Here is a 71,563-nt window from a genome sequence, read left to right as displayed (position 1 = left end):
ATTGTTCTGACTCTTTTCAAAATGACTTTTCAGTAGCAGCTGTACTGACAACAAGGTGCTGTGTAATGCAGAGTACTTTAGAGGGCTGGAGGAGTCTGGTCCTCAGTGCAGCCACCCAAGCTGGATCATTCAGTTGGTCATATCTGCACTCTTCCTCCTATCTCAAAGCTGGAGGGGGCTATTAGCTTTCTCGTGGACTTGGCAAGAGTTCTTCCTGTTTCAGAAAATTTGGGTGAATCCAAATCCTCTGTTACAGGAGGGAAAGGTATCTCTGGTGTCTTGTTCCTACCTTATTTTTGGGAGACAGAGTGACCTGAGGTGAGTGGCAGAGCCTGAGCTGAGAAGTCTGTAGCTTCAGGGACCAATTCTTTAAGCAAAAGGCCGTGGTAGGTACAAGGTAAGGTACTTGTTGAAGCAGGAGCTCACTAACCCAGTGAGAATGGCAGTTTGTGAAGTTGTCTCTTTCCTTTTTTTTTCTGGTGAGATGCGCAGGGCTTGGCAGGCTGATTACCAGGGAGTTCATCTGAGTTTATTGTTCATGAGATGTGCTCAAGAGTTATCGTATTGCAAATGGAGACACTGGCAAGTGAGGTGTCAAAATGCAATGCAGGAGTACTCGCACAGAAGGACTACAGAAATCGAGCTGTTACTGATTGTGCTTGGATTACCTGCTGGGAAATGTTACAGGGAGTCTGTGAGAAAATGGGGCAGGGCAGAGGGTGTGATGCTGTAGTCAGACTGTCTTGCAATGCAGATGTTCAGGAAGAGGCTACCTGTGGTTATATGGGCAGCCTTAATTGGTGTTTGCCAGTAGCTAGGAATTTGGTTTGTCAGCCTCAGACTGCCTAAAGTTCCTCTCTCTTTCTTTCTCCAGTGCATATCAGGCCAGGGTTAAAAGTAAATCGTTTCTTTTTCATGTTGTCTCTCCAACTATCTGAGTCCTAGAGCTCCCTGTGGCAGGTAAATAGCTTCCCACAAAAGGTACTGTGGAATTACATTATTATTCAGATGGTTTGGGAAGGATGTCAATTAAAGTTCCTACATTCAGTGGCTGGATTGAGGAAAAATGAGTAACAAATACCATGCTGTCTCTGACAGTCCTATTTTGTCTTTTGTAAATTCACATCTGTGCTATTTCGAACAGGCGCTGCAGAATGATGAGAATTTAGCCCATGCCCATATCTGTTCTGTGCTGTTAGAGCAATGGTCCAGTATCTGCTGCCAGAAGTGCTGCTTCCACAAAGTTGGAGCACCTTAAATGTATCACCCTAGATGACCTGCATTTTTTGACCATACTTTCTAGCCAAACAGTATTCCTGGCACTCCCTTCACAATAGATCACTGCTGTTCCTTTTTGTTTTATGGTAGCAGAAGAACAGAAACAGATAGCAATAGGATTTGGACAAGTTCTCCCTGATTGACCTGTCACCTCTACAGGGGTAGACAGTAGATAGCATGTTTCTAAAAGCATCCCTTTTGGTAACATCTTTGATATAAACCCTTTGATTTCAGGGTACTGCTTTTGCCTTGAGGAAGAGAAATTCTCCATGTACAGAGTCTGATGTGTTCTAAGTGCACCAGAATTACTGCACTTGTAATTCCCATGGAGATTTAATGAAATCTAATTCAGAGTCTGGAAGTTTTCAAGGCAGAACCCAAGCTTGAAAGTGTTGAAACTGGGCTCTGTTCAGTGCTCTGAAATGACCATGAGCAGAAATGTTAGCTTTGGGAATCCAAAAATGCAGGGAGGGCCTCATTCATCCTACCATAGACCTCCTGGATTCACAAACTAGACTTGCATTTATATGTCGGTTTGCTGGGGAAATATAAATGACTGACTGTATATGCATTTGGCTCTTTCCATGGTAAATCCCATCCTAGCTTAATGCAAATGTCATTAACATTAACTGTATTTGACAGGGAGCCAGCAGTAGGTCAGATGACTGCATTTTGTTGACATCCCAGAAGAATAGAGGAAATGTGTTGATAATTAGTTGATAATTAGTCAATAATTGATAAATCAGAGAAGTGGAGTCAGTTCTCATCCAGCTTGTAAAGACCTAACATTCTCTGGTAAGGCCAGAAAATATGTATATTATCCCTTCTGCCCTTGCAATTGCTTATTATTATTACTTACATTTAACTATGATTTGGAGCAAATTTAGTTCTCTGTGAGAGAACAACTTGTTCATTTTTTCTACTGGTGACACCTTTTGAGCGAAACAAAATCATCAGAGGATACTGCTAAACCATTCTTGTTTCACATGAGAGTATGGTCCGCAAGCAAAGCCCTGCAGTGCTTCATTCTCATTTGATTCTGAGGGACCAACATCTCAAGGCAGTGTATGAAAACAATGTTGTCTCCATTTGCTGATCCATATATATTTAAATGGTGTGTGCTCTTGTCCCCCCCCCCTTTTTTTCTTTTTTAGAAGGAAAAAAGAAAAATGGAATTCCAAAAGCCCAAATAGTAATGGGGTTAATTGCAGTAAGGAAGAAAGGTTTGGCATGGAAAGCACTCTAGATTGCTTGGGAGCATATGGAATCTCAGTCACTAGAGGTTTTTAAGGATAATTTCATGAACCATCTGTCAGGAATGAATTAAACCTATTCAGTTTGTCTTTAGGGAAGGGGAAAAGAGCGACTTACTTCTGTAGGAAATTGCAATTAGATAGTAGGAAAAGATTTTCACCCTTAGGGTGGTCAAACACTGGAAAAGGGTCCCGGAGAAGTTGAAAATCTGTATTCTTTGAGATACTCAAAACTCAACCAGACATGGCCCAAAGTGAAGTAATCTACCTGGACCTTCTTTGAACCAGAGACCTCCAGAGATAGCTCCCTACCTACATGACTGATTCTATGATTTCCATGGATTAAGGACATCTTACCTAGAAGATTTCATTGGAGATGTGACTGGGGTGACTTTTATAGGGGGGAATAAGCAAGTGCCTACTTCTGATGCACACTATTAGGTGAGTAGTGTTGTGAAATTTGAATAGTTGTATGAGATATGCATGCTACATTCAGTTTGTAGAGAATGGAGACTGAAATAATCACAAACATATGTTCACTTTGACTGAATACGCATAGATCAGTTTCACAGCATATTTTAGTAAAAATAGATGTATTTCTTCACAGGAGCAGTTTCTTTTGATTAAATTAAAATTTGTGAAAGCTTTTTTTATAACCGTGTTTTTCTTCAGTATTACCACTTGTCTTTGTCATATAGCTTTGGTTTATGAATACAATCTCAGTGCACACAAAGTATGTGTATGAATCATGCATTAAAAGAACTCAAATTATAAAACAATACTGATTAGCATGTCTAAGTTACAAACTTTACAACAGTGAGTGGTATCAGTTATTAATAAGAACAGTTTATGAATCTTACAATGATGTTACTCTAAGCCTCAAAAAAAGAGCTTAATGTTTTTTGTAGCTATCCTGAGTATATTCATATGTACCCTATTACTGAAGTATGAGGGGTTCCTTTTAAACAAAGTGCATTTGAGTAGGTTTAGTTTTGATGCAAATGTGAACATAACTTATTACTACTATTAATTTTGGTCTTTAATTTCTAAAGCTTTCATTACTGAATTGTGTCTTAAAGAACTGCTACTTAAATCTGTAGGTTTCTCAGTGCTAGTTGTCAGATGGATTATTCTGGATTAATGCCCGTTTTGATTTTGATCCTGGTTAAATTTGGAGAAATTCATATAGTTGTAGCAAAACTAAGGTTGTGAGCCTACTGCATTGAAATTGGTGGAAATGAGTTTCGGTTTTCTAATTGAATAGTGTTTGGGGTTGGGGGTTTTTTTTGAAGTGATCTAAAATGTCTTATTTTTTTTCTGAAGCTTGATCAACACTTTCTCAGAACATTTCCATCAAATTAAGTGCATAAAAGCCTGAGGCGCACAATCTCTTGTCATCGCTGAAAATCACTCTGAATGTTCATAAGCTGAAAATTACATAATTATTTTTGGTGGATTTCTTTTATTTTTAAGGCTTTTACAGAAAGAATCTGACAGAGTGTTCTATCCATACCTATTAATATTTCACACCAAAATGCGCTTTTAAAGCTTTCTGGACTAACATGCAAATCAGAATGATTTCACCCATTGCTCTCCAAATGCAAAGCACTCTCATGCTAAAAATAAATACAAGTGTTTGCATTCAGGAATTTAAATTGTTAAAGAGGATTTTAAATGCTTGTGAAATAGAGAGTGGGATGGAAAATAGGAGAAGGTAGGGCCACAACTTTCTGTTCTGTCACAATCTGGCTATCAAGGCTCCTGTAACACTAAAGCTTTCTATCCTTGCAAGGTAACACTTGTCCAGGATATTGTCGCCTTTAAGTGAGATGAGCAGGGCATTCAGACCAATGAAAGGTGGTTCTAATAGATTTGGACACTGATAATGATTCCTTTTCAAACAGTTGAAATCTCTATAATTGCCAGAATGTAAATGTTTTGCATTAGCTTATGTTCTCTTCAGTCACTACTCATTGTAGATTTGATAGAATGTTACTTATCTTGGAAAGACAAATGGCTAAAAATAACAGAATTGTTTTCAGTAATAAATATTAAATCCTTGTGACCTGAGCAGCTTGCCAGCCAGAAATATGAGATTTTTACAAGGCTTTCCATTTAGAAGGAATAGGAATCTTTGGAGCTGGGTATCTTTTATACAACTTTAATTATCTACAGTGGTGCACTTGCTTTGCTGAATACAGGAAGAAAAGAGTAACCATAAAGTGTTGCCTTCTTACAGAACCGTATCTTTTGAGCACTTTTCTCTGCTGAGAAGTGCCATTTATGCTTTTTCAGAATCTGTAAAGACCCAGTACCCCAAAAATCTCTGTTTTCTGTTTTTCTTGCCAAAGTTGTACTGGAACAGGGTATTACACCTGCAATTTAGGTAAGACTTTGGTGTAGTTTGCATAGTTTCATTGGCATTTCTTGGAATGAAGAACACATGCAGTTGCTCATTTTACTGAGTTTTAATATAACCTGGAAGTCAAGCCAGCAAATTTTGTACTGTACAAGAGGAAAGCAACTGATTGTACTGGGTGGTAGGTGCATGGAGCATCCCAGTGCTTCAGGCACACTCTCCTTTCTCCCTAAGGGTATGAGTAAGCAACAGCATGTGGAAAGAAACCAATAGCTGTAGCCCGTTTCCTCACAAGCTCCTTGTGTTCTTAATAGTCATGTGCCTTGTACTGTCTTTTAAGACTTGCATGTTCACAAATTGATTACCTAAATCTTCCCCTACTGTTGCAGGTGGAAAGTTGAACAGTCACCTATTTGCATACCTTGCTAGATTTAACTAAACAGTTTTTCATTTTCAGACATGTTCACTAGGAGCTCACATGCCTCTTCTGGGCCACTGATATATATTGTATGGCTCTAATATCAGTGCCTCTGAACTACCGTATGATTACTGCATGTCGCATGGTTTTGTATTCTGTGGGGGCCTTTATGTAGCATGTGTGTTCCATTAAAGCACTCTCCTGGCAGGCTTTCCTATGTATACTTTAACAGGGAAAAGGGCTGTACCATGCTGAAACCAAGTTTCACTTTGGTTTCCAAAGTGGTCAACAGCTGACGGCCAAAGAAGAATATGAGAACAGAAGGACATAGGAAGACTTCTCTGAAACATTTCCCATAGTCAAGAATTCATGATTCCTGAGTCAGAGTTAATAGCTTTGTAGCTGATCTTGTGGACAGTTTTCCCCCAGAATTGTCCTGTTGCTGAACAACTCTCAAACATGACACTGAGCAAGAGGAGGGCTGTATCTAGTGCATGCTCCTTCCTTCAAGGTCTGCCTGAAGAGTCAAAATCTATCCCTGTTTGTATTTAGGGAGTTTGCTGTGAACTCAAAGGTATTGCAAAGCAGCACAGGAGTCTTTCAAGGGAGCTGATTTTTTTTTTCCTACTGCATAGGACAAACTACATTGCTGAGCTGGTGTGGCAGCATAGGTTTATGTGCTGTGTGGTCTGGAGCACTTCATGGAGTGCAGAGCTCTGTAAAAGTGAAGGGTATTGCCAAAGGGTCATACTGTTAGCATGGAGAGGGACAACTCTTCCAATACTGCAACATAGCTACTGCAGTTGTTCTCTACTATCTATACCATGTTCTGAGTGTGAACTGAAGTGACCCTTCTTTCCTGCTTCAGCCTTGCTGTTGTTCCTTTTCCTTCGTGCTGGGCTCAGAAATGACAATGTAGTGGCCAAGGTGTGTGAAGGAGGTTACTCTCTGCTTTTGCTCCCCTTCAGGGTGGTCCATGTCAGGAGATGGAGCTGATGCTCTTCAGCCATGCTGTGTTCTCTTGCACAGTCCTGTGAAGCTGACTGAACAGGTGCCTAACTTGGCACTCAGCCTTTGATTCCTCTTTTCTTGGTGAGACCCTGAACCTGCGGCCAGTTTCTTCTGTTCTCATCTAGGCATGATCAGAGCATGACTTGAGCTGGAAGAGGAGGATGAAGGGACAGTGCTGAAAGTGCTGCTCCCATTCTCCTCCTCCACCCTACCTCTGGCAGAAATATCCATAAAACCAGTGGAAACTTGCAGACCAGTGTGTGATGGTCCCAGAGCAGTTTGCATGTGCTCTGGGTAGATGGCACTGGATTCACAGCTGTTGTGTGGCCCTGAAGAGGTGTGAAGGGGATGCTCAAGGGTCTGGGTAAGATGTTATATATCTCTCACTGCGTTTAGCCAGGAATCCAGGATTGAGCTGAGTGCTGTCCCTCCAGTTGTTTCACTCCTCGTTTTTAGGGTTTTTTCTTTTTTTTTCCCCAAGCATCTGCCCAGTCCTCAGATTTTTGCACTTTCTTGCCAAACCTTCCTCATGCTCCTCTTAGAAATGCTTCACTCCCCAACCTGCAGTCCTGAAAACCAGTTGCTTGAAACCCTTCATGTTTTTTGAGCCTCAGTAGCCATGGGGCTATCTCTCTCTCCCTCTCTCACCTCCTGCCATCTGATGACAATGACAGAGCTCAAGCTACACATCTCGGGTGCCCTGAGGAGGGTTGGTCATAAAGTTTCTGCGCTGCCCGCACCACTGGGGGAGCTGCATTAGCCAAGGGGTGCCTTGTTTCTGGACTACTGGTTAGTTAGACTCTTCCTACCTGGAAGCTTTAGTCATGTAGCATTCTAAGGCACTGATAATCAAATGATTTGTAGCCCATGCACACAGCCTGTCCTTGTCCTTTTGCTTGATCTGAAGAATTTTGCCTGTTCAATCTCAGGGCTTTTGTGGGATGCCCATTGCTAGAAGATTGACTTGCCATCTGTGTAGCATCTTCAGATGTTCTCCTTAGCTGCAGCTGGGAAATAGTGAAAGGTGAACAGGAAACTTCTGACCATTGCTAAGAACAGCTGGGCATTTAAGGAGGGAGATAGGGTAAATAGACAAAGGGTTTGGAGTTGAAATGGCAGATAATTATCCTTACTTCTCCCCAGGTCTGTTGTGTAGTTCATGCCAGTTGTGTTTGGGGTGCTTTTGAGGATGCTAAGTGCTGAAGTATTGTCTCCAGGTTCATGTTTAGTCATTTTCATTGCTTTCTCCCCCTTTCTTCTACTGCTGTTGAGAAACATGGTGCCTGAACTGCAGACACAATGAAACAGATTTGTTCTCCCTGGTGGTTATGAAAGGACTGTTTTTTCCTTCAAAATTGCAACATAAAAAGGGTAAGGAGTCACACAGGCTGTTACCTCTGCTCAAGGTGAATTGCTGCAGTATGGATGAAATGAGAGTAAGTGGGTCCTTATAACTTCAGGCAATAAAAGGGGCTACAGGAAGCATGTCTTACATAGTAAATGAGCTCCTCTATAGAATTTTATCAGCAGAAGTGTCCATTTCCTGCTCACAAGCAGGAATGGTATGAGCAGATTGGAGCCAAAGCCAAAGAAATCCAAAGGTTTTTCTGCAACAGGTTTTTTTAATTTTTTTTTTAGTGCATCTTCATGTAAGCATCTCATGTAAGCATCTCATTTTTGCTGCTGTAATTAGTAAGTACTCTGGCTGTTCCATGACAGTTTTTGGCAACTTGTTCTCTCTGACAGTCTGTGGGGAGAATTTAGACTAGGAAAAGATGTTGATGAGCACTCAGCAAAATGAGATTGTTTCAGCTCTTTTGCCCATTTGATCCATCATGCATGGATAGTGCTGCAAAGCCCATCTGTGTGTTTGTTTGGCCTCTTCCCTGAGTTTGGGGTGGGAATAGATGGCCCAGGAGGGTATTCAGCCATTGAGCTCTGTAGTATGGTGCCTACACTGTGAAACCCCATGTATAATCCTCCAATAAGACATTGTCTTTAAACAATGCGCTAATAGCATATGGCACAAAGCTGAGCCAAAACAACCTTGTTACTGGAAAGGATTTCATGGCCAGGAGTTTGTATTTTTAATACAGTCAGCCAATGACAGTCCACTTGGCATGAAAAATTTCACTCTGTATTATGAAGTGACAAATTTAGTTTTTTAAGGAGAAAAAAAAAAAGCATCACAAGAGAATGTATTAGACAACTTCTCGGGGAGCCCTGCCAATTCTGCCTTCAGCAATATATTGCCCCTCTTAAGTTCTTGTAGGTTCTGGAATGGGATCACAAGGTTCATCTGCATGCAGAAACATCTCTTTTCCTTACAGTTTCTTCTTGGCTGTTGGTACGATAGCAAATATTTTGGGAACTATGTGAATTTTCATTTCTTAGTGATGTGCTTGCTACATTTTCATTTCTGCACAGATAATGGTACTGGCAGTCTCTGAATGCTTATCCTGAGGATATGTGTTCTTACATCATTCATCACAGAAACATAGCTCTTTGGCCAGGATCTGATATCTTGATAACATTGTAAGTTTAACATAATTGCAGTAAAGTTCGAATTGGTAGTGTAATGATCCTCATTATTCAAGTTCCCATCAACTGTAATTGGCATTGTTAGCACTAACGTAGTCAAGGATTTCTCAGCTCTCTGTAGGTTAACAAGTAGCTCAAATTATGGTGATGTTTTTTGTGCCTCTCTTTTCTTTCATATATTTGGATGAAGTTTGCCAGCCTGAGCATGTGCTCAAATACAGTGCCTATACTGCAAGCCCAGATCGTATTGCCTGTAAAGGCTGCTGGAATTGCAAAGGTAGAATCCATTGTAATTCCATTTTTATTGTTCACAACTAGTCATCTCGAATTAGTCCAGACCTGCTGTAACATAATTTTGAAATTCTCCTTGGTACTTTCTGTGCATTAGGAGAGACAGGAAATGCTGCAGAATTTGGCAAATACTCACTGAAATGTCTCTGGGTGAGACAGACCTGATTTTGCTGGAGTACAGTAAGTATCAGTGTATTTGCTGACGCTTGTTATGATTAATGTAGGTTTGGAATAGTTGCACGTGTATCCTCAGACCAAGGGTATAGGAATGCTGGGAAGTTCAAATTATTACCAAAGGAGGAGTCCTTGTCTTTGGAGAACATTGAACATTTTTTTCCAGGTAGATTAAAAACTTTGAGATGTTTGAAGGGGATCACTCTCATTTATGCTTGGGGTAGTGCTCACTCTCTTACCTGAAGAACAGGTGAATTTGCTATGCTTGAAAACTATAAATGCTCCCCCAAATTCCTGCGTTTGTTCTCTGGTTTTGCCATGCCCAATAGGACCGGACAGAAGGGTTTGTTCCCCAACTCTTCAATTGCTTTTTTTAAAGTATAATTGAGCTCTTTGTTAAGTACTTACTAGTTCCTCATCCCAAGAGTTATCAGCCAAACTGGTTTCACAGGACAAGGCTAAGGGACTTAGTGTGGATATGAACCCAAGATAAAGACTCATGTTTCCTACTTCACTAATATCAATTCACAAGTGTATTGCTACTATCTGCCTCTGCTGAAACCCGTTCTTGTGAAATATGATAGTGAATACAGAACATCACCAGGAATCGCTAAATTTGAGAACTGTTGTGACTTCTGCACAGGGCTCTGGGAACAAGTCTGTGGTCTGTTCCATTATGTTCTTTGAGTAGTGGCTTGCTTGGATGAATTATGTCTTTGAGCTGAACATGCATGTGGTGGAGGAAGGTAAAAGGTAGTCTTGATTCCTCCTGACTTAATTAAAAGGTCACTGGTGTATGCTGTTGTAGGGAAACTTTCTGACATAGGTGGTGGAACCGCATCCTATGTTGTTGGGTCTGGGTTAAGTGAGGAAATGAAACTTTTTTGCTTTGTTCTGGCGGTCCAGAGGAAAGGAAATGCAAGCTGCAATAGCCTGCCATGGTTTAAACTCTTAATCAGCTTTTACTATCAACTTAAGGTAGGCTTCATGTGATAATAGCTCTTATGTGACAGAGGGAGGTGGAGAAGCATGTGTATGAAATGAGTACAAGCTTTATGGCTTTGGTTAAGCCTTAAGTTTCGTGTGCTTGTCATTTTGTGATCCTAGCAACATTTTACACCTAAGCTTCTCCAGTCCGTTTCCTACTTACTTTGTAGTTGAACCAACTGGATAGCCAAGCCAAGAAGAGGGCGTGGGGGGGCTAATGGAGCAACGAAGCGCATAGTAGCTACCTCTTTGCAAGTCATTAATTGCTAGTGTGCAGTAAGCATTGTAGCACAGACACAGACCTGTTAGTCACTGCAGTGTAAAGTTAAGCCCCGGGCAACTTTGAGGGCCAAGTCTCAGTGGAAGTGGTGTCTAAAGCATGCGTCTAGCTTTCCTTCCTCTGGGCAGACAATGTTGTCCACATTATGTATGGTCTCTTTCTGGTATGGATTAACTGTCCAACAAATGTAGGGCTGTTCTTCTCAGATTTGCCTGTCAGCAATTTATCCTGTAGCTTGGGTGCCTGTGCCTACAGGCAGAGCTGCTGTTCGGAGTGGTTGTGGAGTTGGTAAGCAGTGGAAGTTGCAAACTATGTTCTTGGAGCATATGGTGTTACCCTTGATGTCACCAAGGTATAAATAGTTTGTCCAATAACCATCTATTCTTGCAGCTTCTTGTCTTCCTTTGTTCTTTAGTCTTCTGATGACTTTGCATCTGAATGGATAGGACACTGTGGTCCATGATGGTCCTGGCCTTCTGGGCAGTCTCGTCACTGTGCTTCAGGGAGGACTGACCTGCCTCAGGCCCAAGTGCTGAAGCTGTGAACACCTTTTTTGCTAAGGCCATACAGAGGAAAGACTACTTTCTGAATTCTCTTTTGCTTCAATGAAAGGATGAACTTTGAAGCTTTCATCTCTGTGAGAGACTCATATCTTGGAAGCATCAGAGTGGAGAAAAGTAGCTGCTAGGTTACTAGTGGAATTCTTTTCTGTGCAGCGCAGGTGCTTAGCCTCTGTTACTTGGCATGAAATCTGTTCCTTCTCCAATACCTTGTTCAGTCAGATTCCATCTGTCCCGGTGGCACAAGCTCCCTGGAAGACCTCCTGCTTGAAAAACTTTAGAGCATTGGCTGAACCAGTTGCTGCTGCTGCTGAAAATCTCAGGGTGAATTTGAAAAAGATACTGAACTGGAATATGGGACTGACTTGGTTACCTCTTACTGCTGCAGTTCCTTGCAGAGTAGTGCTACCTTGCCCCATTGTGACTGAAAAGAAAAATGCACCAGAGACTTCTTACTCCTGCTGTTGCAAAAGCTGCTAGAGAAGTGCCTTATGCTGAGGTGTTTTTTTTTTTTGTGGGGGTATCCAGGTATATGCCCTGGCCACACCTTGATTGCATGCTGGGGGCACATCCCGCTGGGCATCGCTCCCCCAGTTTGGTTTCCAAGGGGAAAAAAGCCTGGAATTAGGTGCATGGAGGGAGCCCAGTGCAGGTCAGCAGGTTCTTTGGTCCGGCTACTCTTGGGGTCACAGTTGCAGGATGTACTTGTGCAGTTTAGAAACAACCCTGGTTACCAGAAAATAGCATTTTTAAAAAAAAAAGTAGTAGCTGTGAATTTAATGACAATAGAAATGACTATCTCCAAAGTGAAATGCTTTAAATTAAAGGCACAAGAAAACCAGGTTACTTGACACTGGTGAGTGAGACTAGCAGTTTAAAAAATTAAGAAGCTCAGAGTAAGTTTTTATTGGGTTAAGATATCAGTTGTTGTAAGATTCTGTGTAGTCACTAGCGTGTCAACAACCTTTTAATAAGTTAGTTTCATAGGTGCTGATTTTAAAACCATGCTTTGTTATCTTTTGATATATTAAAATCTGATTATTGTTTCCCATAAGCATTTTCTAGTTACACTTGTGGCTTTTTAATAGTGCTGTTGATTGCATAAATTAAACTGCAGTATCGTTATCATTTTCCTACAATACACTGTCAGCAAATGGAGCAGAAACACTGCTGTTTTCAGCCACTTAAAAGTAACCTGCTACAGTTACTTATTTTTTCCTGTATCCTGCTGTAATTATGCCTGCCTTCATTATCAATTGCTGAATAATCTGCTGCTGCTTTCTCTTGTGCATTATTGCCTCTTCTGTGTCCTCCCTTAAAAGGAAAGCATGACACAGATCAGAAAAGGTGGAGCTTTGCAAGCTGAAGTATATCAAAACCTTCCTCTTTAATGAGTTCAGCAGGATTGCTGGGGCATATTCTGAAGATTTTTGGTGAGTGCCTCACACTGGTATGTGATTAGGTTTTGTATTTTCTGTAGTTAGAATACATATTTTTAATAGCCTGAAACTGAAGTAGCTGCACTGCTGAAGTTTGACATCTTCTTCTTCTTAGGAAACTTTTGCTTTAAACTGGTGGCTAAAATTATATTGATAGAAATAGCGGTTAGAAGCATAGATTTATCCAAAACCTTTCTGAGCATGGAAGTTGGTCTTGCTTTTTTAACTGCAGCCAAGTTGGCTCCAGCTGGGAAAGCTTTTTAAAAGCCTACTATAAAAACTGAAGTCTCTTTAAAACTAGTTATTTTTTGTTACTTTTTTTTTCCCTTCAGTCACTTTCAGGCTGAAGATTTTCTTGGAATATACTCCTCCAAGTGCTGCGGAAGTCATAACAGTCTTAAACTTAAGAGGATTGTTCTGGTGTTTATCCAGTGATTAATACTCTTAAAATGTCTTAAAATAAGAAGGTTATGCTTTAATGCAATAATTTGTACTTTATATATGTCTTTCTATGTATTTAATGGCTTAGAAATATGATGGAAAATGAATTGCATTTGCTTGTTACATAGACTACAGCTGTGTCACTCAGTTCATTATTTAAAGTATGTACGATTTTTGTGGTATTTCTAACACTTGTGGGGTTATAGGATTTCTTTCATAAATGTTAGCTAAACACTGTGGTAGCAATGCAGTTCTTCAAAACTTAAATTTAAAAATAATGCCCAAGTTTTTTAGAGCTCTTCTGCCCTCTTGCTAACTTTTTTCAGTTTGTTTGCAGCACATTTGTTCTTATCAATTATTTACAGATGCAGTGAGACAGACCTGAAATTCTTTAGTGTTTTGAATGAATAATTTAATGCCCTTGTTTCCATTTAATCTTTTCTGTGTAGTTACGTGTATGGTCACTTTTCTGTTGTTAAACTTACTAAGCACATCAACAGATAAAACTCAGCCAGTAAGTAGACTGCATAGATCCAGACCAAAATGTATTTCTCACCATGGAACTCTTACCTCGAATTCTAACTTTTAAATCAACTTTACATCAAGCATCAGTCATAACAAATTAAAAGTGTTTGCTTACTGGGTTATTAGGAAACGTCTCCCAACACACAATTACCAGTCTTATTCAGTTAAAGCTTTAGTTTAATGGCAGCTGAAAACGTCCTCGTTTTTTTGCTGGGGGTGTGTGTGGTTGGGTGTTTTGGGGGGAAGCAGGAGTGTTAGTGGGGGACATCGTACCCTCAATCATCTTTTGTATTGGTTATTACTAATGTTAACACTTTGCAAAGGCTGGATACTTGGCATGTGGCGCTCTCCATTCAAATTCCTCCAAGGTGAAACTCTGGAGGCACGTCTTTGTAGAAGAGGAACTGCTAGAGCTTTGGTAGCCACTTCTCTGCCCTGATCTCAGAGGAACTGATTTTGTACTGTTTTGTGGTGCACTGGGAGCCCAGCCTGTTCCCAGTGGTACCTGTGTGAAAAAAAGTAAAGGTCTTGCTACAGTTCAGTTGCTGTGGATTGGCACTGTTATAAATGGCAGTGGGATTTGGTCTGTGTAGCTCACAGCTGGAAAATAGTTGTTTTCTCTTCCGTCCTCTCATTGTGTAAAGTTTGCAATGCGCCAAGCTCATGTCCTGCCTGAAGAGGGAAGGAGGAATCATGAAACCTTCAGGCTGCTGAATGAAACCTGTCATAACGCCAGCACTAGGGTCAGCATCACGTCAACGCAGAATAAATGAGACTTAAACAGCTTCAACTTTTAAAGTTGGGAACGACTGCAATTTGTCGATTACTCATGTTGCAATATAAGAAAATGCATTTTTCAGGCTTTTTTTTTCCTTCCTTGTGTGTAAATGATTCCTGTTACATGCCAAAGGTGGGAAGGAGCAGAGGGCTTTTTTTGATTGGCAGGAATTTTATTATCATCTTTAACCAGGATATTTCTGTTCTTGCTGCGGGAGTATTGACCAAAGATCTGGTTTTGTCAGCTCCTGATGTGACAGAAGTTATGGGGGGGAGCATTATGTCTTGGGTATAGAAGAAGGAAGGCTTGTTCTGGGACTACTCTAGGAGTCTAACTATGTAATGTTGGGTTTTAATGCAACCCTCATGGAACACATGGGGACAAATAGCTAAGTAATTATACAGAGTTCATTTCATGGAATCAGTGATCCTGTGAAACTCATGTAGAAAACTTACAGTTATGGGACACAGAGATGTCATTATCTTTGATCTGAGCTGAATGTTCACGGGGAAAATGCTGGGAACTGGAGCTAATTTTAAAAATATATAGTGGCAGGAGATGCCCTTCCTTTGGCATTGCACTAGGGAAGATGAGATAAAGGGAGGACTTGAGATCCCAACTATGCCAAAGAAATTGAGGGAAGTCACTGTGGGTTTCTACCACTATGTGCAGCACACTAAACGCTGAATGAATCGATTGTTTTTTCTCCCGACAACATGAAATATTTTGAAAAATATTTTTTAAATAATTGTTCAGTATAAATGAATGCATTCTTTCATAAATTTGCCTTTTTTCTCTTTTGGGAGTGGCTCACATCATGCTCCAGAGTCTTATTTCCAACTACTTCTTCCAGCTGCTTTTACCATTCCTACTTTATGTTGAACCCCCTGAGTAAATTGCATTTCAAATTTACTAGTTTTTGGTCCTTAGGAATGATATGTTCATGCACAGAACCGCTTCATTAGAAGTGATGATGAGTGTTCCTGTGTCTGGGAGGGATGCTTTTCCCTACGCTACAGCAGTATCATCTGAGGCAAGCTCGGTGTACCCAGTGAGGGGAAAAGGAGGAGTGGAATTTGAGCTTGCTGCCTTAGTTGGCTGCCAACCATCCTTTTAGGAAAGACTTTTTGCTAAAGGTTTTGTTACATAAAAGGAATTGAAATACTTGCTGTTAACATAAATATAACTTTGTTCTGTGCTTTGGACTGTGGCTCGAATGAAGTGATCTTCCTTCAAGGACAGTGAGAACAGTGCAGGTATCTGTTCTAGAGGGTAATTAATGTGTGTTTGATTCCAAACTTAATGGATTCTGATTTAATGGGCAACTCTGTTTTCAGTTCGAATAGACTTTAAATCCACTTACTCTTGAGATTGCAGGTCTTGGCTGACATTGTTAGAGGAGTGGGCAGGGACATGAGGGATCTGTGTTTAGGTACTGCAGCTGCTCTAAGATTCTGGGGTACTGCTGGACCAGCTCCTTTTTGTATTGCGGTTCTTTTTCTTTGCAACTGAAATGTTTCTTCTTAAGATCCTATTTAATGTGTAAATACACCGGGTTAGAGACTGTTCTTTGTAAGTAAATGTTGCATAGCGCAAGTCCCCAGCTTGTTCATCAGAGATGAGGAAGGAAAGCAAGCTGAGATACAATTCGATTCACTGCAGTCAAGTATGGGATGGCATATACTGCACATTACTGTCTCAAAGCATACTGACTGGAGTTTTTTTGGAACGGGGAAAGGAGGAAAGTCTGTGGGGTATGAAACAGGAGAAAAGATTTTCTCTGAACATTAGTTTCACACTTTAGGAGCCAAGTAACTCTTTAATTCTTTACATTGGATTTGAATAATCCTTCCTTTGTCCTCCCATGGTGCTAAGCGTCCTTGTTGTTTTTTGTCTAGGGAAAGAAATGACCATTGTAGTGAGCCTTCTTAATCTCCCCCTCTCCTGTGCTGTTTCAGGATTCTATGGGCACCATGCGATACCGAAGAAATGGCAATTTTGAGAGTTCCAGACTCCTTTATTCCAGCATGTCTCGCAGCATAGATGTGTCATGCAGTGACAGTGTGAGTATCTGGTACATCCTTGATAAGCTTGGGTATTCTCTTGGAAATGGGTCACAGTGGTAATGAATTAGGTCATGTACGGACAGGAGTAGGCTAATTGATTTGTGGCCATTTCCCCTTTATGGAAAAGTTGTTCTAGCCAGCAACCCTTCAAGCTGTAATGGTTCTTCACTGAAGTAGTAAAGGTCTAAGGACATAGGCTGGATAAGGCTTGTAGATGGAGGTAATTGTTTTTATTAACAGAGCTGGTATAGTTGGAAAACATTGACAAGCTTTGTGCCAGAAAAGTCTGTCTTCAGAAAGTTTAATCTGTTTAAGATCTGAAGAGGGGTTTAACATTTTTGAAAGCTTGTCTGATCTTTCCTAACTACCAGCTGGACTCATGAGATATTACTCTACTATACAGATCCGGTGTTCCTTTCAAGGTAAGAAAGTTTGGTGAGTAATATCCTGGTTACAGTGTGAAAGAGCGTTCTAAAGACCCTTAACTCAATTCTGGACCAACAAGCAGTATTTGAGATTGTGGTTACCCACCGGAGTGGTGGCTTTAGTTTGGATCAGAAAGTTGGGATTTTTTTTTTTTTTTTGGGGGGGAACCAGCTTTCTGCTCCACTGCCATGTTCAGTGCAATAAGTCTATGGCTGGATTATCTTTTGTGAGGAGAAAGCACTTCCCTTCAGTTTTCAAAACTGACCTGTGGGACCTGAAGGTTGTTCTCTCCTCATCATGTAACAATCATTAATGAATGTATGACTTTCCCTCATGTCTTCCTTCAGTCTTAACTAAAGCAGAGTCCAAGTCTGTAATCTATTCTTGTATGAAACTTTCCCATGTTTGTCATTTCTATTGCCCTTTTTGTCTCTTTCAAAGTGGTAGTATATCTGTTCCAACTGGGTCACCATAACTAAGTATTCAGGTTTATTGCTGTAGAGAGCAGACATTGTGGCAAAATATAATCTCTGTCCTTCTCTGGTAAGTCCTAGTCTTTGTTTTATCTTGTTAGCTGTTGAATACTGAGCTAATGTTTCCAGCGTTTATAAAATACATTGAAAGGCACAGATCTCTGTAGGACCCCACTGGTGTTTTTGTCTGTTGTGCAGTCTGGTTACTTACTCCTACCAATTACATCCTGTTGTGATAAAACACAAGAGGACTTTGTCTCCAATTTTATGGCAGCTAAGTTTGTTTTAATAACCTTTTGGCCCCTTCCAATAGGATGGCTTATAAACTCCTTCAATAAACTTTGAATTGAGGCATGGTGGTGCTATATGGAAGCTGGTTTGCTTGATACAGTTGGGTGTGATGATCTCTAAGCCCCTCTCTGACTCGTTCCTGAAATGCTGTGTTTGCCACCTCTGTATATTAGACGCTTAGGTACTAATTTAGTCAATAGAGCTACCCCACAGTGAGCAATTCAACTATTTTCCTTAGAGCACTTGAATGAATCCCTTTTAGTCATTAAAACTACTGTTCATTCTTAGTCACTTCTGTTTTAAAATCCTTTTTCACATTGCAGGTTGGGACAAATCCTCCAGCTCTTTCACCATAAAGAGGAACTCCAACTTCTTTACATAACTTGATGGCAAAGCCAGACAAAGTAAAATTATGTTAAACATCGCTTTCAGTCCTCAGTCATTTTCTGATCACAGCAATTCTCTGGCAATTTTCTTGCTTCTGATGTGCTTTAAAGAGGTCTAATGACTAGTTCTTATGTCTTTAGCAGATGACACCTCCCCCATCACCACCACCTTTTTGGTCCTACATCATCATGTTTTTTACTGGCTGATTACGTTCTCTTCCATATTCTTTGTTTTGGGTATTATACTCCTTTTTGAAGGATGTTTTTTCCCTTGAATTGACTTCATTTAAGTGCTGTTTAACTATCACTGTTCTGTCAAAATGGTAAGCTGTAACTGTACGTCTTCCCTTTTCATTCCAAGTGTCTACTGTAGATCTTGGTTTGTGAATCCAAGCAGTGTTTAAAAACAAACAAACCCAAGTATTAACAGCAGGTGAGGAAAAATTTTGCTTTCATAGCTTGCTGAGGCAGATTAGAAGTAAATCTGCATCTCCTGAGTTCCAAAGCTTCCTCTAATCTCTAAAAGCAGTTCTAGTGTAGTGTTCAATTTCTGGAATTTAAAAACTAGTATGACAATAGTTAAACAAGCTGGAGACGCTTTGCATTTCACTGAGCTCACATGAAGCATTAGTTCAGTTGCTCAGGCTTCCTGACTTTTTTTGTATTGAATTAAAATAGCTTTTGCCGAAGAGGATATTTATTCCCTTGTTCTGGGGAAGAAATGGTGTTTCCAATACTGTTCTAAGCACTATCTAGACCAGGGTTAACCACTGTTTTGAAAAGTATTGTCAGTTTTAAGTGCTGCATGTTATTTGGAAACATAATAACACATTCAAATGGCAATGCTCTAATAGTTTGTCTACTGTATTGTGCCACTGAGCTCAAGTAGGATGTTTTCTGTGTGGCTCTTCTGAGTTAAATCTGCTGAAATCCAAATAGGCTCCCCACAAATTCTTAGGGAACCAAGCAACAGTAATTTGTTTTGCTGTTCAAGACTTTGGGGGTGCAGAAAACCAACCCTCTGCCTTTTTAATATATATTATGCTTAATACATACCAAAATACTGATATCAGATGTGTTTTTGGAATTCCTATCTACAATTTTTAGTAGTCTTTTGTAACCTGTAGGCTCCAACCAGTGCTTTCTAGCTGTCCTTCACCATCTGCTTTGAGAAAAGAGCCTTGAGTAATTGCACTAGTTTTACTTGGTGTTTAAGTTGTCTATGCTTTTACTGAGGTCTGTGCTGTATTATGAGTTACTAGAAGTAAAAAAATGTCTTTTTTTTTCCTTCCAAGGATTTGGTCAGCTTCATTCAAGAAAACTTTAAGAAGAGAGAATGTGTGTTTTTTACAAAAGACACCAAGTCAACGTAAGCAGATACTTTTCTTTTGCTTTGCAGGGTTTAGGACTGGGAAATGAGAGTATTTCTACCTGTTAGGCCATTTCAGAGGCGAGGGAGGCATATTTTTCCCAGGCTTTTGTATTAGGATTCTGAATCGGGCAGTGCAACCCCACCTCAGTCCTGTTTGTACAACTCCTTTCATTGTCACTGCTTGTTTGGATATGGCTGAGATTTTCTTCAGCCATTGTTGAGAGAGTTGGAGGTTTGATAGTGGGACAGGCACCACAGAGCACTTCTCCAAGCTCCGGGCTATGTCTGTAGTTGGTGTAAAAACTGGAAATGTATCAGTTTTCAAGACACTCCGCAAGTAACGTCATGCAAAATCGGAAATCAAAATCAGAAAACCTTTGTGCCAACTTTGTCTGGATGCCTTCCAGTAACTCAGTTAAAGAGAGTTTTTATATCAGATTCCCTATTTGCAGCATAATTGTGGCGATATATAGATGCTTTTAGGGATGCATTGCCAGCACTAGTGTTGGCATATTACAATTTTGTATGTATCAGAAGTTTGTATAGTTGAAAATTTCCTTTGAAGCCCAAATACAGAAATTCCATGCACAAGCCTTTATGGGAGAGAGATGCAGTCGCTAGGTTTTGATCAGACTGATCTTCCTTTAAGATATGGTATTAGCTTTGCTCCATATTCGGGTACAAGTACTTATATGATGTAGACTTGAGGACTAGCACATTGCTGGAATTTTAATTTCTTTTTATCTTGGGACAAAAGTGATTAATTTAATGCAGCTTGGAAGTCCTGATATGGAGCTCTGTGTCCTCAGTATCCTCATTCTCCTCTGGAGCTGTGAGGAAAAAGGCCTCAGAGAGAGGGAGGGGAATTTATCTCATCTCAAAAAGTTTTGCTTGGGGTCCTCTTCTGCCATTAAAAATGAGATATCTGGAAAAGGGCCAATGGAAGACAGAGCTAGTTCTTATCTCTAAGTATGCAAGTTCATACTTAATACTGTAAAACCTCTAGCTTCCTTTCAGACAGCAATTAGATGCTGCAGGACTGAATCTTCTCCATGAACAAGAAATGCAGGGACTGTTGCAAGTTCGTCACTTGAAGGTCCTTGATGTTATTCAAGTCTGTATGCCTAGATCATTTATGAAGCATTCTGGCATGTGCCAAGGATTGATCTTTTATTGTAGTCTGCTATACCGCACTTCTCTTCTAGTTCTTTCACAGCCTTAAGAGACTATTGTTCTCTGTCTGCTTTTACTTGTATCTGGATGCTGCAGCATCTTATAAATGCTATCACAAAGGCTCTTCTGGCAAAAATCTGGTTGAAAGCACAAAAAGGAGAAAAAAACATTTACACCAATCAGGTTAGCAGCTGATGAGGTCACTCATCAACTCAGTCAACTGTGTTGTCTGATGCAGAGTTCTGTACCTTTGCTTCATTTCTGTGTTCAGTTGTAGAGTTTCACACTAAGCTGCTAGTGATCTAACTTGAATTGTGATAATGAAAGAGCTCATATAGAAAAGGCCCATCCAGAAATGTCAGCTCATCTCCCAGCACAAAATGTTGTCCAAGATGTACTCATCTCTGTTTCCCAGTGTGAGTTACCACAGAATCAAATTTTAGGAGGATTCACATGGTTATGTACTGGTCTTAGCTGAGAGAGTTGGTTCCTCTTAGCTGTTGATCTGTTGCTTAGCAGATCAGTAGAATCCCATGTATAATTATTACTACAATTCCACATGCTGCTTAGCTTGTTGTAATGAGTTTGTGTGACCCTGCTCCCAGATTTCTGCTTGCTGTGACTGCTATTGTAGGCATACCATATTCCATAAGCTCCGGATTTGTTCCAGAATAAAACTTCTTGGAAATGTGCTGTTTGAGCAGAAAGACACTGCACTTGTTCTGAAGGTGATACCAGTTGTGAATACTATCTCTGTCTCTTATTAATAAAATACCAATTACCGACAGAAACAAGAACTTATTTTTGTGCTCAAGATGTTCACTGTGGGATTTTGTGCCCATTCACTCTTCTTCCAGGGACAACTTGTGTAAATGTGGATACCCTGAAAATCAACATATAGAGGGCACTCAGATTAATAACAGTGAGAAATGGAATTACAAGAAGCACACCAAGGAACTTCCTACTGATGCCTTTGGGGACATTCAGTTTGAAAACTTGGGGAAAAGAGGAAAGGTAAGTGGTTGTGTTGAGGGTATGTGTAAGGCCCCTATTGGGTGTACCATATTCAGAATCTTGAATCCAGTGCCAGTTGAAGACTGGAAAAGCAGGGAAGGTGAGCCTAAAGTAGATTTTATTCTAATGGGAATGGAAGGAGTTTGGCTACAAAGAAGACAAGCTGGTTTCTTAAGCCCTGATATTAGGTAGGAAAGAGTAGTTTATTTTGTTATTTGCTTCATAGACTGATGATGGGGTTGAAGAGAGGTTATCTGTTTCCAGATGTGGTAAAAGAATGGGTGAATGAGGGTGATGCTCAATTTTTTTTGTGTGTAGCTAGTTGTATTGTAGTTGCTCTATAATACAATTCTGAAGTTTGGGGTTAGGAGGAAATAATTTAAACTAGACCTGTGACTTCTCTCAGTGGGACTCTGCACCCCGAGTGTATCAGTATATAGTTGCAGTAGCCGTTTTGTGGTCCTCATTTATACTGAAATCTGGTGTTACTGGGGAAGAGCTTAGCACCTTTTTAGCTATCTTTCCTGGCGCCTGCCCTTGAACCCAACACGATAAGCTCAAGTGTCTGAATGATCAGACTCCTGATAAAGAGGCTTTGTTCCTGACTTTGACTTCAACGCCAAGTCCAGGTTGTTTCTTGGAATGTCGTTTCTTTCCTTTCAAGAATGGACTAACCTGTGCTTGGGAAAGAAAATGGTGCGAGGGTGCAAACCAGTGCAGCTCTTTGGACTGGTGCATGTTACATGTGCTTTCCCTCTGAAGGTGCAGTGGGATACATAAGGTGATAGATAACCAAAGGGATTTCACATCTGTAGGGATGTAAAACCTGTCTTCTGAGGATCTGTACTCTTAAGTACATGTGCCTGCCTGATACTCCAGAAAAACATCTCTCATGCTTCCTAATGGCTGTAACCTTGTGCATGGGATGTCATTCAGAGCTTGCTGGCCACTGACCTATTTTCCATTCCTCCCTGACTGTTCTATGTGCAGATCATCATTATCTGCAGACGTAGAGTGTTTCTTTTCATACATTCGTATCCATGTCTTTGCCTGGGTGCTTTGAAGGATGAAGGGGGATGTTGGAATGGGGCTTATGTGCCCCACAGATTTGGAGAATAATTTCGGTTGAAAGGGGTATGTAGAGGTTAGTTGTCCAAACTCCTGCTCAAAGCACACCCAGTTAGATCAGGCTGCTGAGGTCCATGTCCAGTTGGATTTTGGATATCTCAGAGGGTGGAAATCATACAACCTCTCTGGGATGCTAGCCCAGTGTTTGAGCATGATCAAGGTGAAAATTTTCTTATTATCTAATCAGAATTTCCTGTGTTGTAATTAGTGCTTGCTGTCTCTTGTCTTTTCACTGCGCACTTCTGAAAAGGATCCAGCTACATCTTCAGTACACCCTCCTATCTGATAGTTGTAGACTGCAATGAGATCCCCCTGTGCCTTCTCATCTCCAGGCTGAATAAACCCAGCTCCCTCAGCCTCTCCTTACATGTCTTCTACTCCAGCCCCTCAGCCACCTTCGTGGCCTCTGCTTTGACTCACTCTGGTATGTTCGTGGCTGTCTTGCATCATGGAGCCCGGAAGTGCCTACAATATCCAGATGCAGTCTCACACCTCTCCTCATCAGTTTGAGCTTTCTTAAACTGTTCCACCAAAGTCCCATGCCATTTTCACACTGAATGTAGATCAAATATATGCAGTTGATTCCCAGTGCTGTTGCTAGCTTGCAGAGGGAACAAGGGAGGACCATCAGTTAAGGTTATGTTGGTGGTGTTTAGCCTCCTATCTGCTGTGGTTTGAAGTAGTGAAGGTAGATTTACTGGTAGTGAAGGTAGATTTACATTGAAGATGTAAGATATCAGTGAAACTTCAAAGATTTTGTTCTGTTCACCTAAGACTAACTGTTTTCAACCATACTTACACTGATTCAAATAGTTTCCATATTTGTTGATGTGCATTTCAACTTAACGCTACAGTGTTGTAAGCTGATGTATATACTTACCGAAAGAAAAAAGGATTCGGTTATTGCAGCATTTCTGAATTCACAAAGATTAAATGTTGTTTACTTATGTTGTGTCCCCTACTCCATACACGCCTTGAGAGCCAGTTTGTGTGTCCGTATTTGTTTCATGAGGACTCTCAAGGCTACTGTGTGTGTTTCAGAGCTTGCTTTGTTCAAATACTGTATGCAAGCCTGCTAATCCATCCTGTTGGCACGTTGGCCTGGAGTTATGCCTCTGTTCCAAATTCTCATTCCTTACACTGTAAGGCACCCGCTGGGCTTAAATGTTACAAAACATATTCTGTTAATCTCTTACAAAGTGGGGATAACATCAAGCCCAAGGTAATCTGAGACTTGCAGATGATTAGCATTAGAAAATAGGAAGTTTTACATCCAGCACAGCACTTAGGACAGATGAGTGGCGAGTGCTGTGGCATAAATGTTAGATTATGTTAGAAATGTCTTATGCTCTCTTTCTGCAGTGTTGCTCAGTGCCTTCAACATCCAAGAACATTTTAGTTGCTGTATTTCAGGTTCTGGTAGCCTTCAACCTGAAATATGCTTCTCCTGATACCTTTCTGACTTCAGTTACCAAAAGAACACTCGGCATCACCTGTTTTGAGGATTGGATTACTGTCAGGTGGTGCTTGTGTGAATTTTTTAATGCAAATTTTTTGTGTGAATTGTGACAAGTGCACCACTTGAATATACCGGGAGATGGCACCATTGTATCTCAAAGAAATACATTCAGAGTTTAGAAAGCAGCTCAGCTGAGGGTTTCACCTAGCTTCAGTAAAGCCTCACCAAGGACGTAGATCTAGGAAGTTCGGGATTTATATTTGCTGGTGCATTAAATGAGGCTGAGGTGTAACTGAAGTATTTTGCAGTTATGCATCGTGATGATGTATAAGAGGATGAGAGAAGTTGTACAGGCGAGTATCTTTTATTTGTTATTTGCATTATATAGGTAAAAGCAAGTTATTCAATTGGAAACCTTAACTGTTGATGGAACAAATATATTCATACAGGTACAAGGTACTTTGTCCATGTCACCAGTGGGGCTTAGAGCCTTGTGCAGGGGAACTGCCTTCGAATTACAGAACTAACAAGATTTGGTAGTAACAGCAGGAAGCTCTCAGTCCTGACAGACTGTGGGGTGAGGGTTGTGGGAAGGTTCGGGTCCTGAACTTGAGAGTTTAGTATGCCAGGCTACAGCACTTGCACTGATGTACAGAAGCCAGCTGATCCATAAGTGCCATGGACTGCAGTTACCCCCCTCTTCCATGCTTGCATTCCCAGTACTGTCAGACTGTGCTGGGTATAGACATTGCAAAACAGTTTTTGCTGATGTGTAGCAAACTCCAAATCTGAGGTCCTCTCATCCTGGGAATACAGGATGCCAACATGCCAAGCATTAACAGGTGAGGATGGAGGTAGACCATTCCCCTGACACTCTTCTGTTACCGGCATTCCCATGGCAGTGCTTGTTGTTGCTGTGGGGATGGTTCACCAGCTCTGCAGAGCAGTTAATGTTTCTGGCAGGCTCCCCTCTCCCATGGGGGATGGTCCCCTGCAAAACACCCAAGGCTTCATGCAGTTGATGCTGCTTAGACTAGAAGTTGTGTGAGTCCGTTAGTTCTGTGTACCTGCCTGACTCTTCTAGCCTTCCTCTGTGATGTTAGTTGTGCTGTTCTGGACCAAGTGCAATAGTTAGTCCTGGGAACCCTTCCTAGAATAGGTGTGTATTTTCTTTAGTTCAAGTGAAATGCCTCTCAGGACACAGGCATTTTGTTCCTCAAATTTACCCCTTGGTTTTGCTCCCCTGTAAACGCTGGACATTGTATACAAAACGCACTGTGATTCAGGTCCAAGTTAAACCTTTTCATCCCTAGTGTGGGTTGTATAGCCATGAGCCTCTTCCAAAAGGCTATCACGCTAAACTACTAATGGTGATGAAATTGGGATGGGGATTTTGAATAACAGCAAAAAAAGCTAGAGAGCCTTTTACATAAATGGAGAGACAATAGCTCCATATGAGGCCCTTTTTTTTTTTTTTAATCTACTGTGCTTTGTGGCATCCTCATACAGTGTTCAAGCTTCACTGCCAATTTGAACAAGTTATTGTAATGCATTATGCTTAAAACACTGTTATATGGTATAAGGGTATATGTTATGTTAGAGACGCAATACACGATAAATTCTGGGCTTTGTGTTTATTAATAGTTGAGTCAAAATACAACAGTAATTATTATTAGTTCACTTACAACAATACTAGCACTAACACACAATCCAAACTAAGACAGAAAAGCTTTGTTAATAATACAGTTAAAATTGTTATACACAAAACTTACCAGTAGCTTCCCCTTTCCTTTGGTGTTGTGATCACCCTTCCTGAGTTCTTTTGGATCATAAAGTCAGCACTTTTGCCTTCCTGTAGTGGAAGGAGGTTTGGGAGGCTTTATGATGCCTCTTGAGGTCTTTGAAGGGAGGCTTTCAATACTGGCTGTGGGGATCATGGGAATCCCATCCACCTTAATCTTGGGTACGCTTGGGGTTGTTTTTAATAGATTTTTCGCAACACAGTCTGTTACACTCATTCTTTTCATTGGTTCCCAATTAAATAGTTTACTGCTTTAATTGTTATTTCTAAAACTAGTTTTTACCTGTCTCACAAGGTTGTACTGGAATAGTATTGACTGTTGCCATTTGTTTTTACAGACTGGGCCCTCCTTCATCTGGTGTCTGTGTTCTTCCATGCCCTATTTTATTCTAGAGTCATAAACTGTTCAATTGCCACTAAATAACTACTTGTTATCACTATAAATTAAATCTAAAAGCAAATGTAAATGGTAGTTGCTGTACTGCTAGACAATTGCTATTATAGCTAAAATTAGCTCAGGCCAAGCAAAACCCAGACAAATCCTGAGAACCTGTACTTTGTTCAATACAAAGCCTGTAGACTTTTACTACTAATGGCAAAACTCACATTTCCTGGGTTACACGGTTTAGCTTCTGCCAAGTTCAAGGTGTAAGTGGCAGAACATGGTAGAGCAGCCTCAGCATTGCAGCCCAAATACCCCACTGACCAGGGAGCAGGAGATGCAGATTGCAGTTTTGGGGCTGAACCTGGAAACTCTGGAATTGGGAGATTGTAAGGCCAGCAGTTATGGTCTTTGGTACGCTGCTAGTCTGACTCTACCACTTAGTTCTGCGCACAGAAGGACTGTGCCTTATCTCAAGACCTGAGCACTGACCTCTCAAGTGAGGAGAGAGCTTTGCAAGCTCTAATAATGTGTGCCTGGTTGTAGGGGCAGGGTAAAGGTGCTTTAGAGGAAGAAATGCATACTCTGATTCTTCGTCTTTTCCCATTTATGTAGCAGCTATTGGGATGATAGTATGTACATTACAGAAGCAAATGTAATTCCCAGTTGGTTCCCAGCTGTCACTATTTATTGCTTATATTTATTTTCTTATTTTCTCTCAACCAAGTACATCCGTTTGTCATGCGACACAGACTCTGAAACACTCTATGATCTCATGACTCAGCACTGGCACCTGAAAACCCCTAACCTTGTCATTTCTGTCACTGGGGGCGCGAAGAACTTTGCATTGAAGCCCCGGATGCGCAAGATATTCAGCAGGCTGATCTACATTGCCCAATCCAAAGGTAAAGACCCGCAAATATATCTGCATTATTTTATTGCTTTCAGCTACTGTAGACACAGTAGGAAAGGAAAACAGATAACTGAAGAATGTGCATCAAGACATAAGTTTGGATAGTTGACACCTGGACCCTTTCTGTTGACTTGGTTACCTAAATGACTGTGGGTTTGATAATACCACCTGGCAGGTGAAGTACCTTGATGGAAGTCTATTTTGATGTTTATTTGGAGGATACCTTCTGCTTCTCCAAGCCACTGAATAAATGAGTACCCATGAACTTAATTATAGCCACTGGAACATAGGAAAGGGTAACAGGATTCCCTGGACCTCACGAAGTCCTATGCTAAACTCTCAGATGAACTTTGGTCTGGTGCCACTGCCACTGCTTAATGGAGGGAGAGAAGAGCATGGTCTATTTGAGATGAACAGCTGGTTTTAGCAGCCTTGGCTGCATAAGCCTGCTGGAGAAGAAGCTCAAAGGGTCAGTGGGGAAGCAGAGCATTCTGTTTGTTTCTGCCTGTCTGGTGCACTTCAGGCAAACATGACCTAGCAGTTTGGAAGTAATGGGGTTGGTTGAGAGCTAGCCATCAGGAGCGCTTGCAGTAATGTAAAGCAAGTTGTACAGCATATCTTTTGTGCATATCTTTTAACTGAAGAATAAATGCCTCTCCTGAGGCCTCAAGAGGGAATTGATTTGTGGTATCTCAATGGTAATACCTTATGAGGATGTGTATTCTACCGCATCCTCCCATGTTACTGCATGTTATCCCCAGGGGCCTGGATTTTCACAGGAGGCACGCATTATGGGCTGATGAAGTACATCGGGGAAGTGGTCAGAGACAACACCATCAGTCGGAGCTCAGAGGAAAATGTGGTGGCTATTGGCATAGCAGCCTGGGGCATGATTTCCAACCGAGAAAGTCTGATTCGCAGTGGCGATAATGGCGTAAGAAATGTGTACAGTTCTCTGGGGAAACCAAGAGAAGGTTCCTCTTTAAATTATACAGATCATGTTCCTGACTGACTGCTACTGTTAGCGTTAACAGTATCTGTGCTTGGCTGGTGCTATTGGCATGTGATGACTGACGTGAGTGGTCAGTCGAGATCTCCACTTTTACTTTCTGGTAAAGCAGAGCCAGGCAGAATTTTTTTCCAGTGCAATGCTTCTGTAGAGGTATGTCTGTTTAACCTGACCTGCTGTGTCCTAAGCAATTCAGCCTGAAGCCATCTTTTCCTCAGCATACATAGCAGTGAGATGAAACACCAGGTGCCTTTCCCAGAACTGAAGGGACCAAAAGTGTTCTTATGTCCAAGATGGCTGCACATGTCGGGCCTGGTGGGGGGACCAGCATGTGATTTCAGCTGTGGGCTTAGCCTGTGGGTCTGTGTGGAAGTTCAGCTGCTCTAATTTCATGCCTAATGGAGAGTTAGGGAATCACCTCTTCCAAGGTTATTCTAGCCGTTGTGAAATCCCTGCACAACAGTCCTCAGTGGGGTTTCCTATCAGCTAAGAAGTATTAGATATGCCACTGCTGTTAAGGATCCTGCTTATCCAATAGTATTAGTGCCATCTGTCAGATACGCTGGTGTAGTTCCCCATATCTTTAGTCTACTAGATGTTATAGAGCTTGTCCAAAAAAAATCCTACTATTCAAAGAAAAACAGCTGAATTTACTGAGGGGCATTGAAAGTAGGTTTGCCATGATCTGATGCTTCTCATGGCTGAAGGAAGCATGCTGGAATGGGACTGCCAGTGAGCAGTGTCTTGAGGCTGGAAATTCATAGACCCCTAAATAATGGGGAATAATTGGCAGCCAGCAATTCAGCTGTCATTGGTTTGCCCTGCCCCTGGATCTCTGTTAAACACACTGCTTTTGATTCTAGGGCTACTACTTGGCCCACTATATAATGGATGATCTCAAGAGAGACCCTCTCTATTGCCTGGATAATAATCACACCCATCTCTTACTGGTTGATAATGGCACCCATGGGCACCCAACAACAGAGGCAAAAGTACGAACTCAGTTAGAAAAGTACATTTCGGAGCGAGTTATCCCAGGTAAGCATGGATGTTGGGCTGCAGACCTTCTCCTTAGTGCTTGAATACTTTGGGGCTCATTCTCAGAGTTTTTCTGGAAATGAGAAAATAGTGTGTGGTAGCCCTTGGATGCTGAGCTGGAAGCAATGTTATCTGCATTGCTTCTTGAGCACCTTCAGGAGGTACCAAGCTTCTCAATAGCAGTACCGCTCCCCTCATCATCTTTTGCGTATGTGTCAGTAGCCTGCCACAAGATAGCTCAAGCACAACTGTGCAGGAGCTGAAGTTATGCTTTTCCCAAAATACTCATTTGCGAGTGCAATTGATCCATCTGCAACCTGGTCCTAAGTCATCTCTCTTTCTCTCTCTCTCTACCCCTTCTTTGCTAGGAAGGAAAAATCAAAGGCCTTGACAAAAAGTTCTTAAGTTCATTTTGACTGCCTGCTTCAGCTGAAGCATACTTATTGTTAGTCATGACGAAACACCCAGACTTAGGAAATGTGGTACATCTCTTAAAAACACTAACTTCTAAAGTCATGGGATTCTTAGCTTTTCTTTACAATTGAAAATATAAAGAGTCAGAGGTTCTGAATCTTCAGCTTGTAGTGAGAACTTTGCACCTGAATTCAAAATGGTCAAACCAGTAGGTAAACAGAAGAGAATCACGTGTTTGGGGGACTTTGGAGCTTGTGACAATTATGACTGCTAGGAGGAAAAAGCATCTGTTGGGGAAGGGTGTCTGATGCCAGTTTAGGAAAAACGTTAAGCAAAAAATGAATTTCCATTAAAAATAGAAAATCTGTTAATAGATTTGACAATCAACAGTAAACTAGCATCAGTGTCTCCATGAACTGCTTGGAAATTCTTTAATCGTACTGAGGAAAATGAGTTGTTCAAATGCATTCATTGGTTGAATCTTTTTTCCTTTTTTGTTTTGGCATGTTTCACAGAATCTAATTACGGTGGGAAGATTCCAATTGTATGTTTTGCCCAAGGCGGAGGGAAAGAAACTCTGAAAGTAAGTTTATTTCTTCATTTATTTCCAGAAGAGTAGGGACGTTGTTTTAACATTTAAGATAAATTACTCCACAAGCAACATGATAGTGGCCAGTCCTACTATTCACTGAAACTTGCCTGGCCTTTGCTATAGATAGACACTGTTTGCAATTGCATTTAAGCTTACCAAATTTGTTTCAGTTCAAATTTTCCATGAAAAATTTCTGCCTCAGGTTGACACTTCTGGAAAACTTTTGTCTGGGACAGTTTATTTCTTTCATGACAAATCCAGCATAAAAACGGTTGTTTCTGGGTTTTGTATGAGCAGTGGTCAGGAGAGTCTTGGTCAGCCATGTAGCTCTTGATGCTTTTGTGTAAGTTTTGGTTTGGAAAAACTGGCTTGGATGGGCTCAGTAGAGATAAGTGTTTGCTTATAGTATTCTGGGAAAATCAGCTGATGCGGGAAATATTCCAGTTTAGAGCTCACTTGAACCTACTTGTTACTGCTGCCTCTGAGAGCTGTGGGCTGCACCAGCTGAACAAGGGAAGAAGGCTTGCTTATGCTGACCCTTCTAAGCCTAGAAGGGAAGGAAGCAGTCATCAGATTTAAGCAGATGAGAGGCAAGAAGATGATGGACAGAATGGAGAAGGCAGATACCAAAGTTTCTTGAAACAGGATGTCTAAGTGATGCTGGAAGAGGGAAAAGGGGCAACTTCTAGGTCTGGACTAGGGTTAAATAACAGCATTGTTACTTCCTCCTCCATCCTGTCAAGAGTGAAGAAGGGTGGCCTGAGCAAGGAAGGTGAGACTGCTGGAGCAAAGGGGGCCTGGGGCCAGGGGCTTCGAAGTGAGGGGATCTGAAATCTGGCCCTGTTGGGAGGGAACAGCAACAGTGGGTGAGGAGGAGACAGATCTGACCAGCAGCGAGAAGAGAAGCTGATATAGTCTGGGCTGAAGGACTTTGAGGAGGCACACTGGGAAAAGGGCCTGGGTTTTGCAAGGGAATAGGATACGATGAAGAGAGCATGTCAGCATTTATGAGTTAGTGAAATCGAAGCAGAATGATTTTTAATAATTACCTTTTTAAGAGGTGGTCTTGGTACTAATCTTTCTGACCAGAACTAGGCTTTTAATATTTATGCTAATGAAACTGGTTTGCCTGTCAGGATGAGAAACAATGTGAATTCTAAGCACAGTCCCTGTTACTGCTTCATCACTAACATTAATCAATTAGTCTAAACCACTTGGTGAAATATCAGATCGTGACCTCAGCCTCTCTGTGGGTTTCCCAGGTTTTCCAGTTCCATTCACATGCTCAATTTTAGCTTTGCCCACAGGTAAATCATGGATAAATACAGATTCTGAGTTAAATATGATAATCAGAGGTTAATAGAAAGCATCCGTTCAGGGTTTAGAGTGATGCTTTGCTACAAGTAACGTTGAATATGTCAGCTTCCTTTTGGTTCCAAATTGCCAGCATTTGAGAGGATTTGGCCACCACTGAAGGATGTTGTTTCTATGTGCCCTACAGCATAGTTAGTCAGGCAGCCTTATGGATTGCATGTATATTATGGAGAGCCCTCAAAGCCACTATCAGCAAATGGTGCATAACACAGACTTATTAGTTATCTGATCAAAATGAATAAAACCCATATCAAGTCGAATGCATAAATTCCTGTCAATAAACTACTCTGAGAAGTAACCAGATGATAGTTCAAAGAAGGCTTCATGCCAGTCTCTTGGTTACTTATCAATGCTACTGGTACACTCAGACATCAGTGTCTGACTTCCTGATCGCTTTTAGGTAAAGCCATCTTCTCAAGAACTGTGCTGAATCTCTGATCAGTCCAAAGCAATGCAGTAAATTCCATGCTGCGGATGTTTTTCCTTGCTGTGCCTTAGTCCTAGCAGTGTCATCCAGGAAAGATTCCCTCTTTCTAGGTTTTTGTGCCTGATGTTTGACAACAGGAATCAGCTTTAGCAGAGGAGAAGTGAAACTGTTTGAGGCTTCTGTTTTAAAACCCCTGTGATGTGTGATATGCGCTGTAGCTGGGCCCCTCTTTAGAAAACCACTTTGATCCAGTTGTCAAGAAAAAAATGTATTTCTTGTTTCATGTATCTGTTGTCCAATTGAAAGGTGTTATATGTGTTTGTAATTTGACAGCTCCAAGTTAACTTCTTTTTCGTGAAACTGCCTCTCTAGACAGGTGATGGCTGTTCTGTCTGTCTTGTGGTTGATCATCACTTGCCTTCATTCCTTTTGTCCAATTTGCTGGCAGGCAGCTTATATTTCAGTGACTGGGTTCTTGATAGTATTGAAGCAAAGGAAATAAATGTCTCCTTTTGTGGTCTTTGCAGCATACAGGTTAATGTTTCTTCTGTCATTATTTTAGCACTTTTTTTTTCTTTCTTTCTCTTCTGATGGTTATGTAAGCAGTGTACAATGTTATGCAAGAAACCACCTGAGTAGCTACTTGGAGATTTTCAACAATATTAGAATCCAGTATTCCCATGATGTTAAGGAGATGATCTCTGGGTAAGAGACTGCTGCTTGTATCTCCAGCAAATAAAGCAGGAGCCCTTGTACTCAGCTGTGGTGTTTCTTAAGCAATGCTCTGCCCATAAAAGTGGCTGTAAGTAGGCAGTGTTGCAATGTGTTCTGAATGCCTCTTCCACTTGGCAGTTTTCCTGTTCTTCTGATCAGCTCTGACATTTGGCAGATTGTGATTTCTGTCCCTCAGCATCTGTGGGGCTCTTTACAGCCCTGTGTCATTTGATAGATTCTGTTTTAAAGGGTTAGCATTGGTAAGGTATCAATTGGTATTAATGAAAATACTGTTCTGGACCGTGGATTTCTGTTTTACTCAACCTAAGTCAAATCTGAAACTTCTAGGCTTTCTTACTGAATAGTAGCCTCAAAAAAATAGTCATGGTTCAAGCGATCATCTGTCCCTCTTTGTTTCCCTAGTCTATCAATGTGGCCATCAAGAGTAAAATTCCCTGTGTTGTGGTAGAAGGCTCTGGCCGGATTGCTGACGTCATCGCTAGCTTGATGGAGGCAGAAGGCACTCTTGCTTCTTCGTGTGTCAAGGAGAGCTTGCTCAGGTTTCTGCCTCGCACCATTTCAAGGCTTTCGGAAGAGGAGACAGAAAGTTGGATCAGATGGGTAAGTGTGTGCTACCGCAAAGAGCTGACAAGGCTGAAAGTTGGTGAGGGGTAGCGGGGGAAAAAAGAGGTCAGGAGCACCCTGTGATTTCAAATTCATGAGTGTTATCATCTGCTAATACCCCCATAGGTATTAGCAGAACTCCTCGTCACAAGATACCCATGAGGTGTGGTTTGACAGGATTGAAGAAAGAAAATCCCAAACACTTTCGTTTTACAGGGATCAAAACAGAAGGTGGGTGGTTGTGTGCTTTGGGAAGGGAAGCACAGGTCTGGTTTTGGCTCTGGGCACAGGAGAGTGAAGGCTGGATCTTTCATAACTGCCTGCTCCCTGGATGCTTGTGATCCTCTGGAGCACTGGCCGCTGGCTGTGTCTCCTGGCTGATGTGCTGGTTAGTGTTGCAGTTCATTTGTGTGCTTTGTGAAGGTGGTGAAACTGGATGCTTGCCGAATCAGACTTAGCACTGCTAAATCTTGCTGGATTGCCCAGAGACAAAAGGTTATCTCTGTTACCCCACAGATCTTCTAATTGTACCAGTTCTACTTCAGGATCCTCTCATCTCTGCCAGAAATTTTTGACCTTTCTTTCATTATGCATCCCTTAAGATCAGGCAAGACAGATTTCCCTTATAGACTAGCAGATGAGCCTTTAGGACTAGAGGCTTATTTGGTCACCATTTTCACCGTAGCAGTATCCCCACACCATCTCCTGTGGGACATTGTTGCTAAAGAAAGCATGGCCTTATTAGTACTGCGTACAAGGGATGTAGTTGAAGGAAGAACATTGTACATACACCAAGTCAACCCTAACCCTAACCATTGTACATACACCAGCGAGCTCTTCTTGTGCTAAGAAGGTTAGGTTAACCAGAGGTAGAGCACCCCAGATTTAGTCACTGTTGTGATCCCATGTGTAACTGTGTATTACAAGAGGGTTTTTCAGAGACTGGGAAAACTGGAGAGCTGAGGAGAGCATCTGCTGTCTTGGGTTGCTTGAGTCAGTCTCAGTAAACTATTCTGACTCTCTAGTTACCTGACCTTTGGATGGACCTGTTTTCGGATAAATTTCTGCCCTCCTTAATAGGGGCAGAAAAAACTGAGCTCAAGAAAATCTTAATGTTCCATTATTTTTCAGAAGTTTTGTTCCTAGCAGCACTTCAGCTCACTGAACAATCCATTAACTTGAACTAATTGACTTTCTCAATTAACTGCCCAATGCTTTATCTTGGGGTCTGGCTCTGTTTTCTTTCCTTGGTCAATTTTCTCCTACCCACACTCACTGTGGTGGGGAGTGATTGCATATTAGAAGCTCTGCTGAAGTTGCTAATGGGGGGTGGAAAATGTTATATTGGTTCCTGTACGCTTAAGTTCCCTTCTCCTAGCTTTTCTTCCCCCTTCAACTATTTTTTATGCATGTACCATTGCAGGTTGTTTACTGGCCCCAGAGAGGGATTCAAGCCCCCAAACTTCAGCATGTATTCCTTTAATATGAGCCAAACAAATCTCCTGCTGTTGAATTTTAAGGGATTAATGTTTCTAATAAGGCCTGAGTTAAAATCTTTCATCAGAGCTTGTCATGGGGAGTCCATGGGGCATCCTGCAAGTTCTCCCTGCACAACCTGCTCTAGCTGAACCCTGCTTTGAGCAGAGAGTTTGGTCTATATGATCTCCAGAGGTCGCTTCCAACCTCAGTTATTCTGTGATTCTGTAATAACAAGTTTAGAGGAGACGGGACAGGAGTAGGGCATGGTCATCTGCAGAGAGAAGCCTGCAGAAACTGAGTCTGAAGCTGCCGTTTGAGCTTGGGGGCTGTGGCATCCAAAACTGAAGAGGAAGAATTGCCCTGTGAGTAGACCATGAGCCTGTGATTTCCAGAAAAAGATCAGCACTGGGGAGCATGAAGTTGCTGGAGGCAGCTTTCCCTGGTTGGTTTGATCAACTGACCACACTCTTCACTGCTTCTGCTGAGCTGCTTTGGAGCATACCACATTCTTGAGTTAAGAGTAGCTAGAATATTTTATGTTTGCAAGAATGAAAGTGAGAAATCTCTAGTGAGAAATCATCTTTGTTTCTGATGGAGCACGAGGAGGTGCAAATTGTCCTCCAATAAACTGCTAGACATTTGTTGGAACTCACACCATCACAATCTGTTTTCTCCTTATTGGTAGTTTCTAATTTCTGAGATTATATCTTGTTATAATGTTCTGCATAGAGAAAAATCAGTTATTTGCTGTATGCTCAGAGGATAATTAATCTTCTACTTCAATTTAAAAGTAAATTTCATTATCTAGTTCTGTCTGAACTTAAGGCCTAACTGCACATGGAAATAGACCTCATGAAAAGCAGCTTTGCTACAATGTGATGGAAAATTTCCTCTAAAGACACGTTAGGAGATGAATTGATAATTAGTCTAGTCACTTTAAAATCTAACTTTTCCTTTTTGTAGATCAAAGAAGTCCTTGAGAACCCTCATTTACTCACAGTTATCAAAATAGAAGAAGCTGGTGATGAAATTGTGAGCAATGCTATTTCTTTTGCTCTGTACAAAGGCAAGTAATTGTCTTTCTATTCAATTTTTTTTTTAATTAGACAGAAAATATAGGTTAGCCTGCATTTTTGAATAGTGGGGTTCAGCTTTAGACAATTGCATTCTGGCTTCTCAACCCACAAGGTGAGCTGTGTTGTGAACCTAGAGCAGATTAGTACTTTTTCAGGATCTAGCAACCTTTTCAGAAACTTGAAGTAACTGCCCCTGAAAGAGAGCAGCAAAGAGAACATGCATATAGGCTGTTAGCTGCCGCATCTATGTGCGACAAGCTTAATCCTGACTGGCCTGGAAACCACTTGCTTTTTGTAGCTCTGTAGCACTTAGTTTGACTTGTGCTTGTTTCCTTTTCTCCTGAAAAATGCCTGGTTAAAACTATTATTGATGATATGAAAGAGTGTGCATGGGGAGAGAAACCAAATTAAAAAAAAACAGTTTATATCCACTGTGGGAACCTTAACTTTCTAGGTCAGCCTTTCTCAAAGCAGTGCCATCTCTCTAGAGGTAAGCTGTTGTCACAGAGCGGAGCTAGTGTTCATCTACAGTCATGTGGACAGCCTACAGCAACATTATGGAATCTGTTAGTGTGAGTGAGATGGAAGTTCAGTCCAAATAATTAGCAAAGCATTCAGCAGGGCTTTGGGAATCCTAGGATAGTATATGGCATCTTTGAGAGTAGCCCTTAGCCAGTTAGTTAACAGTGAATGTGCAGGGCTACTTTCTAACTTTTGCAGACCTCAGTGACTTGCTGCAGCACATCACTTGAGAGCCTGGGCTCTCCACTGTTCCAGCAGAGCAGAACTGGTTTTCCACAGAGGTTGCAGGACTGATCTTGCTTTCCTGTCTGTGCATGAAGAAAGCCTCTGAACATTACAGCTCCCTGTGACTTTTCTTTTGTCAGACCTCATTGAGGATCCTGCAGAATTTCATCTGTGTAGCAGATATAGGACCCTGAGGAGTCCAGAGGAAAGGCTATGCAGTTTTTGTTGATGGGGTGTTCAGAGCAGCTTGGTTATGCCAATTTAAGGGCAGCTAGCCTGAGATCCCAAGAGCTTGGTACCTGTGTTTCTTCCCACAGAGCAGCAGAGGCTGTTTCCATGTTGGATGAAAGCGCAGGTGTCATGTGTACACGTGGGCCATAGATGCATTTCTAAGCCTCCAGCATTCTCTAAAATCCAATAATGAGGGTGTGTGTGGGTCTGGGGAAAGAGGCTGGATAGAGGTCTTGTTGCATGATTGGAAAGAAAGCGAAGAGGAGGGATGAATAAATATGCCAAGAAGCTCTTCTGTCTTTGATCTTTTACTTAGAGGATTCTTCCTCCTGCAGCTTTCAGCACCAATGAACATGACAGAGATAACTGGAATGGGCAGCTGAAGCTGCTGCTGGAGTGGAACCAGTTGGACCTGGCCAGTGATGAGATCTTCACCAATGACCGAAACTGGGAGGTACAGACCACTTCTCTCAGAGCACAGCATCATGGGTTGGGGGAGAGGTCAGAAGAGAAAGACATTGTAATAGCCGCCCCTACCTCAGCATCTCGATCTTCATGAGGATAAGTAACAGCATCCTTTCCTCCTTGAACTGAGGTAACCGATTGCAAGGGTTATCTGCCCACGCCAGAACCTAGGACATCCAGCAAAGGCAATTGCATGTGGAAAAGAATGATTCTGATGAGTGTGGCAGCATAAAGGAAAATGTGGCAAGTAGCCACATGCGTCAGCTGCTTAGTTAAGTGGTCACTAGTCAATCTCATTTCATGCTGCTGGGTGCTGTCTGAGCAGAGCCCAAAACTGGAAGGGACATGGAGTGCCTACTCACCTAGATCAGTCCCTCCAGACTTCCCTTGGGCATTTTCAGGGGTGATGAGCCATAAATAGTTATGAATTCTTTACTGCCTATTTAGTCCAGCATCTGTTTGCTAGACAAATAGCGAATGTTTTATTCAAGGGGCACCAATCCAGATCTTTTCAATGGTATAAAAATAGTCAAGAAAAAATACCCCCACAAACAGTATTAAGGCAACAAGCCTTGTTAATATGTCTCATTAGCAATAGCAAGGGTAAAATTTACTGTTAAACTGGATATGGGCAGAAGGTAATATTTTAAAGTCAATCTCTTTAGTACAAAAATTCTCAGCAAAATCTGATGAATGAACACTGAGAAAGGTTGCCATATAGTGTGTGAAAACATCTGTTGTACGCTCCCACTATTCCAAAACTTTGTACCCGCTCAATGCATTGTAAGGAGCAGGTCTGTCATCTTTGGAGACTGCACGTATAAATTTGAAGAGCAGCGTCTGATGTTGCAGACAGTGGGCAAGGAAGAAGGAAGCTAGACTGTTGCTTCAGCCAAATTTTTTTTTTTGGTGTGTGTTTGTGTGTGTGTGGTTTTTTTTTTTTGTTTTTTTTTTTTTAGAAACCTGAAGCTGTAGGACTGAAGTAGACCGAGACAGGGAAACCATTTCTTTGTACTCTGGGAGAGTCCTATCTGCTATTCATATCTCACAGGCTCCCTAAAATTCGTCCTTCCATTTCTTTCCAGTCTGCTGACCTTCAGGATGTCATGTTCACAGCCCTGGTGAAAGACAGGCCCAAATTTGTTCGTCTCTTCTTGGAAAATGGCTTGAACTTAAGGAAGTTCCTTACCACAGAGGTTCTTACAGAGCTGTACACCAACAACTTCAGCAGCCTGGTATTTAAGAACCTGCAGATTGCAAAGAATTCCTATAATGATGCTCTCCTCACGTTCGTATGGAAGATGGTTGAAGACTTCCGAAGAGGTCTCAAAAGAGATGATAAGAACAACAAGGATGAGACGGGGATACAGCTCTCAGTAAGTGCTGAACAAGTTGATTCCACTGCAAGTCCCCTGGAAGGAAAAGACAAAAATTTGTTTTGTTTCTGGTATAGCAGGATTTACTTTAACAATCTAAGTCTTGTTTTAAATTTAACTGCTGCCCTATTTTACGAATGCCTGTTAGGACAGGGTCATTTAACTACAAGAGGAATGGGTGAGTTTATTTGCGTATTGGGTTAAAAGATTTTTTTTTTTTTATCAGAGCTATCAAAAAGCACGATCTAATTAAGCTTGTAATTTACACCAGTGTGAATTCAGAGTCTGGTACGGAGGTGCCAGATGGGCATGAGGAGGAATTTGGACTCTGGTATCTTGATCCATATTTAATACTTTTAAATGGTGGGATTAAAGTAAACCTTGCTAGCTGCAAGGGTGTCAAGCACCTTCTGGGCTTTATTTCATTGTCAGGTAGAACAGACTCCGTAGTTATTTCTGCACAGTAGATCCAAGCATCAGATCCAGATCTGAGTTACAAAACTGGAGTTCAGGCACCAGGTATGAAACTCTTGATCAGTTGTGGACTTAGGAAATGCAACACATGAAATTCAGGGAAGTTTGGTTTGAAACTTCTAGTTCACTTTGAGAGCTTCCACCGAAGCTTGTGCTCCTTGAAAGCTTTACTATTCAAGAATCATTTCCTGAGAGCTCTGCTGCCCCAGGTTCAAAATGCTTGAAAGGAAGGTGGTGATATGAAATTTCCTCTCTGTTTTTAAGTTTTTGCGAAGTTCTAGGTCTTGCTTAAACACCAAGGTCTGTTGGTGTAAGGTTAGGATTCCTTTTAGAGATTATTCATCCATGGTGTCTAAACACAAAGTCAAGCTGTGAACCAGACTAAATTATGTGGGGTAAAGCAGAATGTGACTTTGTCCTGAATTTCCTGTGATGCTCACCTTAGAAAAAACTGGGGGCTGATTCTCCTACACAAAATAGGAAAATACAAGGCTGCTGTAACTTAAGTTGGTGACAGACAAGTACCAGATAGCCAAGAGAGGGGGTCAGTGGGCTGTCTGTAAATGGAAGAAAATATGAAGAAAGAGGGTGTCAGGCTGAGGATTTGTTCCAGCTGGAAGCAGTTTACTGAGCTTAAGTCTGAGGAGTTGTTGCTTTTTCTTTCAGGATGAATGTCCTATCACAAGGCATCCATTGCAAGCTCTGTTTATTTGGTCAGTTCTTCAGAACAAGAAAGAATTGTCCAAAGTCATCTGGGAGCAAGTAAGTTGAATTTTTCTTTGGTCTCCTTTGCAAACGGCACAGTGGTGTTCCTTGTCTCTGGTTTGTAGGCCTTTGAAGGTTCTGGATCCATCTTCAAACACAAAACCACAATAAGTAACTGATAGGTGGCTCTTTAAGTAGGTTTAATATTACCCATATTGTGTTTGGGTGTGGATTTCATACTTGCCTTTCCTAATGTTAGGTGTGAGTCAGCAGGCCAAGCTAGCATTTAATTACATATAGCTGTACCTTCCTCATCTGTGTTCAAGCTTGAATGCTTAGTTTCCTTCCATTCCACAATCTGGATGTGTTCTGATCCCAGGTACTTGGTGTAAATCCATTTCTAATGCTGATTAGACTGTACATTTCATGATAATTGTATGAAATATGTCAACAAAATTCTCTCCTTTCTAGTCTCGAGTGTTTCAGAAAGCTGAGGGTGATTCACAGGCCACAGATGTTAGGGTAATGCAAGCAAAGCTAATGGACACTCCCGTTCATGTTGTTCTGCACCTCTGAAGTGCCTCCTTCCCACGCATGTGCGTGTTTTGCACAGAATGAACTAACACAATCTAGACAGCTCAGGGTAGATCCAACTGGTTCCAGGCGGGTGCGCAGTGAAGATGATGGTGTAGCTCACAGGAGAGAAGACCTTGTTTTGTGAATCTCCAGGCAGAAATGCAAAGCTGATACCTAACCATTAAACATGAACTTTTCAGACTGGTCACAAAGCTATTATTAAACCAATACAATGAAAGTTACTGTTTTTGTGAGACTGGATTTTCATTTGCTGAGAACACACATGCTGAACAGCTGTGTGAAAGAGGCATAATTTTTAAAAACTGTAACAAATTCCTGGGCAGAGGGCTTTGCATGACTTAACTCTCTTTCCATAGACCAGAGGCTGCACTTTGGCAGCTCTTGGGGCCAGTAAGCTCCTGAAAAGCCTGGCCAAGGTGAAGAATGATATAAATGCTGCTGGTGAGTCTGAGGAACTCGCTAATGAGTATGAGACAAGAGCGGTAGGTAAGTGCCTTTTTCAAGTCCTTTGGAAGTTGAATAGAAGGGGTTAGAAGTCAGGATCTGTTCCATTTCTTGGGATGTCATATGTTTTAATGATCTCCAGATATGATGTGTAGCAATGATGGCATAGCGATCTTTTTGTTCTGTGCAGATAAAGCAAACTGATAACCCCGCTGGTTTTGTTCAGCAAAATGCAAGGCAAGGTAATTCATTGGATTTGCCTGAAATGCTCTTCAGAAATTAAGGCCTGATTTGCAAAGAATAAAAATGACATCTCAAAAGCAAGCAGAAGGAAAGCTTTATTTAAAAAAAACTCTGTAGCCATCCAGCATTAAATGCTTCCCCTTAATGTCAAAATGTATTTTTACTACTTGAACACCTCTTCCCTACCACCTGTTCCCAGTCGAGGCTGTATGGCCCTGCCTGAACAGCGTGCCTCCTAATGTGTTCATTTTGTAGAGAATTCATCCTTTCTTGGGAAAAAAGCTACATAGTGCTAATGGTAATGCTAAGCAAGAGGGGTTCCCAGGAATAGGAAGGAGAATGCAGAATCAGAGAAGCTTTCTGCATGAGTGCTAGCTATAGTTGGGTTGGGAAGAGCCACCCTTCAGATTTGTGTGAGTACCTTTAGGGAGTGAGAAAAAATTGGAGATATAAGTGGATTGAATTCCGAAGTTCTGAACTACCAAATAATATGTCTTCCTTATTTCAAGAAGACAAGCAATACCGTGTAATTTATTGAGAGAGCAGATATAGCTTGACTGTTTTTCTTCCTTTATATGACCTTCAGTTTCTCCTATCACAAGGATTGTCAGCAATTCAGAATCGCGAACCCAGCATCTCATGGGCTGGAGTAACCACCAGTTTCTTATTTAATGAAGTAATTGGTGACAGAGGAGACGTGCAATTTTTTTTAAGGACTTCCATTTTTGGAACACTGATGTTTCCTCAGTACCTGGTTAGCCTTCAGAAACATGCAAATGAAAGCCAACATAGTCAGTAGATACCAGAACAGGGATTAATTTGTAGCACCCTCAATTTAAGAAATTCAAGCTCATCTGTGGTACAGCTCAATGCGGGACCTTTTTTCCTGAACTAGGAGAGAAATACAATACAGTGCTGCCTCTGCAGCTTTATTGCAGGTTATGGCCTTATTCTTTTGCCTGATTTGCGGGTGGAAAATAGTGAATCCAGAACTGCATTTGCTTCCTAAATATTTTGCTGTCATCACCATAAGTCAGACTAGGTGACTGTGCAGTTGTAATAGCCCTGCAGGCTGAATAGGGAAACTTCATAGAGATGTTGGTTGAAAGGGCCCCTGGAGGCCAACCTTCTGCTTGAGGTGGGGCTATCACCAGGGCTAAATCTGTTCAGCCATGGCTTTATTTAGCTGAATCTTGAAAATTGCTAGGCATGGATATGGTTTTATTGCTGCTAAAAACAGATCATGTTTGCTGCTGTTCTGGGGCTAATGGAGTCTAAATTGACCTGTTGAACTTCTAGCCTTAATTTTGTTTGTGTGTGTATCAGAATGATTACAAAGCTCTATCACTGTCTACTAAGTAGTGGGGCTGGTTGTGGGAGCTGGCTCTCTAAATGGCTGTGCTGAAAATCTGTTGCTTGTTAACAGAAAGTATCTCATACTTCACAGGGTGAAAACTGTTTAAATATACTTTTTTTTCCTTAAAGGTATGTACATCTCTTAGGCCTAAATTATTTAGCGAGATGTTATAAAGTGAACAGGTGCCACTGAACTCTGTGGGGAAATTCATCAAAATTTATCTGCCTGTTGTAGTGTACCTGGCAATACTAGCTGAAGGTATTGCTGTATGTGTGCTTCCTTGCAGTTACAGTAGCACAGCTGTTTGTGAAGTGCCTGGGGAAATAAGCTGTTTGAGAGGAGAATTTCTAGTGAAGGTGGATTTGTTTTTTAAAAACTCTGATCGCTCTTCAGGGCAGCGGCATGTTGCATTCTGTCACAGATATACCAACAGAACTACCTGCAAGTGGGGAATGTGCAGAGGTGGGGACAGAAATAACTTTCTTTAGCAAGTATCACAGCTGAATGCCTGTGTAATGAAACTGTGGTCTGAGATTTCATCCCAGCTTTGTATCAGTAACACTCAAAGCAATGCACCTGGGTCACAGGTCTAAAACTTGTTTTCTGTTTTAATTGCTGCCTTCCCTACAGATTTGCCCTGCCAGTCAAGTTTGTTTCTTCACTCCAGATGCATTACTAGTAAAAAATAAAATAAAAAAAAAAATCTGTAGATAGAATAAGAACCTCATAGCTTTTCTGAAACAGCCATGTTTGCAATGCATTTCCCAGCCTGAAAGCATCAGATTCTTCTCTTCTTTAACTCTACTGGTAATATGGGACTATTGAGACTGACTGTAATCATCAGATCAGTGCCAAATGAATGAAAATGAACCAAGCAGATGTATGGAGTCATACGTGTTACAGAACCTCATATTTTTCCTCAATTTTTAGTGCAGAACTGAAATCAATGCTATGTTTCTATGTAAGCTTGTTGAATATTACAGTTTTCCATCCAGACATGAATTCTGTATGAAAGCTTAGTATGTGCAGTTGGAGTTGTAAAGCAGTGTGCATGATGCTTTACAGTGATGAAAGTGTGGAAAGAGCTCTTGTGCGTGTGTATATACATACTGTATTTTTGAAGTCATTGAAGACAAATGCATCTGAGTTAGTGGAAAACTAAGTCTGGACTTGGAGATCATGTGTGAGTGATTGTGTTGGAAAATGTAGTAGAAATACGCAGCAGGTACCAGATGAATGAATGCTAGTGCTGGAGCACTGACCTGGGGAATTCCTGCCTTTCGAGCTGTGCAACTGTGGCTAAATGGGGACAAGGACAGATTTGATAGAGTTGCTTTCTCCCCTTGTGGGGCTGCTTCTTTCCTCCAGAGCTGTTCACTGAATGCTACAGCAGTGATGAAGATCTAGCCGAGCAGCTGCTGACCTATTCCTGTGAAGCCTGGGGAGGGAGCAATTGCCTGAAACTAGCAGTGGAAGCTAAAGACCAGCAATTCATTGCGCAGCCAGGGGTGCAGGTAATATCAGTGAAAAGAAGGCACATGGGTTTCTGTAACTTTTATGATCTGGGTCATTCTAAAGAAAATAAAGCAAATATTCTTGTTGTGAAAATGCTACGTCCATGTGAATAGTTTCTGAAAGGTCACACTGTCCTCCCAGAGTGTGAACATGGAGCTTTGCAAGGGGGTGAAGAAGCTATGTCTTGCAGTATCCTTAAAGAACGTGTTTGCAGTGCTATGAAATGTGTCAAAGAACGCTGATTGTGGCTGGCTGAGGACAAGGTGCCTGGCTCCTCTTGCTGAAATAGGAAGTGGCTGATTTGTCCACAAATGCTAAGTCAAGAGGGAAAGGGTTGATTTAGAGCTGTAAATCATAACTAGCTAGATGATAGAGGCTGCCAGAACTGACTTCTCCCTTGGCACAGTTCCCGTGCATGCACAGTGTGGATTTACTACATGGTGTAAAAGTACCGGACAAATCTGGTCAAGTCCTGCTCAACTTTGCTTTGAACTGATCCTGTAGAGAGGATAGCTGGATTAAGCAACCAGCATACTGTTACTGATGCAGAAAGCTTTCTGTATTGTTGAACTGGTAATTCCAGTTATTACTTTGTTTTAAATCTCAAGGCTTTTCTCTAAATCAGATGTCCTCTGATAGTATTCCTAGGTTATTTTGTTGCTGTTAGAAACTAGGATATTTTCTTCTTCCCTGCAGAACTTCCTTTCCAAGCAGTGGTATGGAGAAATTTCAAGAGATACCAAGAATTGGAAGATTATATTGTGTCTGTTCTTTTTCCCTTTAATTGGCTGTGGTTTCATCTCATTCAGGTAATGAACTGGGTTCTCATTAACAGAAGTAAAGCAAGTCAATATAGTCTTAGAATCATAGAATAATTGAAGTTGGAAGGGACCTCTGGAGGTCATCTGGTTCAACCCCTGCTCTAAGCAGGGTCAGCAGGTTGCCCAAGACCGTGTCCAATTGGGTGTTGAATATCTCCAAGGATGGAGGCTCCACCACCTCTCTGGGCAACCTGTTCCAGTGTTCTCTCGCTCTCAAATCTCTCCATTTTAAGTGTTTATATGTATTTTGCTTTATGTTAGCAGCCGTGTCATGCAATGAGTTTATCCTGATCAGCTCACCTAAGCAGGAGATTATCATGTCTGCTCTATGGATGGAAAAATAAGAGTTGCAGGTTAATTGACTTGTCCGCAGAGAACAGACAGGGAAGCTTACAGCAAAGCTGGGGGTTGGCATGGCCTGATTTGAAATCAGACTCACCTTTTGCTGCTCGTAGGTTCTCTTTGCTCTTGACAGAATGGTCACCTGAGAGGCTAATGAAAGGCTACTGTATCTCAAGGATGGGCATAAGTGGACCAGAGACAGCTTTCTTGTGGCTTGACTTTAGTGTCTGTGCCTCTTCTACTAACAAATGCTTTCTGAATGCTATTAATAATTAGATGAGGGCTCAGATAAAACTATTTAGTAGCTGAATGAGCTTTTGACAGATTACTTTCTCATTTTGATCTGGAGTTGAGATGTGCCACTTTACTTCTGTGCCTGAAGTCAATGGGTGCAGAATGGCTGCCCTGCCTGCATACGTGTTGACAGACAGCCTTTAATATTCTGTGCTAGACTTTCCATCCTTCTAATTTTCACTTTGACACAGAGCACGAATGTTTCCAGGCATAAAAGCTATGTTTTGAGATCTTCTCCTACCTTTAATTCCCCAGGAAAAAGCCTGTGGAGAAGAGTAAGAAACTCTTGTTGTATTATGTGTCTTTCTTCACCTCCCCGTTTGTGGTCTTCTCCTGGAATGTGATCTTCTACATTGCTTTCCTGCTGCTCTTCGCCTACGTCTTGCTCATGGATTTCCAGAAGGAGCCTACTGTCCTGGAGATAATCCTTTATGTGCTGGTCTTCATCCTGCTTTGTGATGAAGTGAGACAAGTAGGCAGCGCTTGCAGACCAAAAATGTTTAATGCTAGATGCTAGAAAAGCCTTGGCTTCCCCTCCCCCCCCCTCCCATAGTTGCATAAGGCAGTGCACGCTGTTTCTAAGTTACAGGGGAACTGCCTCCTGTGAGTTATTCAGGCAACTCAAGGAACAGTGTGGTGTGTGGTTTTTTTTTTTCCTGATGTTTAATTCCTACTTATGCTACAATAACTGCAGTGTCTGTGGGCCAAGAGGAATGTGTACTGATTTTTGAGGCTCTGAATAAGCTGATGCCACTAGGGATATTTCTCAGGACCGCTTGGCTCAGATTGCCCAAGTGGTTGAAAATATAGAGGTTATATTTAACAGAAGCTGTATCTAGATGCATACTTCTAGATTAAATGGTTCCTGCTCCTTCCTCACATACCTGCTTTTTGTACCAATGAGCCAGTGTCAACATTATTTTCTCACTGCATATCATTAAGTATTTCTAATAATCTTTAATCAAAAATAAGAGGTTTTGCTACTTCCATCTAGAGTAGAAATAAGCCAGATGAGTACTTATTCTTTCTCAGCATTGCTTTGTGCTGTTTGTGAAGATACTGGCTTTCAGGCAAACCTGTCTCCACCAGTCAACATTCAGAGTGGTGGAGACTTGAGTGTAGAAGAGAGACTGGGGAAATTGGAAGAGAAACAGGTGTGCAGTTTCAGTGCAGTGCTGCTTTCTGATCATCCTGTAAAGCATAAGTCTCCAAAATGAGTTTTTTCTGGGTGATCTGCTGGATCAGGACACCCTGCTACAAAATCTCGTACATGAGCTCAGATGTCAGGACACCCTGTCACAGAACTTCTTACATGAGCTCAAAAGACATTGCTGAGTCTTAATGTTACTATGCTTAACTCGCTGCATGGTCTTTTAAAAATTTTAATAGTCAATGTGGTACCCTGTTTAAGGCAACTTTACTTGCTAAGGAAAATGGGGGAAAATTAAAAGACTGTTGCAATGAAAACACTAATGAAGTGTTTGTTTCTGCTGATTTAGGTTCTGGTGTCTCTGGACCTGTCCTTGCACTTCCTGTGTGTACCCAGCAAAAACCCTGGGGAAAGCCTTAGAGATAGAAACCTTTTTTTCCTGCCAATGTCACTATTTCTTACTACCCTGAGCAGGTAGAACAGCTGCAGGTACCAGTAATCCCACTAGTAACTAGTGGCCAGACTGTACCAATTTGATTGCGGGAGTGGAGTCAGCTAAAATAGAGAATTTACTGAAGAAATCAAGTTATGGCTTATCTTTTAGCCAGTGCCCTGGCTTCAGAAATAATTTGCTAAGAAGCGAAAGGCAGAGAAGAGCCCTGCTCCTCTAAGCTTCTTGGAAAACTTCCTCCCTGGCTTTGTCTGAGATGGGTTTGAGAGTGCCTCAGTCTAACTCTATAGTCAAAATAGCACCTGTGCCCTTGATCTTTAGAGAAAGAGGGATGTTTCACATTTTGTTTTTGCATCAAATGAAAATAAGAGTAAGGTTGCCTGGGGTCCTGCTGTAGTTGGTGCAGTCACATAATTATTTTTGGGAAGAAGTCAGAACTCTGGTTAGAAAGTGATGTGTGTTCTGTGGAGGTGAAAGCTGCTAGAAGTTGCTCCAGATTTAAAGCAGGTTGTTTCACCAAGCAGGAGAAAAGAAGAAAAAAAAATCCAACATTTTGACATGTTGGCTCAATCTGTATCTGAACCCCAAGTCACTGGTGCCTATTTTCACTTCTGTCATAGCAATAGTGAAATTGGAGATGCCTTTTTTTTCCTGCTCTCTTCTTAGCCACATGGATGTAGCCTCCAGCCAGGTGAGTGGGTAGACTTGTGGAGCATGCAGGAAAAAAAATCCTGTTTTCTTAAACAGAGGAGGATTACGGACAGCACCTACCTGCAGGCTAACACTTAACAGTGGAAACTGCTTGATGTTGAAAGGGCTGAATTGCACTGCAGATCTCAGTTGTTTACACATATCTGCCTCTGTTTTCTCTCTGCTCCTGCACTAGACCAAAACCCACTTCTTTTCCATTTGTGCCCCTGATAAAAGAGGCATCAGTTGTAAACCTGCTGCATTTAATACAGTGTGTGGGTCCCAAGATGCTGGAGTAGTACAAAAGTGTTGGGTAATATCTTAAGCTTGACACCATGGTAGCTGCCAAATTCTGACCTGTCGATCTTCGGTAATACATCCCATTATGTGAAGAAACTGCAACCGTGGTGCAACTGGAATAGGAAACGAGGCTCTCTACTCATTCTTTTGCATTTAGAATAACTCCCTTCCCATTGTGTCTGTATGTTTCCTTTAAGTACTGAGTACAGAGTTACATTCCTTTGGATCTCTCAGTTATTAGAGAGATTCACTGCTCTGCACTCTACTGATTCAGAATTATTAGAGCTTTGGTTACTTTAATGGAAGTTTAAAAAAGAAAACGTAACCCCCCCCCCCCCACACACACACACACACACCTGTGCCTAGCAACTTAAAGCCCTGGGATACACAGAGAAAACCCGAAATTAATATCTTCAGCCACTAGGTGCCAGCATTCTGCTTCATAAGCAGTTCGTACTCTTCCAGGAGTTAAGAAGTTGCAGGCAAGGTAGGCTGTAGCATTTTAAAGGCTTGTTGCACCTCCAATTGTCCCTCAATGCATGAAATTATTTCACATTCAGTTGCTGAAAATAATGTTTTTGGGCTGATCTTACTTTTTATAGGAGTCAAGTCATTCCAAACATGAATAAAGTTGTGGGGTTAATGTAAGGGGCTGACATTCAGCAGAGGCTTTGCAGTGGGATTTCTTACGATCAAGGGCTCTCTCTGTTCCTCTGGGGTTGGTGGAGATTTTTTTTCTGGTTAAGCTGATTTTCGTAATGAGTCACTTCTGACCTGGATCCAGAAGTTGGTTCCTGTACATGCTTTGGATCCAGGGTGCACTACCTGTAGTTCAGTTTGGGGAATGGCAGATGTTCTCACCAGCTTTGCAATTCAGAAATGGAGAGGCAGGTAATTAAAAGCATAAATTAAATCTGCATCTTTGACCAAAGGCATGGAAAGATTACTGAATGAGCTCTGCAAAAAACCACAGGTTAGAATACTTTAACTGCCCTGAAACAGTGACCCCACAGTGTTTCATCCTTTCTTAGTAGGTCAAAGCAAGACTCTCTTAACCCATTTGGCAGTGGTTCTGCTGGAGCATACTATGATCTACCCTAAAGTCCCTTGGCAGCATGTGATCTCTCTGCATAGTAATCTCAGTTTGTCAGGTGTGTCCTTCATCTCCCCCAGAGCACAAGCCTCTGTATCACTTGAGTTGTGTCCTTTGGGCACAATAAACCCCACTGTACCTGCATATTGGTGTCACCTGTGTGCTTAATTGGTCCCAGTGCAAGAGCATTAGTCTAGGACATCTGGACTGCAGGAGAAAAATTGCTAGTAAACTCTAAACATAGAAAATATTCACCCATAGTCTTATTAGAAGTTAGCAGTAGAAAATATGTTGGCAGTAATTTCTGGTATTGCTGGGTATACTAAAAATCCTCTTTTGGGGGAAATTACAAGCAGTCTGAACTCTGGTATACACATTGTATGAGTCAGAAAGGTCATTGGGCAAGGAGGCAATCCTAGCTATTGTAGTAGATGGAATATTTACCCATGAGAAGCTCCAGTAGGAGACATGGGAGGGAGGAAGTACCCATGGATGAGCTCCCCAAGTCAGTGGCCAGTGCTATGTGGTGGTTACTTTCTACTCTTTTTCCTTTCTAGTGGTACATGAATGGCAGTAAGTATTTCTCAGATCTGTGGAATGTTATGGATACGCTAGCAATCTTTTACTTCATAGCAGGGATTGTATTCAGGTGAGTAGTATCTTTTCTTGTGGCCATGGTATGGCTTTCTTTCCAGGTTTTGACTACAACCTCTAGATTTTGGGAAATAATGTCTTCATTAAACTTGGGGAATAAACTCACTTTTGTTTATGAAGGCCACAAAGACTACTAACCGTTGACTCTAAATCTTAATAAAAAATGTTTTCTCCTGTTGGGTTAATGGAAGTTGAGTTCATCTCTGGACTCAGAGGAAGCTTCCCTAAATTCGGATCTTCTTGGGCCAGCAGAACAGCCCTTCTTAATACTTAGCTTTACATGAGCGTTTTAACACAGAGATGATTGATATGGTATTAGATTTTATGACATTCCCTTCAAGACTGGCTATACAGAGCACACCAGACAAAGTTGCAGGGGATGGTAAGATGGATAATGTCTCAGAGTCAAAAGACCACATGTCATCAGATGGGAGGGTGAGGGGATGGGGCCCTGAGCGTCTGTGCCCTGTTTCCCATTTACTCACTTTCTGCTCCCCAAGGATTGTTTCAATTTATTTTTTTGTGTGCGTGTCTTCTGCATGCTTTGCCCAGCACTTCTCTTCATTTTCTTTTTTTTTCTCTCCACCAGGCTTCATTCATCCAATGAAAGTTCTTGGTATTCTGGGAGAGTCATTTTCTGTTTGGACTACATAGTTTTTACTCTGAGGCTGATCCATATTTTCACAGTTAGCAGGAACCTAGGACCCAAAATTATTATGCTGCAGAGGATGGTAAGACTCTGGCAGCCATTCAAGACAGTCTAAATAAATGATGTGATGCCTTGTTTTTCCTCCAGAGTGAAATTCACCACTGTTCTGATGATGGCAGCAAGTTCTCTCCTTCTCTTAAATCTGCTAAACAGGATTAATTAAGATTTAAATAGGACCTAATTAAGAGCGCAGTCTTTTTCTTTCCCTATGCACAGGGTTGCATTTCACTCTGAATGAAGATCAGGCTGAAGAACAGGAAAGAAATTTGCTTCCCAGTAGCTTTTATCTTAGGTGTCTCAAATGTTTCAGTGGTATATTCAGTCACTTATTTGTTACTCACATGAGCATTCCCTGAACACGATGACAACAATAAATGGTATAGGAGAAGGATTTCTGTCTTTTCACATCCACCACACAAAGAACTAGAGAAGCTGGTGGTGAGGAACCTCTGTGTGGAGTAACCTGGCTGATTCTGTCCTTCATGGTGTGGGTGAATGTTTCTTAGCAGACTTTGAAAGGTTTGGGAAGAATCTGGAGTTACAGATAATACAAGACAAGGTGTGGCAAGATGCAACTTGCCCTAGGTGTGGGGATGGGGGTCTGTTCAGGGAGCTGGGGCTGGGGCTGATCTTCAGTCCAGTAATGCCTATGTATGCACACACACATATACTCCAAAGAAAAGATTTGAAGTGTACTGAACAGAGGGAGCATTTGGACAATGACACTGAGAGAACAGGTGAAGTGAGTATTGTTAATGTCTTTGAGAAAAGTTCTCCCTCTCTTGCTTTCTCCTCCTCACCATTTCTGTGGTGGCTGGGTGGTCGTGGGCACACTCTGTACCATAGCAAAGGGTTGACACACACGGAATTTAAAAAATAGGTGTGTGGTGACAGTGGGAGTATTAGCATGGACTGCAGCTTACCCAGGAAGCTTTTATTTTGCCTTGTACCACTGTTGCAAAGTAGAAATCTAGAAATTATCTGGTTCTAGAGTGTCTTATGAGGAAGCAACAACACAGGATGTTGTTGTACATCTTTCTCTTGTTTGGCCCAGTTCAAAAGGGACAAGGGGCTGGGTAGGTCTAATAATAAAGCTGATTGTGGTTGGTGGGAGGACAGGTCTTGGTGGAGGTAGATCTGCAACTAAAAAGGCCCAGCTAGGATATTACCAGTCTTTGGTTATCCTTACATTGTTAAGAGCTGGAAATTCATGAAACCCTTATCCAGAGTATCTGGAATATTGGCGCTGGTTTTAAGCCACTCAGGATGATATTTTCAGAAGTGGCAGCTGCTTTCACCTGAAACTCAACTGCCGGGTCTGTGGCCATAGTTGTTATATTAGTCTATAGATATAGACATATATAGTCTTTCATGTGTATCTGGCTTATGTGGGTGGAGTCTGTCTGCCAGTGGGATATCCTGTATTCTGAAATGCGCCCTATTCTTAGGATAGCTTAAACATTTTTGAAATTCCATGAGGGGGAATGGTCAGCGGTGTGTGTGTTGGTGACCATAAGTCAATAGAGCAGTGATCTGAAAACTTGCACTAAAATGTTGCTGACCATGTTTCGGATATTTGTTTTCCACCCTCACATCAAATTAGGGAGGCCTGTTGCAGGGCTTGCAACAGGCACACGGTGCACTGATGTATTTGCTTGTTGTCCTTTCCCAGATGATAGATGTCTTCTTCTTCCTCTTCCTCTTTGCTGTGTGGATGGTGGCCTTTGGCGTGGCCAGGCAAGGCATCCTGAGGAAGAATGAGCACCGCTGGGAGTGGATATTTCGTTCCGTCATCTACGAGCCATACCTGGCTATGTTTGGCCAGTACCCTGATGATGTTGATGGTACCTGTCTTATCTGGCAAGCTCTCCTAGGCGGATGAAAGGCTCTGTCCTTTCAGTGGTTGTCCAGTTATACGTTTGCATGGGACAAGAATTTCTTCAGCTGTGGTGTTCAGGGGATCAGCAGCTGAACGGTGGCCCAGGCTAAGGCTTTTAAAATGGGGCCTGTCAAAAGAAATGGGTTCCCCTGTACATCTGATGTAGTTTCTAACTATTCAGCCCTCCTCTGTTGCAACCTGTCTCTCTAGATGCTCTTTACAGCTAGTCTTCCTCTCCCTTCTCACAGCTAAAATAGCTCTCTGTATTTGAGGCACAGCATCTGTCCCAATATGGTTTGTCTGCTCCAACCTTTTTGACCACTTCCCTCCAAGCAGCAACAAGGCAAGGTTTTATGTCTGATGGGGAGGGGTGGAAGGAGGAGACAGCACATGTTGGGTTTGGTTGCCATACCTGAGGCAGAAAAACAGGGGAGGGCTCACAGTTTGCTATCCTCATCTCTCTCTGAGGTACCACGTACAACTTTGACCGCTGCACCTTTTCTGGGAATGAGTCCAAGCCCTTGTGTGTGGAGCTGGATGCCAACAACCAACCCCGCTTCCCAGAGTGGATTACCATTCCCCTTGTGTGCATTTACATGCTCTCAACTAACATTCTCCTCGTGAACCTGCTGGTGGCCATGTTTGGGTATGTAATAAAGGAGCGATCATCTGCTTGTGGTGTCTGTATAAATATCTGAGGAAGGGAACTGAGTCCTGGAAACCTGCAGGAAGCCAGGCCTTGGATTCTACCTGTGTACTTTGCAGAGGATTTGCTGCAAGTAGGCTGGACTCCCAGCTCAAAAGAGACCTCTGAAGTTAAGGCTGGTGTGGGAAGGTGAACAAGGGCAAGATTATTCCATAATTCTCATAGCAATCTGATCAAAGCTAGTAGTGTCCTGGGGATGGATTCCTGCCTGTCCTTTTACTACTTCTGAAAGCATCCTTTGCATACTGTTATCAGAGGACATTGAAATAACTGAGGTTTGCCTCACAAGAATTGGTCATCCTTGCATAGTAAGCCTGGAGCCTTTGTGTTGGAGAAGAAAAGCAAATTTCTAAGATTTTGGTTTTATGACCGGAAAAATTGAATTTCCCATGAACTATGAGTTTGGAGCCCTGTTCCATTCCATTTTACCTGCTAAGATATTTTACAGGCTTAATTATTTTTAAAATTGTAAACAATTAAACACCTGTTGGCCATCACTGCCTGAAGCACTACAGATATGGACAATGTAATGCATGAAAAAACCCTGATGCCTGGAGAGTGAGAGTGCTGTGATCACAAAATGTGCCTTTCAGAACTCTTTGCCTGGGGCAGCTTCAGGGAAGAGCTGTCAGCTGGACCCTGCTAAGACAGAGTTATTAGTATAATTGATATTTCTAACAGGTCTGTGGCCTTGTGTTGCAAGGGCTCATGCTACATCAAGAGCAGTGTTTGGGGAAATCCTTCTTCCTTATGCCTTTGCCTGCTCTTGGGGCTGGGAGGGTTTCCTAACCAGAGGTACTGCCCCATAGGATCTCACTGTGAGATCAGATGACAAGTGACTAGAGCTGCTTCTTGCTCTGTTTGTACTGATGAACACAACACAACAGATCTAGCAGGAAGGATTGTTCCTTTCCCAGTGTCACAGGTGTCCTTGTCTTTACTGGTGCTACTCTTTGGAAATCAGTGCTTTGTGTATTAGTGATACGTTGTGACACCTTCAAGTTCTCCCCTAATATTAGGGGACCCAGAGGGACTTGCTGAAGTGAAAGGCGTTTTATTTTTAAGGTGTTAGTCAGATTGACAGTGAGGACTTATTTCTTACAACCAAGTATTATTTCATAATACTGGAGCTGGTTGTTTTATGTAGCCTTTGCCCACAAGTCCAAGTAATACACTTAGCTTTAAAAGTGCACAATTGTAATAGCTGCGTCTCTGTGGATATTTTTTAGACACATGCTTCTTGACCTGGGCTGGCTCCATGGTCGCGGAGTTTGAGGATGGTAATGAACCAGTTCAGACCTTTCTAGGACGGAAAACTGACTGACATGAGAAGGAATCTTCTAAAGTGATAGAGATGAAATCTGTGAACTTGAAATGCTTGCAGCTTGCAGCTTCCCTTGTCTTCTAACCAGTGCAGCAAACAACCCTCAAGGTGTCTTACAGGTCAGATGAGGGTTTAGTAATACACTCTCTCAGGTTCTGATGTGAGCAGTAGTTTAGTTAGCTTTCCTAGGCTATCTGTCTTCACTGTGCTCCACCCCAGTGTTATATCCTTTGATTGCCAGATTTTCTCCCTGCTTCTGTTTTTTTGGCATTCTCCCATCAACTGATTTCATTTTTTCTTAGCCAAATTGACTTTCCTGTTGTTTATTTATCCCCATGTATTTTTTTATAGTCCTTTTCTGGTTTTATATTACTGGTGGAGTTAGTACGGAGTGGAATACTTTCTGATGCAGTACAGTGACCACTGGAATACATCTATGCAGTGAGTGTGAGACTTGAAAGGTTTGTTCATTCTGCAGCATCAGGCTCATTTACAGCCTTTGGATCAGGCCTGCCAAAGAGAGGATTTTCCTCCTTCCACTTTGAAGAAAATGCTTGGATCAGCCATGCTCCAGTATGCAGTTCAACACACTCTCTGGCTGCAAAAGAAATGGAAAGCAGACATGTGCAAACCATCTGCTTATAAACACAGCCATAGATGATGAATGCTTAGCTATATGATATTGGCTGCTAATTCCAGGCCCAGGAGCAGTAATCCTGGAAGGTCACCAACCATGTGCTTGCAAGGCAAAGTAAAACAAATTTGCTTTACACATCAAGTCAGAGGACACACATGACTCATTTACTTTGTATTGCATCAGTCTAAGAACACATGTATGCACAAGCACCTTGGGAGTACTTCTACAATGCTATCATGTAAATGCCTACAAAACACTTTTAGAGATGCTAGTTACTTTAGGAAGAATGCACACACCAAGTAAGAAGCCTCCATTCTCTTGGCAAAGTTCTGCATGATTGTGGTTCAGTTTCAGAGCTTGGAGGTGTTCTCCGTGTCTCTGCTGGGCTTTGTCCAAGCCCCTGTGGTTCACACAGGGGGTGATGTCTGGGTCAGTGCTTTATTAAGCATGAATTTCTGCACAACTGACCTTGCTGTTGGACTGAATGGAATTATTACTGCAGTCTTTTTATGACATTATAGTTTTATTAACCAGAACTGCTGCTTGGTCATGATGGGCATTGAGGCTTTGGTGTGTTACTGCTCTGTTGAACCTGCTATTTATTGTTCTGACTTACACCACAGGCAGTGGGCTGCATCTCCTCAGGACACGTAAAAGGACTTTGTCTTGAAAAATGCCATCACTTCTGTTTTTATATGGTAACTTATCTGTCTGTGGATCTACCAGTCAGAAGACCTATTCTGGCATCTTGTGAAGTGTTAGACAAGCCATGCAGATGAGTCAGACATCTGAAATGTGGTGCTGGTAGCTGCTGACCTTATCACATATCCTTTGAGTATTGGTTTGTGAAATAAAAATGGCGACAGTCTTGTACATCACCTAATATGTTGACTGTATTGGGACCAGCAACACCAAACCAGAGCTGATCCTCAGGGAAGTGTTTCCTGAACTTCTTTCACAAATCTTTGGTGTTTATACTGCAAGCTTTTACACAGAGGTGAGTTAAATAAGAAAAGTCCCTCACATCTGACTTGGGGCAGGTGGTTCAGCAGCGTAAGGCTGTAGTCCATGCTATGCCATGATGTGTCTAGATTAGTATATGCTTGGCAGGACTTGGTGGTGGAATGGGAGATGGGAAGTGGCAGGGATGAGACATGAGGGAGGCAACTCACTGGAGGAACATCTGCTGCTGCTTTCCTGGCATGCTCCACAGTGGAGAATTCTGAGGCTCTCTGAGTTTCTTGGTCAGGAAAACAGATTTCTTGAGGTTGACCACAATTCTGTTGTGTTTTGATGGTACCCTGGCTGTGACAGGCTTGGCAGGAATTTGCTTTGGCAATGGGTGTATTTACAGGAGCCACTGAGGAGTTTTGGTTTGCCTGAGGAAGATCTCCCTTCCGAATGCCAGTGTAGTTTTTCCTGGCTAGTCTGAGATCAGATTCATTAGTGTGATGATTTGAGAACCCCTGAGCTCTGGGATCAGCTCTCCCCTTTGCTATGAACATTTCCTCCCATGCTGACCTAGACTCCAAAGCCAGTCAGAAATGTGAGTTTTGGCAAAGTGTTTAGAATGGGTGCCAGAAAAGACTGTTGGAACATTTATCTATAATACCTGTGTTTTCTTAACCTGCACAGGACCTTGGAACAGAAGATAATGCTTATGCTCCCTGGAAAGGGTGAAAGCAATCCACATTAATAAAGGAAAATGTAGCAGCAAGCCAGGTCTACCCTAGAAGCTTTTGATATTTTTTGGAACATTCGCTTATTTTAACAGCACCTGGTGGTAAAAGCTCTGGTTCATACAGTATGACAGTAAAAACCTCCTTTTTGCCAGTTCAGCTTATTTTGTGGAAGGATCTGGTATAAATTCTCTAATGACACTCTCAGAGCTTTGCTTAGTGCATTTTGATGATAGACTGAACAACTTAATGAAGCAGCAGTGTTGAATTGTACTGAACTCAAGAAGGCCTGTGGGCAAACAGCAACCTGAGATGTTTTTTCTTGATGCATTTAGAAATGTGCACATCTGTGGTGGCTTCTCCTAACACCAGTGTGTTCATAGTATTTGCTAGTCTTTAACAATGCTGGTGACTGTTAGACATCAGTCCAATCAGTCTCTCTATGTTGTTAAAATTAATACGTGGTAATTACAACAGAGAATCTTACCTCTTCTTTGCATCCAGCATGCATCAACTGAAAAGGATGAATATTAGTTTACATTCTGCATACTTCAGATACTTCTGAAATTAAGGATTGCATTTGTCTTCTAAAAGGATGGATAATTTCCAACAAAATACTTGTAGGTGAAGGTCTTGGCTTATCTCCTGAAAGGATCCCATCAGGATCTCAACGTGGACATTTTGAAAATATCCATCTGCCCTTTAGTGACAGCAGTGAAAGGTCAGGCAGTCTGCGAGCTGTTTGCTCAAGTGGCTGTTGCTTTGCTGAGTTCTTACAGTGTTTAGTACAGTAAGTTTGATGCATGACTGGATCTCTCTTAATACCTCTACTAAAAATCTCAAGAGCTTTCCATTCTTTGTAAATGGTCTATTTTTAGTAAGTTATCTGGTGAATTAATGAGATGTAGTATTTTGCAAAGAAGCATCCTGTTCTCGTGTGTCCATGCTGGAAGAAAATTGCCTAGAGCTAAGGTAGTGAAAGTATGTGGAGTATTTTCTCCCTATTCCTATTCTTCAGTTTGTTTGTAACTTCAAGGGTTTCTTCTACTGTCTTAATTCCTCCTATCTGCAGGTTTCTCTCTAGAAAGGACAATAAACTCAGTAACCTTCTAGTCAGTAAAAATGACCAACTCCAGGATGACTTTACAAAAACATTTTCTGGTATAACAGAATAAGACCATGTTATTAGGCTTTGATGGAGTTCTTTGGTGAATAACTAATGAGATATGTATTTTCTTTCTTTGTCTGTTAGCTACACTGTTGGATCAGTACAAGAGAACAATGACCAAGTGTGGAAGTTCCAGCGTTACTTCTTGGTCCAAGAATACTGCAGCCGCTTGACTATCCCCTTCCCTTTTGTCATCTTTGCCTACATCTTCATGGTGATGAGGAAATTTTTTAAATGCTGCTGTAAGAATGAAAGTAAAGAGCCATCTATTTGCTGTGAGTAGGATTACTTCTTACTGCCTACGAGTCAGCTCTGTGACAAGTGCATTGCAACTCTTCCATGGCATGCTGTACTCAAACCAGGCAGTTAGTGTTTGAGGGGGAAGTTTTCAAGGGCAATGTAGATCCTGGAGGAAGTGGTTGTTGTGGAAATGAGCAGCAGTTCATTTTCTCCATCAAATACAAAACCACAGTGTTGCTGGAAGTCTTTCTGATGAGATTCAAATCAAAGCCTCTGGCTGCTTTTCAGACATAATCTTCCTTGAGTACTCAAAGTTGCACGCTCTCTGGGCTATGGGGAATTATACTGCTAACTTCTTTTGTTAAGCTTCCAATTGAGCTTTGAAAAAAATGTTGCTTTTGCTGTGGTGGTGTGGTGTGTGTTTTTGTTGTTTTTTTAAACTTTTCTGCTCTAAATAACTTTGGTTTTGCTGTGGTTAGGCAGATTTTGTGTGCTACCTCGAGACCTACTGCACTTCAGTAATATGCAGAATCATCCAGTGCTTTCTTTTTGTCCAAGCAATTTCAAAGCACAATTAGCTCATGTATGTAAATGACTTGTCTTAAAATTAATCCCATCTGTTTAGAGGTGCCTGTGCTACTTTCTATCTTTGAAAGCTTTTTGCATTAGACCACCTCTGCTACAAGTTACCTAAACATATAGAGCATGCAAGATCAAGGATTTCCTGACACTTGGGAACAGTGCAGGAGGAATGCACTACCCGTTCAGATGCTGATGAGAACTGAAATGGGATGTTTTACACTTTTCATGCAGACCATGAAGATGACTTTCAGCTGCTGTGGGTTTTGGATGAATTTATTCAGTGCTCTAATTCTCTGCTTGCCACTGTACCTTCTGGAATTGCGTTTCTTTTTCTCCTTCTTTTACAATCTTCCAGCTAATGAAACTCGTTGCTGCTAGGGCAGCCTGATAGAGTGCAAGCTTCTTTAGAGGCTCTTTTGATTGAAGGAGAAAGCAGAGAGTCTTCTGGCCCTCTGGGCATAGCCAAATAAGCAAACCGTGTCAGGAAACCATCCTCAAAAATGCAAGAGTGGCTGAGTCAGTCCCATAGCTATTTCCCCTTTATTTACTCTTTCAGAGGGCACAGATATGAATTGTTTTAACACATTCCCCCCACCACCACCACCCAAATGGAATGTTTTCTCTGGAATTGTCTGTTGTTGTTGTTGAAGTGCCATTCATAGCAGATGAGGGAGGATAAGTTAATTGACAGACTTGTTCCCATCTATCAGCATCCTGACTGTTGCCCTGCAGCACAGGCTGGATGTGTTATTAGTTTAGGAGAAAGATGCTTGCTTTGGGATATAAAATTTCTTAGTGCTGACAAAATTATCTTGGCTTTCTGAAGCAGTGTTTGATTTCCTTCTTGGAGAGATAGTCTAATTGCAGATATTTCTTCCCAAGTGGTGCATGGTGATCTTGTTCTGGAAGCAAATGAAAGAATTAAAGCCAGAATATCATTGTGACTGTGCTGATGAAGAGAACTGCATGGAGGAAGCAGCTCTAATATATCGACTATTGCAAAATCCTAGCTTTTCCATCAAACTCTTATAGAACTAGTCTGATTGGGATTTGGGTGCTTAAATGCCTGTGGGTGTCTGGGCGGAAAAGTAAGGCTATGTGAGGTCAGAGGAGCACTGGGTGGTGGAACCAGGGCTTAAATCATTTGTCAGCCATTGACCTGTCTCAGGAATGGATATTTGATGTTTGCAGAGTGATGACAGAAAATCCAGACTTTGGAGCCTCCTCACACACGCATCACTCCCAGGCCTTCTACCTCTAGCTTAATTTAAAAAATAAAAAAAAAAAAAGAAAAAAGCTTTTGTGGTAGGTTTCCCCAAGTGAAATATGTATATATGTAGGGCAAGCGCAATTCCGAGTCTCCATTCCCAAATAACCTTTGATTATCGTCATGCTCTGTGACCATGCAATGTCGAGGAGTGATGTATATGTCCTATGGCTGTCAGAGCCATGTGCTATTTGAAATATCAAGTTATTGAACCCAAAGGAAGTGCTGGAGAACTTTTCAGCCCTTTTGGTGTTGTTCCTCATCAGGCTGCCTCAGTTCTCTTCCTGCTTTTACAGCTTTTAAGCTAAAGCTTGCTCTGACTGTGGTGTGCCAGATGCGGGCCTGCACACCTCTGTGATTGAATCAGTTGCCTCTGGAGCCAGACTTCTTTAGTGGGGTTTGTGCTGTCCTGTTAGAACAGGATAAAATGCAGAAGTGTTTTCCTGGAGGACTTTGACGCCTCAAAGTGTGTCTTGTTCTGTGTCGCTCTCTAATTTACAGCATCAACAGGAGATGCTTTCTAGAGAAGAAAAATCTTTGAGACGTTTTAGTTCAATAAGAAGTCATACAGTATTGTTATTAATAGATGTTACTCCTAATGACCTGAAACGGGATAAAGTCAAAATGATTAGTATAAATGCAAAATTCAAAATCCAATTTGGAATTTTTTGGAATGTTTTATGTCTGTTGAAATGGCTGCTGTTTTACAAAGCATGTTAATCAAAACTCAAGAAATTCTAGAGAGTGTCTTTTGGGTTTGGGAGTTGTGTGTTGGGAGGATTTTTTTTTATATCAGTTCCGGTGGTCAGGAGTATACAGCAAAATGTGTTAATGTCATATTTATATCAGAGCTGTGTTATAGCTGGAAAGTGGGGCTGTGAATGCTTTGTATGCAGAGAATGGAATCATTAGTCTCTGTGAGTGCAAGCACTAACCCAGCCTTTTCACATCTCAGCATTGGAGAGACAAATTAAGTTAATCTAGTGTGTTCTTTTTTTTATATATATACATTTCCTAGGCTTAAGAAATGAGGACAATGAAACTCTGTCATGGGAAGCTGTCATGAAAGAAAATTACCTTGTCAAAGTCAATACCAAAGCAAACGATTCATCAGAAGAGTATGTCTGCCCTTTTTTGTCTTTACTTTCTTAACCTTCTGTCAAGTATTTTTAATAAAATCAAGTTTTCAGCAACTCTAAATGTTCATAAACTAATGAGCATTTAATAAACCTCAACCTAAATATGCCCATTTTGTTTTGAACTGAACGATTGTTTTTTATCAGCTGCTGTAGCATGGCTTCAGAAATAGTTCATTGGGCTGGTAAGATGTTAATGATAATATTGCAGATTTATAATGGCATATTATACACACAGTATCTGGATAGATGTGTTAGGCACACTTGTTCCAAAATGTCTATCATAATATTTCTCAGATAATTTCATCTTTCTGTATTTGAGCTTTTCTACTTTACAATTTGATCAGAAAATGCTATATTCTTGTAGTACTTTGAGATCTCATGGTGGAAAGCAGTTTTATGTGAGAGCTAAGTAGTTATATAAAATTATACAATTAGAGAATATTTAAAATGTGGTCTGAAATACCAAGGATTCCAACAGTATCAGTGTGTATGGAGATCTCTGCTTGGCATAAGCAGGAGAGACTTCTGGGGATAGGGAAAATGCTATTTGGTATGATGAGATTTGAAGATTTAGCGACTTGGACTACTTTTCTTTGCCTGTCAGATCACAACATTTTGGTTATCTTTGGGATCTGCCCCAGTGTTTTCAGAATAATAGTTTAAAAGCAAAGAGAAATATTAAAGAAAGCTAGAAAGCAGCAATAATAACCTGCCTAATGTTTGATGTATATGATGGCATAATTTTGTAGCTAGCTTCCAACAGCTTAGAAACTTCCTTAAATCAAGTGCAACAGAAGAACTGATAAGGCTGAGTGGGAAGGACCAGACTCTTCTAGGATATCCCTCTGTCCCTGCTGTGACCATTGCTGTCTTTTAAGTATTTTTGTTAAGACTACCCAGAGGCACTCAACATTGGATAATAAGATGAACAAATAAAAATAATAATAAAAAAAGCTTTTATATTGAAAGCAGAAGGGTCATGACAAGGAACGTGGAAAAGTGCAGCACTAACAGTAGTTTGTATGTTAGCTTGTCACAAAACCAAACCACTTGCAGACATGCCTTCCTGGAAAGATGAAATGATGGTGCTTGGAAGGGACATCTGCAGTCAGCCTACTTTGTAACGGACCTCTGACTACGTGCAAAGAGGACAGGCTTCTGAGAACTTCACATTCTGCAGGTGCCTTAGCTCCACTCTTTGGTAAAAGATGAGGACTAGATGTGCTGATTTCAGATGGACTTCTGTAAGGCAGTTCTGCATGGTTTCGCAAAGGAAGAGCGGTCAGCCGTAGCTTCTCTAATGTATGATCTCAATCCTCTCTTCTGTGTCTTCTTTCTATTTTCAGGATGGTGCATCGATTTAGACAACTGGATGCAAAGGTATTTGTGTTTTGGACTGCTCTAGGGGATGTGCCCCTCTGGGAAGGCAGCTAGTGGTGCACATAGAAACTAAGCATCACTGGGAGCTGTTTGCAACTGTTATCGTCATCAAGATCCTATTTTCATGGGGCTTTGTTAACATGCTCTTTGCACCTTTGGTTCTCAGTGTAGGTTCATATTGTGCTGGAAAATAAAGTAGAAGATGCTTGCTAAGCATTGTAGAAGTGTTTCTCAGTATTCTTTGGGTGGCATAGAAGTAAAAATAACTTATATTGTAATGGGCCCATGAAACACTGATGGGGAGGGGAGACATTGCACAGTCAGAGTATACCCTTCTCAAATCCATCTTATGTCAAGTTTAGCCTCTAGTACTGAAGGCATATGATCATTAATTATATATTTTCTTGTTTAAGTTCTGCTTATAAAATGTGGCAACAGTTCAGATGTACTGTGGCAACCCTGGTTGTGCTTTTGATAGCACAGAAAACACCTGGTAGATAAACAGAGAATGCTCTTTTCATATTGGCAGGGTGGGAAGACTTTTAATTAAAAAAATTTCTGTGGCCAATTCACTCATCTGTATTACAGAGATATCCTGTGTTGTATCTGTATAATTCTACCAACCTAGTAGAGAACATATTATCGGAACTGTCATATAAGTCATAATTTTATGACTGTAATAATGAAAAGACTTCAATGTGTATTATATATGAGAGCTTGATTGAATTATATATTTGGACTCTGAAGTGGGGAGTTGCACTAGTGTGAATGGATGACTATATGCTCTTTAGGAAGGACAGGCCAGGAAGGTGAGGAGGGGGAGTTGCCCTTTATGCGAGAGAGCAACTGGAACGTATGGAGCTCTGCCTAGGGTTGGATGATGAGTGAATCGAGAGCTTATGGATAAGGATTAAGGGGCAGACTAAAATGGGTGACGCTGTTGTGGGTGTTTGCAGAATGTGGCCACCTGATCAGGAAGAGGAAGTAGTTGAGGCCTTCTACAGACAGCTGGAAGTAGCCTTACAATCACAGGCCCTGGTTCTCATGGGGAACTTGAACCACCCTGATATCTCCTGGAGGAACAACACAGCAAGGCACAAACAGGTTCCTGGAGAGCATTGATGATAACTTTCTGACGCAAGTGATAGAGGAGCCAAAGAGGAGAGGTGTGCTGCTGGACCTTGTACTAACAAACAAGGAAAGGCTGGCTGGAGATGTGAAGACTGGGGGCAGCCTTGGCTGCAGTGACCATGAGATGGTCATTGAGATGGTTCAGGATCCTGCGAGGAGGAAGCAGGACAAAAAGTAGGATCACAACCCTGGGCTTCAGGAGAGCAAATTTTGGCCTCTTCAGGGACCTTCTTGGGAGAATCCCATGGGATAGGGCCCTAGAAGGAAGAGGGGTCCAAGAGAGCTGGTTAATATTCAAGGATCACCTCCTTCAAGCTCAAGAATGGTACATCCCAATGAGCAAGAAGTTGAGCAAAGGGATCAGGAGACCTGCCTGGATGAACAAGAATCTCCTGGCAAAACTCAAACAGAAGAAGGAAGTGTCCAGAAGGTAGAAGCAGGGACAGGCCACTTGGGAGGAATATAGGGAGGTCATCTGAGTATGCAGGGATGGGACTAGGAAGGCCAAGGCCCATTTGGAGTTTAATCTGGCAAGGGATGTCAAGGACAGCAAGGAGGACTTCTTTAAACACATCAGCAACAAAAGGAAGACTAGGGAGAATGTGGGCCCGCTGTTGAATGTAGTGGGGGCCCTGGTGCCAAAGGATACAGAAAAGGCAGAGATACTGAATGCTGCCTTTGCTTCAGTCTTTACTGCTAAAACCAGTCCTCAGGAATCCCAGACCCTAGAGACCATGGAGAACGTCTGGAGAAAGAGAGACTTTCCCTTGGTTGAGCAGGATCGGGTTAGAGAGCATTTAGGCAAACTTGACATCCACAAGTCCATGGGCCCTGATGGAATGCACCCACGAGTGCTGAGGGAGCTGGCTGATGTCATTGCTAGGCCACTCTCGATTGTCTTTGAATGGACATGGAGAACAGGGGAAATGCCTGAGGACTGGACGAAAGCAACGGGCACAAACTGAAACACAGGAAGTTCCGTCTGAACATGAGGAAGAACTTCTTTACTGTGAGGGTCACAGAGCACTGGAATAGTTTGCCCAGAGAGATTGTGTAGTCTCCATCCTTGGAGATATTCAAAAGCCATCTGGACACAATCCTGGGCAATGTGCTTTAGGTGACCGTGCTTGAGCAGGGGGGTTGGACTAGATGATCTCCAGAGGTCCCTTCCAACCTCAACCATTGTGTGATTCTGGGTGATTCTGTGAAGAACAGACTCCTTAGAAGCCCAAGGGTGAAAAGGCCCCAAAACACTTCAAAATATTTCTTTGTATTGCTGTCAAGTAGCTTATATTGCAAATTAATAGCTTTTCTTTCAAGACCAAAATGTAAATGGTGAGGGACTGAGTGTCTGGTGATTCTGCTTTCAAAACTGAGAGGAAATATGATAACCTTAATTCTATACTGAAAAACAATACCCACGTCGCACCTTCGTACCTTCAGCTTTAGTGACTGACATATACTGACACCTGTGCTTAGGAGTAGTGCTCTTGACAGCAAGGTATTCTGGGGTCATCTCCCTGTCTCTGGCTTGAGATGGTATTCTGAAAAAGAAGTCTGTGGATGTAACAGAGTCCCAGGCATAAGTCTCGACTGTGGGGTAAACTATTATCTAAGCTCAACGTGAGTGTCCCAAGGAATAATGAGCTTTGGTTACAGCAAGGAAGGGTTAGGTTAGACTTTGAGAAGAGTTTTGTAGCTTTGAGAGTAGCACAACAGGGATTTCTGCCAGTTGCATTTTCTAAAGAGGCTACGTAGGCCTCGGTCAGGATTGTCTAGGTCATACCACCTCTGGGGGCTGCTGTGGATGGCCTTTTGAAGTTGCATCCAGCCCTACGTGCTGCCGTTTTTGTGACAGTGCCTCTACACTGCTCTGTCTGGACTTTGAAGGCAGCAGCTCCGTGTGTCAGCAATGAAAACAGCTTGTCCAGATAATTCCATCTAATCCCAAATTCATAAACAAGCATGTGATTTCTCTGAAGCATCTTGCTCTCAAGAATGACTTCCCAAGGGAATAAGATCTTGCTGTCCCTACGTTACAGAATTAAAAGCTTCTCCTTGGTTTGGCACTGTGGTACATGCATATAATAGGTGTTAAAGGAAACAAATATTAAAAAACACTCTTTTATGGTAGATTGGCTCCACATTACTCCACTGAACTGTAATCTTTGTTGCTTTGAAGGAACAAAAGGAGATGGAATATAGTTTGGAGCTTGTAGCTGTCATGATGCTTGCTTGTTAACTATGTGAAATATGTATGCGTTAGGACTCACTGCATTAATTGCATTGCTGAAAGCTGTAATTGGAGATGTCCTTTCAAATATTGTCATATTTGGGATAATATTTGGTTAGGCAATTACTTATTAGTTGTATTACTTACTCAGATTGCTTTCCTGTGAAAAGCAGTATTAACACTGCTTCATTTGCCACCACAATGTGATTACTGAATATGAATAGCAGTTAGTTATTGCTTCCTGACTAATGACATGAAAACAGAGTTCAGATTGGGGATTGTATGCCAGTTGTTGCTGATGCTGTATAGATGCTTTAGGGTATTTTAAGGTTCTTGCTACTGCTTGCTTGTTTTGTTCTCTTCCTTTCCCCGCATTCCGCCTGCAATCATCTGTCGGAAGGAGTTAGATTGACTTTATATATACGAAGCTTCTTTCTTTTTACTTTTAAGCTCTGTGATTTGAAAGGCCTCCTGAAAGAGATTGCTGGCAAAATCAAATGAATGCAGCTGAAATCCAAGAGCAGCTACCTGAGCAGGGTAAGCCCTCTTTAAATCCATTCTCTGACCTTCATGAGTTATCAGTATCTGCAATGTTAAATTGGTATGTCACTGGAAAAAGTGTTATGTCACTGGAAGAAGTGTTAGTGTTAATTATTGATGCTTGTATTGACATTAGTTCTTATATTTCTCTTCTGATATTAGACAAATTGTCTCCCTCGCTTGTGTTTTTGTTTTTTTCTAAAAAAAATAATACAGTTTTCCAGCTGGTGTTAATAATAATTTTTGGCAGATCTTAAAATATCTTATTTTGCTCCCTTGCCTTTGAAAAACTGTGAATGACCCAAAGTTATTTTAGCTGTCTTTGTGCTGGAGGCCCTCTGGAAAATTAGGAGCTGCTGTGCTGGATCCATTATAGTTGGTTCATTTTAACTCTGAACACCATAAAAACTAAATAGAGAAGACAGACTTGAGGGTAAGAGCAAATTTTATTTTCTCACTGTCAAGATGGGGTGTTATGGCAGATCACTATAGCTGTCCTGTGTCATCTAGGATAAACTGTTGAGTGAAGAGTAGACCCCAAATCTCCTGAGCTACAGTCCAGTGTCTGGTCATAAGCCACATGTCCTTTTTCATCAAGGTCTGTGGAACAGTTGGTCTGGAGCCATGATTTCTATTGCAAAGTGAAAGCCAAGCATAATATTGATATATGCAGTAAACTCTTGTCATCTTTAAAGGCATCAGGATAAGAAGGCTGGCTGTTGAGAAGGAAGTATTATGTGGTAGGATTTAATCAGCCTGAACCTTAGAGCTTGGCTCCTTCTCCCTTAAAGGTTTTTTTTCTGTTTGCGAGACAGCTTCTACCTGTGCCAAATGTTCCCAATTCAATTGTTTCACCCTCTTTCAGGAGATGATTTCATATCCACTGAGGTTCAGTTCAGTTATGACTGACTTCCAACCCTCTAATAATATCTGCAGGGGTTACTAGTTACTGGGTATTTTCTTAGATGCAGTAAACTCTGTCACCTAGAGGGCAGGCCTCTGAACTGCAGAATAATTGAGGTTGGAAGGGACCTCTGGAGGTCATCTAGTTCAACTCCTGCTCAAAGCAGAGCCAGTTTAGGTAAGAGGTAGCTTGCAGTTTGGCTGAAAAATAGGTTGCAATTCAGTAAGAGCAAATGCAAATTTTACAGTTACCGGGGAATCACTACCTATGCAAGAACAAAATGGGGGAAATCTTATGAGGCAGCAGTTCTGCAGAAAAGTTTCTGGAAATTGTAGCCCCTCTGAAATGGAATATAAATAGCTGATGTTTTGTTGTCTGTGAGATGTATGAAGTAATTCTCCTTATAGCATGATGAACTGTCAGTTGGATACAGCATCCAGTGTTAACACTAAGCTTCAAGGAAGATGTGGAGTGGTTGAAAAGTGTTCAGAGCAGTGACAAGAGCAATTGGAAGTCTTGAAAATAATTTGTAGAAAGAATGAATTACAGTTAGCCTGGGAAAGAAGAATTCAGAGGAAAGCAGTGGTCTTCAGACAGGCTGTAGAATGGTAGAATAACTGAGGTTGGAAGGGACCTCTCGAGCTTTTCTAGTCCAGCCCCTCTTCAGAACAGCACCAGCATAGACCAAAAGTAGCTGTAGCTGGGAGGAAATTGTCCATTTTTCATACGCATAAGAGGCCTAATTTACAGCAAGGTAGTTTTGAGTTAAGTAACAAGAAATGTTTTTGACCAGTAATGGTAGTAAAACATTGAAGCAGCTTGCGTGAGGAGTCCTGTTTGACTAACTTGTCTGTTACAGGTATATTTGATCCTGCCTTGGGGTAGGCAGATGGGAGGACAGAAATGGTCTCTGGAGGCCTTTGCCAGCTCTCTGTTTATGGTGGAGCTTGCAGAAATGACCTTTTGTTTTACTCTGCATTATAGATCAATCAGTGGCTTGAAAAAATGGAGTCCCTTTCCAGTTTATGCCTGGTAAACTGTCTACGTCGAGTCCTGGTAGATGTTGTGACCAAACTGTCTTGCATGCAAGCTGTCCAGGCTCTGAAGCTGATCTCTGGCAATCCAACAGTGCTAGGGTAGTAGTATAAACAGAGAGGTTGCTGTCTCACAGGAAGTTGACATGTGCATTATGCTATCTCATCTGAAAGGGAGTCTGCACTGTCTTCAATATGACATGCTGGATTGGCCATTCCATGCATTTTGTTTGGCTGTTATTTTTGCTTGCATGTTCTGGCAACTAGTATCACTGCTGTCCTGCTAACACAGGATGCCTGCAGCAGATAGCTACTTGACCCCAAGTATTGCATGGAACATCTAAGCTTTGAAGTAGACATCGAGAGGAGGAGAAAAGCAAAATGTGGGGCTGGGTTGGGAGCTCAACTCTAAATACTTTTCCTTTGCTCACACAGGTACTGATTCTTCAAGAATAATTTCTCAGAGCTGATGGTAGCCACCAAGCCAGACGTAACCTATCCAGCGGAGAGTTGTCAGTGTCCAGTCATGAGTTACTAGGTTCTTTATTTTTATTCTTTGGTCTTAAGAGAAAACAACCCTTTCTGCTTGCATGAAGATGGTAAAACATTGAGGGGATGATATCTCTTCTGGTAGAACTCCAAGTTACCAAGCCTTCCTTTTTCCCTTCTCTCCCCTGATGATTGCTGTCAGCAGGTAGTCCTTGTCAGCTGCTGTTAAAATGCATTCTTAATTCCAAGAGTGCTGCTGCTGCAAAAATCATTTTGCTTCTCAATTTCCCTCAAATAGGTCTGTTCATGGGTTTCCTCTAGCTACTAATTGCTTGTCTTAATGAATCTCTGTCCTCCTTTCTTTATGTGATAGCCAGATCTAGCTTGTTACTTGCACAGTCCATCTGTAAGACCTCCTGAAGTCTGAAATGCTGGCATGCCAGGATACAAGGCGTTGCTGCATCATCCTCTGGGGGAAACATGGCCATTGGTCCAACCACGCACCCACCGCTTGGACTCCAAAGTGGACAGTGTGGACTTTTTCCTACTATACTTGGAACCGTGCAGCAATGCAGAAGCTCAACTGCTGCAACCCTGCGTGGATGGGGGAGGGGATAGGATGTGATGCAATTCATATAGAAGCAGTTTCCAAAGGGTTTGTGTGCAATCTTCGGTTGTTTCTGTAGTCATAACTTGTATGCTTGGAGTGTTGCAGTTTGTTTTACTTTTTCAAACATATACACAGCTTGTTTGTGTTACGATTCTCAAATAGAGAAGAGATTGTTGGCCATCTTTAAACTTTGTGATACTTGCTACAGTTAGGCTGCTTTTTCTGGATTTTTGTGTTTTTCTCCTAAAATAGCAGCTGCATCTTGTGGCAGATTGTGTGGTATAACTGAGTGCATTACCACCTGAAGGGGAATCACTCAGATGGCATTAATTTCCATTGCAAAACATCATATTTGTCTTCATCCCCAGTGCCTAGGAACAATCTCCCGTTGTGTTTGATTTTGAATGCTTAGATACTTCCCTTTGGCTGGCAATGGTGATCTTAGTCTGAGGGTTGTCAGGTAGAATATATGGGTGCTTATAATGGCCACGTGAGATCTCCAGCTGACTAGTTAGGTGGATGGAGAGGGAATTTCTATGGAAGCTTGCTTGGTTAACACTGCCCAGATGAGTCGGCATGACCAGTGCAAATGCAGCCTGCTGCTTCCTAGCTAGAAACCAAAGCCTGTGTGCAAGCCTGCTTCTGTGCACACGGCATATTCCAGTCCATGTGTGCTGGGAAAACATGTTGCTCCAATCTGGTGAAGACACTTTTATATGCTTTAATGTTTTGGTGACTGCTTAAGTTCAGGGATGTGAAGCACTGATGTAAGTGGGGAATGTTTCTACTGGAGGATGCAGCTGACTGAGCTGGTCATCTGCTGTTGGAGAGGAGGCCAGCATATGCATGGAGTCTGTAGGGTGACCTTTTAAATTTACTCCTTTTGCTTACGCACCCGGAGTATATGCCAGATTTGGCTTCTGTGTTTACTCAAGCTGCTGCTGTGTTTGTATTTTTAGCTAAAAATTAAATAGTTTTCTAGGGGGAGAAAAATAAAGGGTTTTGTCTGCTTCACATTACCCAATTTTACTGTATGCAGTGCATTACATGATCCTAGGGTGTATAGTGCTACCAATAAGTGTCGCTCATTGATATATGAAAAGATCTCAGTATTTCCCTGTTGAAAAGATTATGGAGGACTCAGTCATTGACTTCTTTGGCAGTTGGCTTGCATCATAAATGATTAAGATAAATTTCCTTTCTAGAAGTGAATTTTCCCATGTTGTTTGTCTGCCTTTAATGTGGAAATTGTGCTTTTAGTCCGTTTCTTTCATATGTGAAACCTGTAATATACTTGCCAGCAGCTGTAGTGATCCCTTGTACTATTATAGATGTAGCTTTGAGCCATGTTGTGAAAAGTCAAAAGCATCCTTGTGGCCATATTTACAGATTAAACAATAAAGTTACTTCGGCTTCTTGCTTTCTTTTTTTATGATGGGAGAAGGGGGGGAAAAAAACCTCACTTCTACTGTCTATTTCTGCTACATCTGTGACATTTCTGACTTTTTTGTTTTAAAAAAAAAAAAAAGTTATTGTGGCTGAGCTTTCTGTGTCATTCCTGGTGTTTGCTGCTTGTGCCCTGAACAGAATCGGTGTAGAGGCCAACTACCCTCCAAAGCTGCAGTGCAACTGAGCAGGCTTTGAGTTATATCCAGTGACAGTTGTGTTAGTGATCCATCAGCTACTTAAAGGATTCTTGAATAATTGGAAAGTCATTTAGCAGGAGTCACTTTAACATCAAGAAATTTCTCTGTAGGGATATAACTAAACTTTAAGAGTATCACTTCATGATGAGGCTTTCCAAAAAGTAAAGTTGTAGACCAGATTTATCTGCTTGATAGGAAATTTGTGATTTGCAAGACATGCCAAGTACTGTCAAAGTGGAAAGCAGCTCATAGTGTAAAAGCCCAGCCTTTTAGAGCTGTGGCTAAATCTAAAGTAAAATAAAAAAAGGAAATAGGCTTCTTCAGCTTGCTCAGGGATCTGCCTTGCATCAG

General features: G+C 41.6%; 1 protein-coding gene across 1 annotated transcript; it reads left to right on the top strand.

The window, feature by feature from the left end:
* The first annotated feature begins 16,308 nt into the window (after positions 1-16,308).
* On the top strand, positions 16,309-68,430 carry TRPM8 (transient receptor potential cation channel subfamily M member 8). Its single transcript, XM_013948505.1, has 25 exons — positions 16,309-16,398; positions 19,273-19,346; positions 21,380-21,536; positions 27,034-27,211; positions 27,981-28,153; positions 29,092-29,266; positions 30,196-30,263; positions 33,211-33,408; positions 35,854-35,956; positions 37,280-37,398; positions 38,495-38,785; positions 39,926-40,021; positions 40,918-41,047; positions 43,974-44,119; positions 44,817-44,929; positions 45,833-46,049; positions 49,819-49,910; positions 50,505-50,646; positions 52,297-52,468; positions 52,972-53,149; positions 58,102-58,292; positions 61,125-61,224; positions 62,592-62,625; positions 66,440-66,526; positions 68,418-68,430. The coding sequence occupies exons 1-24, from the start codon at positions 16,309-16,311 to the stop codon at positions 66,488-66,490; spliced, it is 3,288 nt and encodes a 1,095-aa protein (XP_013803959.1). The 3' UTR covers positions 66,491-66,526; positions 68,418-68,430.
* Positions 68,431-71,563: the final 3,133 nt, after the last annotated feature.

The sequence above is a fragment of the Apteryx mantelli genome, chromosome 6 (assembly GCF_036417845.1).
Source record: "Apteryx mantelli isolate bAptMan1 chromosome 6, bAptMan1.hap1, whole genome shotgun sequence".
Classification (NCBI taxonomy): Eukaryota; Metazoa; Chordata; class Aves; order Apterygiformes; family Apterygidae; genus Apteryx; species Apteryx mantelli.
This window is presented reverse-complemented; position numbering and strand designations above follow the sequence as displayed.

What these genes read in the sequence shown, in the direction of transcription:
- TRPM8 (XM_013948505.1), top strand. Translation starts at nt 16,309, where the DNA reads ATGCGATACCGAAGAAATGGCAATTTTGAGAGTTCCAGACTCCTTTAT. An exon ending in GTATGAGACAAGAGCGGTAG is followed by an intron (nt 41,048 to 43,973) that starts GTAAGTGCCTTT and finishes TCTTTCCTCCAG; the next exon opens with AGCTGTTCACTGAATGCTAC. An exon ending in TTGCGCAGCCAGGGGTGCAG is followed by an intron (nt 44,120 to 44,816) that starts GTAATATCAGTG and finishes TCTTCCCTGCAG; the next exon opens with AACTTCCTTTCCAAGCAGTG.